Source organism: Crotalus tigris, unplaced genomic scaffold (assembly GCF_016545835.1).
Source record: "Crotalus tigris isolate CLP2741 ecotype Arizona unplaced genomic scaffold, ASM1654583v1 scf7180000024390.453493, whole genome shotgun sequence".
NCBI classification, from domain to species: Eukaryota; Metazoa; Chordata; class Lepidosauria; order Squamata; family Viperidae; genus Crotalus; species Crotalus tigris.
This window is the reverse complement of record NW_024100560.1, coordinates 345,369-417,457: the sequence shown is the minus strand read 5'-3', so window position 1 is coordinate 417,457 and position 72,089 is coordinate 345,369. Positions and strand designations below refer to the sequence as shown.

Genomic DNA, 72,089 nt, shown 5'->3' with positions numbered 1-72,089 from the left:
ACGGCTGGGCCACCAGCTGGCCCAGCCCAAGGGAGGTAAGGCACCCGCTGGGCCCCACACGTGCCAGCAACCCTCCCTGCACCTGCTGGCCTGCCCCTCCCACCCCTGGCCCTCTTTTACTTACATTTTTAGTAGTTGCTCAGCAGGGAGGGGTGGAAACTTCCAGACAGCTCGCCTTCGCTGCAGACAACTTGCAGCACTGTTTGCAGAATGGGACTTTTTGGTGGGCTCAGCAGGGCAGAGACAGCCTGGACAATTCCTATTGGCTTTTGAAAGCCAATAGAATTAGACTCTATTCAAGAGAGCCTATTCTATTGGCTTTCAAAACCAATAGAATAAAAGGGAGTAGCACAGCTAAGGAAAAGGGGAAAAAATGGCGGACTGCATTGTTTGGTGACCCCCGTGAAATGGTTGTTCGACCCCAAATGGGGTCCCGACCCACAGGTTGAGAACCACTGATTTAGAGGGACATGATCTTCAGCTAGGTTGGCATGCTTTTATATGGTACGAGAAATCTCAAGCACATAAATACTTTCAAAATCATGCGGTAAGAAACGTACTACTTTCAGAATGGGAGAAAATTAAACATAAAATATACATGAAAATACCTGAGTGGCTTTCAACAATGGAAGCATTTGCTTATCCAAATCTGATTAACTATGACAAACTGGTTAGTTACAAAGACATTTTAGACAAAGAGGGAAAACTTAGGGACAAGCAAACTTTACAACTACAAGGTATTGACTTGACATGGTGGTCCTACTTGCAAATTCAAACAAGATATGAAAAAGATATAAAATCGACAGGTTTTTACAAAGAACAGACCCCATTGGATAAAATTTTGTTAAAAACAGATGAGAATTTGATTAGAAAACTCTATAATTTTTTTTTAAACTGGAAGATGGAAGAAGAACAAGTGAAAGAAACAATGATAGTATAGGCAAAGAACTTTGGATATTCTATAGATTTGGAAGACTGGCAAAAACTTTGGGATAAAAATATTAAGCTTACAAAAGCAGTAGCATATAAAGAAAACTTATATAAGATGTTTTATAGATGGCATATGACACCAGTTCACTTAGCAAAAATGTTTAAAAATGTTTCGGATATTTGCTGGAAATGTAAACAACAGCCATGTACTTATTACCATGCCTGGTGGACATGCCCTATCGCTAAGAAATATTGGTCTAAGATCCATAGATGGTTGGAAAAGATGATGAAACTACAAACAGAATTTAAACCAGAATTGTTTTTGTTAGGAATATTAAGACCTAATTATGACAAAGAGAATGACTACTTGATATTGCATGTTTTAACTGCTGCAAGGATAGTATTTGCCCAATTTTTGAAAAATGAGAATTTACCATCTGACCAGATTATTATTACCAAAATTTTAGAGTGTGCAGAAATGGATAGACCAACATTAGAAATGAAAGATAAAGGTGATTCAATTTATTTTAGAACTTGGGAAAAATTTTATCAATGTTTAGAGACACGCTAGAACTTGAAGGATTCAATATTTTAGAATAGATGACTGATTTTTAATCGAGTTCTAATTAACATTTTGATGAAACGATTACTTTTCCTGATTTACTGATTTTCATTTGTTACTTTTGATTGTTAGGATTTTTATGAGATTTTATTAGTAGTGTTTACTTAATAGATTAACATATTTGTTTACTAATTGTTTTTAATATGTTACAGTTTAAGCTTTGTTAAAAATGGTTGAATATGATATTTACTCATTATTCTGATCCAGAGGATTGCTTGTTTGTTGAAATATGTGATTGTATCTATCCTTATTTTACCCTAATTCCTTATTTCCTTCCCCTCCCCCTTTCCTTTTACCCCTCCCTTTACCATACCTGTATTGTTCCTATTTTTCCTCATCTATATAAATTTAATAAAATTTTGTTAAAAAAAAGTCTGACTTAGAATGATGATCATATACCAGATCTGATTTTCTTGTTGGTATAGTGGTAATGTGGTCCAAGATTTGGGGAGATTACCATTATTCCCTGTTAGGGTTTCATCACTTGATCACTTGATCCAGTTAGTCTTAATGGACAAGGTTCTTGGTTTTCTAAGTTTCACTATCTACATACTAGTTTTGGGTCCTTCCTGATTAGGTAAGGCTTCTTACGAGACAATGTATAATTGGTTCTGATGGTGGTAAATTCATCCTTGAGAGAGGAATATTCCCACTGATGCCGAGAAGGTGGTGCAGTCCCTTCTCAAAAAGCCATCAGTGGACCATCACCGGCCATTTTTGTTTTATCTCAAATCTTCCCTTGAGGATATAATACATTGCAGTTTCAGAAAACTCTGGAGCAGTGGTTCTCAACCTTCCTAATACCATGACCCTTTAATACAGTTCCTCATGTTGTGGTGACCCCCAACCATAAAATTATTTTCGTTGCTACTTTATAACTGCAATTTTGCTACTGTTATGAATCGTAATGTAAATATTTGATATGCAGGATCAGACTCTAGAGTAGACTCTAGAAGATAGAACCAACCAACAAAAGGAATTCTAGGGCCTAGAGTGTTCTTTCAGGATGCAGGAAGGTAGGACATATCCAATTAATGTGTCCCAGGCACATTTTGGATCCTATGAAGCAGGTTGGGGCTATCCTCGCAAGTCTAATGCAAGGTCAAACAGAGGCCTAAGGCACCATTGTGAATGAGAGAACAGCTGGGGCCTTGGACTGAATCACCCCTATGCAAACTTTCCTCTTAGAGATCCTGAAGTCTCACAGTTTTACAGAGGAGTTAAGGTACCAGAAACAGGGTAAGAGATGTCTGCCACAGTAATGAAGGACAAGGGGGGAACCTGGTCAAGCACAAATTACAGGTACTGTTAAGGCCTACTTTGTTTCAGTACAAGAGTAAATCAATATTTTTCTGCCATTATAATATTTGTGGGTAGCCATCTGGTGTTCCTGTCATTTCAGGAAAAAGAGAAGCTGAAGGTTTATATGCAGTGCTATTGTGAGGAATATGCCTTGCATCTTCTGAATAAAGTCACTTGAATCTGCTCTGAACTTGAGTTTAGCCTTGAGGCAGGTCCCATGAAGTGAATGAGATTCAGTATTTTGTCTTCTGGGATGAATTTGATCCAGTTAGTCCTAATGGACAAGGTTCTCGGTTTTCTAAGTTTGACCATCTACATACTAGTTTTGGGTTCTTCCTGATTAGGTAAGGCTTCTTACGAGACAATGTGTAATTGGTTCTGATGGTGGTAAATTCATCCTTGAAAGAGAAATATTCCCACTGATGCCGAGAAGGTGGTGCAATCCTTTCTCAAAAAGCCATCAGTGGATCATAACCGGCCATTTTCGTTTTATCTCAAACATATAATATAATACATTACAGTTTCAGAAAACTTGGAGGAATTATCTGGACCCTTTTAGTCAATTTTCAAACTTGGGTATGAAGCAGCACTCTTAATTCTTGTGGATTACTTTTGAGGGGAATAAGATGGGATGAGGCATTCATTATAGCTGCCCTTAATCTCTCAGTGGTTTTCAATGCCATTGAACATTATATCCTTCTGGACCAAATTCAGGGGTTGGGAGTAGTGAACAGAGTATTCTATTAGTTTTCTTCCTTCCTGAGTCATTTCTAATCAATGTTGGGGCGGGGGAGAGGATATCTCTCTATCTTGACATACTCTTCACTGTTGTTTTATATACACAGGAAGTTTATGTGAGAAGATCAGTCAGTTTGGGGTCAAATATCAGCCATGAAAAGGGTAGATAACCAAGGGATGCCTATCTGGATATCTGAGAAAACTGTACAATATTTAACTAATATCATTATAATTCCTGACATAGAATTTGTAATTATCCACTGCGATCTCATACTGAGGCTGGCTATCTACAGAGGTAGCGGTGGCTATTGTGATCTTGTTTGGTGTTGGTTGCAGAGAGATAAGACACTGGCCATTGTAACTTCAGCTTATGTGATATGTGGGCAAGTTTGTAAGGAATAGTTGGGATAGATACAATGGTCTATAAGGGACAATTGTTTTAGTTCATGACATAATATTTTGGGAAACTAAAGGCAGTGATCGAAAACATCAGATATTATATCAATCCTTAATTACAGAAAGAGAAACTTCCACATTTCATTACTTCATAAAATAATATTACTCTCAATATTTTCTACCTCTACTGTACATTCCTCTTGTTGAAAGTAAACATTATGTCCTTGCAGTGTCCTGGAGATTAGCATCTGCCACCACTAAAGTTGTCATTGTGCAATCACTCTTTTGTATATAGAAGTCTTTGATGTTGTGTTCATGTTCCTTAAGGGACTAGTTATGAAATGTTGAGAAGAAAGTCATGTCTGAATGTAACTGCTGGATTACAAGAATAATAGCTATAGACTGAGAGTTTAAAGATATAATGAGGAAATATTTTACTTTATTCTTTGTTTTTTTAAATTTAAGTCTATTTTTTAATAAGAATAATAATCTCTGGATCCAAATTCATTTCCATTATATAATACCACATCAATCTTCATGCATTTATACTTGAGCTAAAGGTGTGTTGTAAGTCTTCCACAAAAAGATCTCTAGAGGTTGTAATATTAAGAAATATTAAGAAACAAAAGGAAAAAAGTGGATACAGACCAGCTTGTACTCCTATTTTCATTATCAATTTAAAAGAATCAATGGGGAAAAAGTAAGTTTTTACATTTTAAAATTTATAAAGGTTATTAAAGAAAGATACAACAGGCTACCTGTCTTATGCGTTTTAACAAAGAGGTTTTGTTGTTGTATTTGTAGTTTTGATAAAATAGGCTAAAACCTAAAAGGAGAAATGTAATATGTTCAATAAAACAACTGAAGTACTAGTTTTGTGCTAATTAACAAACATGGAACTTTCTCTTGACAGTTCATATCCATGAATATATTTCATGGCTGCAGATAAAATCTCTGTAATAGTAGAAGAAAGGGCTATCTCTAACATTTCAAAGGTATGAAATGTTTTTCATACCTTTTCAGTTCAAGATATGGCCTTTGGGACACAGGAGATATCATATTACCTAATATAAAATGGTTGATCTATATCTGGGATCATGTCATCATAGAAAAAGCTTATATGGTCTTTGTTTTCCAAAAGTTAAAAATTCAGTGAAATGCCAAAATAACAGGCCCTATCGTCCCTCGATTATACATAAACAATCTAAATAGGCTTCAATCTTGCCTAAGATATTTCATATCTATAGGATGTCATGCAGCTGAAAATCTCCAGGTTTAAACCAGATTGGAATTATATAATTAAGTAAAATGATAATCTATTGCAGTATATTATATTTTTTTGATGCAGAATTGGTTCCTTAATAAAGGATGTCACTACTGAAGAACTAACTTGAAGTTATGTAGCTTTCCTTGTTATAGGAGTGACCATATCAAAATGAAAATAAGTTAATTGGAGTGTATAGTTTTGAAAAATAGAATCGTATTCAATGGCAAGCTTTGTTAAATCAATATGTCTTTCTCGACAGTTTAACTATTAACAAAATGATGCCAAATATAACCATCATCATGGATTTCTTGCTTATGGGATTTTCTGATCAACGAGAGTTCCAGTTTTTGCACTTTGTGGTCTTCCTCCTGATGTATCTGGCTATCCTGATAGGAAATCTTCTCCTCATCATTTTGGTAGTGATGAACAACCATCTTGAGACACCAATGTACTTCTTTCTGGTCAATTTAGCAATTGTTGATCTGGGATACACCTCTGTCACCATTCCCAGGTCAATGGCCAGTGCTCTCATGAACACAAGAAAGATATCCTATTCTGAATGTGCTGTGCAAATGTTTTTCTTTGTTTTCTTCCTGCCTTCAGACCTTTTCCTTCTCACTGCTATGGCCTATGACAGATATGTGGCTATCTGTCATCCTTTACACTACATGTCCATGATGCAATGGAGAAGCTGCTTCCAGATGGCAGGGGCTGCATGGATGCTCAGCTTTCTTAATGCTGCCATGCATGCAGGAACCCTTTTTTCATTGCCCTTTTGTTCCAAAGTCATCCATCAGTTCTTCTGTGAAATCCCACACCTCATGAAGATTTCCTGCTTCGATCCCAAATTCTGTGAAATCCATGTTCTTCTCTTTAGTTCTTTGCTTTGTGTTGTTGTTTTTATTTTATTGTCATGTCCTATGTAAAAATCCATATTGAGCATGACTTCAGTGGCCAGTAGACAAAAGGCCTTCTCTACTTGCATTCCCCATCTCCTTGTTGTCTGCTTATTATGTGGTACAGGTATATTTTCTCAATTCATATCAAATTCTGCATCTTCTTACTATTGGGATGTGGTCCTTGTAGTGATCTACTCTGTGGTCCCTCAATGATGAACCCTGTAATCTATAGCATGAGGAATAAGGATATCAAAGCTGCTTTATGGATGTTGTTTAATCAAAGGATTACAAATCAAAATACAGAACCTGCTTAAGTTGAAATCTTAAGCAACTTTTGCTAAAGAATTAAAAAATCCCACAAATTTTGGTGTCCTAAAGACTAACATCTTTATTTTCATTTAATACTTGTGAACTCCAATGTACTTATTTGGATGCATTGGGCGTAGTCCAGAGAATCACACATATACACTTATATGAAATGGTTGAAAAGCTGGAATTACTTGTGTTAACCTTTAACAAAATAGAAATCGGGTATAATACCCATATTTTAACATTAATATACTTATTACACTATGTATTGGGATAAGAAGATATTGGCTGCCTGTTTTGATTAAATTTGATTAAATCAATGGAAAATGTTCTTAAATCTTATCTTGCTGAAATATTTGGTCATGGAATCTACATTTTGCTCTGATTTTCTTTCTTAAGTGTTGTCATCTTGAAATAAGGCTCAGAATTCTTTGAGAAATGTCCTTTACTGGTAACATTACTGAGGCTGGCTATCTACAGGGGTAGCGGTGGCTATTGTAATCTTGTTTGGGTGTTGGTTGCACAGAGATAAGACACTTGCCATTGTGACTTCAGCTTATGTGATATTGTGGGCAAGTTTGTAACTTATATTGTGACATAATGAAACCTGCTCCTTACATACCTGAATTTGGAGTTTGCACTGAAATATCATAATGAATGTGATTTTTAAAATGACTTTGTGCTTTGTTAAGACTCCTATGTTTGGAATATTGATGTCCATTGGAGAAATAAATTGATTAGTGTACTATTTCATAAGATCAACTCACATTTATTATGATTTTTTTCAGGGACAAAAGCAAATATTCTTTAAAACTTTTCTAAAAGACAAGTTTCAGATATTGACAGTCAATGAAGACATTAGATGACTAGGCTCCAGATTTAGCTAAATTTAAAAATCTTTTAAACAAATAAACACATAATTTTCCTTAAATAATTATGACTAAGTAATTGATTTAAAGTTACTATTCAGACAGTATCCTTTCCAATATTTTACAAAAGAGTGTCTCAGCATTTACTTTTAAATTAGAATTCTTCTATAAAGATAGATATTATATTCATGATAACACCAAATTCCAATCTACACCTCAGGAAGGTCCACATATGTCTAGTTGCTCTCAACTTAGAGGAAAAAAGTTTATGATACATTGGAGTTAAATAATTGCCAAGATCTTAAAGGAAAAATAAATAATAACTTTCCTATAATGTCCATAAAAGTTGATATACAGTCAAACTCCATTTCACATAAATTTACTGTAGATAAAATAAATGCCTAGTGTTATTTCTGAAATTAAAGCCTCTTTCATCAAAAGAGTTTCAGTTTAGCCAATGACATTATTAAAGGCCTGTATTCTATGTATATTTCTTCAATAGTCTGGCTATCTGGATGAATGTCTGTTTACTGTTAACAGCAGAATGCCTCTTAAAATATAAATCAATGGGGAGTGGTAATCTTACCATAAATGAAATTTTAATTTATTTATTAATATCTATTGCTATTACTTTTGCTGTTGGTGCTGTTTTATTAAATGCAAACCATTTAATAAAAGAATTCTTCTCTTGGCTTCCTTTTTATAAAAATATTGATTGGGAAGCAGCTGCTGGCTGCATCATTAAATCTCTGCATGGCAAGTTGATATTGTGATGTAGTATTAATTCTAAGGGGTATTTGGGATAAATATGGTCATAAAAACTACTTTACCTCATGACATAGTATTTTGGAAATATTACAGAGAACCACAGGTAATCCTCAACTTACAGCCACAATCGGGGCAGAATTTCCATTGCTAAGAGAGGTGGTTGTTAAGTGAGTTGTGCCAATTTTGCAACTTTTTTGCCATGGTTATTAAGTGAATCACTTCAGTTGTTAAATGAATCATGCAATTGTTAAGTGAAACTGGCTTCCCTCATTGACTTCAGTTTTCAGGAACTGCCCGGGAAGGCTGCAAATAGTGATCACATGACCCCAGGATGCTTCAACCGTAATCAATACATGCTGGTTGCCAAACGCCTTAACTGTGATAAAATTGTGGGGATGCTGTGATGTTTGTAAATATGAGGACTGGTCATAAGTCACTTTTTTCAGCGCTGTAACTTTTAACAGACGCTAAAGAAATGGTTTTAAGTCAAAGGCTATCTGGGCAGTAATGTAAAACCTCATTTCTCAATTATATAAAGAAACATCTATTTTTTTGTATATAGTAGTTTGCATGACTGAAGTCTCTTTCTGAAAATGAATATGTGGACCATATAAATATAAAGATACAGACAATTCTCAAAATTGTTTGTCAGAATGCAGTCAGTGATATTTTGTGGCTGTATTGTACCTTCCTCATTTTCAAGGGAAACATAAAAAGTTCTTGACAATACAACAAGAATTATATTAATCTCCAATGTGTAATTCCCTTGTTCATGAAAGATTTTAATGTTGGGTCTATATTCCATATGGGAGTGATTAGTACTTGTTGAGGAGGTTTCTTTCACCAAATCTGCAACATAATAAATACAATTGGATTATATGAATAGTAGTCATAGAATGCAATTTTTTGGAGGTGGTCAGTTAGTAAGGAAAATCAACTTTTTTCTTCTTGTTGTTTTTAATTCAGGATTGTTTTAGCAAAAGAACAAAAATCTCTGAAGTCTAGCTATAAATCCATTTCCATCATAAAAATATTTACTACTGTTCAAAGCTAGCTTTTTCTCCATCATTTTATCATACAGTTACCGTTTAACTAGAGTTATGTTGTGAATCTACCACAAAACTTTGAAAGTTTGTGTGAGATGTGAAAGAAATTAAAAGCATTCTGAAAAAGAGAGAGAGAGACAAAATATATGTGGCAAACTAGAATGTGAAGGACAATTATCAACTTAAAAGGATCTTTGTGGGGAAAAAGTCAGCTCCAAAATTATTTTATCAAGTATGTATCTCTTTGTGATGGTTTCCTGTATATTTCTTCATGTTCATTTCCATTTTTTATTTCTGATTTTTAGGAACTGAGAACTCATTTCTGAATTCCAATATAACCTATTTATATATTTCTTAGTTAAATATGCAACTTGCTTTTCACATTGTGAATCTTGAAAAAAACCTAAGAAAAGGTCACCTACAAAACTGGTATCTTTCTTTTAAGTTTTCATTTTTAAGATTTTGTCAAAAATAAGCTAAAATCTTGAAATAGAAATATATGGGCTGCAGTGCCCATATTGCGCTAATTAGAAATCTATCCAACCTGGAGCTTCAAATATTAATTCTATTTCTATCTCCTTTTTTAACCAATTCTTGAAGATATCTGTAGATAAACTGAGACTGGCTTGGTCAACCATATTTTGTTGTTAAAAGCAATAGAAGAGTCATTCCAAATAAAGATTTTAATTAGGCTTACAATCAAGCATGATTTACTTCAGATCCATGGATATTAGACAGCTGCTGATTTGATGGTACATTGGTGCATAATAGCAAATGATGCTTTTACAATCATAGGAAAGCAGAATTGTATCTGAATTCTAAGTTTAAGTAAGATTGCAATTATCTGATTAAATAATATGATAAAATCTTACACTATACTGTATTATACTCCGGCAGAATTGGTTGCTTACTAAAGGAAGTTGTTACTGATGAAGTTACCTTGGAAGTTCTAAATGTAGCTTTCTATGTTATGGGAGTGGCCATATCAAAATGAAAATAAGAGAGTTGGAATGTTTAGTTTTATAAACTGGAATCAAATTCAATGGCAAGATTTGTTATATTGATGTCTTTCTCGACAGTTAAAATATCAACAAAATGATGCCAAATATAACCATCATCATGGATTTCTTGCTTATGGGATTTTCTGATCAGCGGGAGTTCCAGTTTTTGCACTTTGTGGTCTTCCTCCTGATGTATCTGGCCATCCTGATAGGAAATCTTCTCCTCATCATTTTGGTAGTAGTGAACAACCATCTTCAGAAACCAATGTACTTCTTTCTGGTCAATTTAGCAACTGTTGATCTGGGATCTACCTCTATCACCATTCCCAGATCAATGGCCAGTGCCCTCATGAATACAGGAATGATATCCTATTCTGAATGTGCAGTGCAAATGTTTTTCTTTGTTTTCTTCCTGTCTTCAGACCTTTTCCTTCTCACTGCTATGGCTTATGACAGATATGTGGCTATCTGTCATCCTTTACATTATGTGTCTGTGATGAAATGGGGAAGCTGCTTCCAGATGGCAGGGGCTGCATGGATGCTCGGTTTTCTTAATGCTGCCATGCATGCAGGAATCCTTTTTTCGTTGCCTTTCTGTTCCAAAGTCATCCATCAGTTCTTCTGTGAAATCCCACATCTCATGAAGAGTTCCTGCTTCGATCCCAAATTCAGTGAAATCAGGGTTCTTCTCTTTAGTGCTTTGCTTGGTGTTGTTTCTTTTATTTTAATTGTCATGTCCTATGTAAAAATCTTTAAGACCATATTGAGCATGTCTTCAGTGGCCAGTAGACAAAAGGCCTTCTCTACTTGCATCCCCCATCTCCTTGTTGTCTGCTTATTAACTGGTACAGCTTTATTTTCTCATTTCGTACCAAATTCTGAGTCTTCTTACAATTGGGATGCAGTCCTTGCAGTGATCTACTCTGTGATCCCTCCAATGATGAACCCTGTAATCTATAGCATGAGGAATAAAGATATCAAAGATGCTTTATGGAAGTTGTTTAACCAAAGGATTACAAATCAAAATACAAAACTCTGCTAAGAACAACTAAACCAGGCATGTCAAACTCGTAACATCATGTGATGTCGCGTGAAATATCGTGACTTTCCCCCCCATTGCCAGCAAAGGGGTGGGCACGGTTTTGGTGGGACGCATCTGGCCCGTGGGCTGGCAGTTTGACATGCCTAAACTAAACAGTTTTTGCTTAAGAATTCAAAAGTCCCATAAATTTTGTTATTTTGAAGACTAATATCTTTATGCCTTGTGAATTACAATTTACTTATTTGGATGCATAGGAACAGTTCAGAAAATCGCACATACACTTATATTAAATGAATGATTTTCTTTTATGTGTCTCTGAAAGAACACAACTGGAGTATTCTCATATTCATAGTTATTGTAAGATGGAGGTGGTGGCCAAAGCATTATTTCAGCTTTGGCCATTTGCAATTTTATTTGGAGTAGGAAGACCTGACAGGATAAATTATTGAAATATGCTATACATTGGCATATCTTTGAACAGTACTTGAAAACTGCAGTTTAGAATAGCACAGCACAGCACAGCACAGAACAGAACAGAATAACAGAATTGGAAGGCACCTTGGATGTCTTCTAATCCAATCTCCTGCTTTGGCAGGACATTTTGTACCATTTCATACAAATGGCTGTCCAATCTCTTCTTAAAAACTTCCACTGTTGGAGCACTCACAGCTTCTGGAGGAAAAGTTGTTCCACTGGTTAATTATTCTAACTGTCAGGAAGTTTCTTATTAATTCTAAGTAGCTTCTCTTTTAGATTAGTTTCCATCTATTGCTTCTTATCCTGCCTTCAGGTGATTTGGAGAATAGCTTGACTCCCTCTTCTTTGTGGCAACCCCTGAGATATTGGAACACTGTTATTATGTCACCCTTAATTCTTCTTTTCATTAAACTACACATACACAATTCCTGTAACAATTCTTCGTATGTTTTAGCCTCCAGTCCCCTGATCATCTTTGTTGTTCTTCTCTGTACTCTTTCTAGAGTCTCAACATCTTTTTTACATCATGGTGAACAAAATTGGATGCTGTATTCCATGTGTGGCCTTACCAAGACATTATTAAGTGGTATTAACACTTCATGTAATCTTGATTCTACCACTCTGTTAATACAGCCTAGAACTGTGTTGGCTTTTTTGACAGTTGCAGCACACTGCTGGCTCATATTTAAGTGATTGTCCACTAGGACTCCAAGATCCCACTCACAGTTACTACTTGTATTATTGATGAGGTACCACCTATACTGTATATGTGCATTGGTTTTTCTTGACTAAATGTAGAATTTTACATTTTTCACCACTGAATTTCCTTTTGTTAGATAATGCCCAATGTTCAAGTTTATCAAGATCCTTCTGTACCTTAAATCTGTGTTATAGAGTGTTGACTACTCCTGCCAACTTGGTGTCATCTGCAAATTTGATGAGTTCCCCATCTATCCCCTTATCCAAATCATTGATGAAGATGTTGAAGAGTACTGGGCCTAAAACAGATCCTTGGCATATCCCACTGCAAACTTCCCTCCATGTAGATGCAGTTTCATTGAGGACTACACATTGAGTGTGGTTGGTCAGCCAGTTATGAATCCATCTGGTGGTAATGCTGTTTAACCCACATTTTTCTATCTTATCTAGTAGTAGGCTATGATCTCCTTTATCAAATGCCTTACTTAAGTCCAAATAAATTATATCCACAGTATTCCTCAGGTCCACTGTCATGCCTCCGTCTGAGCCTGACTCTAAGGATGACATGGAGTTCCATGTTGAGGCCCAGGAGGGGGTGTCTGTGGATTCGGAGGACTGTGGGGAGGAACAGGCTGAAGCAGGCCAGAGCCCTTCAAGGTTGGAACAGGGAAGGCAGACCTCAGGCGAGGAGCAAGGCCCCTCCCCACCAGATCCTGGAGCAAGGAGAGCAGATAGAAGGATGGAACAACGGAGGCAGGCTCACTTGCTCGGGAGGAGAGCGTCACGCCTCACTTCACAAGGCACACCTGGGGAGTAGGTATTTAAGGAGACGCTGTGGGGTGGGGCATTTGCCGGGAACAAACATGAGCTCTTGTACCTGGATTCTTTGTATTCTGGATCAAGTTTGTTTACTGCTGAGTTTTCTTTGCTGTCTTCAGTTTTGCAGTTTGCAGGTTACAGGCAAGCTGAGTGTTGAAAAGATCATACTTTGTTTGTTATCTGTTTTACTTTAAAGAACTGTTTAACTCCGTTGACTGTTTTATTCAACTTGTGCCAGCATATGTGAGGGCTGTTGGGTGAACGTTGGTAGTGCTTACAAAGACAATTATTCTGACCAGCTAATTGCTTTGCCTCCATTCAGGGCCCTGGGCCATCACATTTTGTTCCCGTCCCACTCCCAATTGCTCCTCCAGACCAAGTGGGGCAACCATGGACCAGCTTCATGTGGAAAATGATCAGTTAAAACAGCAGGTGGCCCTCCTGACGGCACAGATGCAAGCAGCTTGGCCACACTACAGAAACCCTTTCCAGTGCCAGGCAAGTTTGATGGCTCACAGGCACGATTCCCATCATTTTTTGGGCAGTGCCGTTATGTATGAGCCTTCGGCCTGAGGATTTCCCCACTGACTGGGATAAGGTGGGGTTTGTGCTAAGCCTGTTGACAGGAATGGCAGCACATTGGGCAACACCCCTGCTGACCCAGACCAATCAGCTGACAATTATGCAGAGTTTTGCCGGCAACTCAAGGCCATGTTTGAGGACCCACTTATGGCCCAGACTGCAAACCATCGGGTGAGAGAGTTGCGACGGGTGTGGTTCGCTGACAGACTACATTGCTACGTTTCAGTTGGTTTGTCAGGAGTTGGAGTGGAACAAGGTGGTGCTTATGGACCAGTTTCAGGAGGGACTTTCGTCCGAACTCCTGGATGAGCTTGCATGCACTGAATGCCCTCGCTCCTTGCAGGAGCCATGCACCTGTGTCTCTGTATTGATGCAAGACTCCAGCAGCGACGGGCACAACGACTGATGGAGGCCTTGCCCACACCTGTTAAGACAGTGGCACTGTTGGCACCGCCTCCGGAGGAGCCAATGCAGTTGGGGGCTGCACAACCCCATCTGACCCAAGCTGAAAAAGATCACTGCTGCCGTGAAGGCCTTTGCTTGTATTGTGGCGGTCCAGGCCATATGGCAGCCAAGTGTCTGGTGAAGGTACCCAAAGTGGCAACAGGAAACGGGCCAGGCCCGGCCTAGAGGGCTTCATAGGCTGGGCTCACTTGGACACGGGTCCAGTACCTCCACCTCAGCAGACTCTTGTTAAACATCTTGTGTTACCAGCGACTGTGTTCATGCCTGGTCAGGGAGCGGTGGAGGTCCAGGCCTTGGTGGACTCCGGGGCTACTGCTAATTTCATGGATTCAGATTTTGTCACGTAGTGGTCCATTCCCCAGCAGCAGTTGTCACTGCCAGTCTTGGTGGAGACGATTGATGGGCGGTCCCTTCATTCCAGCCCAGTGGTTGCTGCAACCAGACCCCTTCACATGCGTATTGGGCCGCATATGGAAGAAGAGGCAGGATCCATTCGTGGCAGCTCAACGTCATGAGTTGGCTGGCGATGAGGGAGATAAGACCCCTTGAATGTACATGGACAACCTGTTGCGTTTCCGAGACTGCATCTATGTTCCCCTAGGAACAATGCCATGATAATCCATCAGCGGATCACTTCAGAGTCTTCAAAACACTGCACCTTGTCTCCAGAATGTTTTGGTGGCCGCGGCTCCGGCACGATGTGTCTAGTTATGTGGCATCATGCAGCATTTGTCGGCAGGCCAAGTATGCTACTAGTGTGCCCCCTGGTCTCTTGCAGCCTCCACCCACGCCGGAAAAACCCTGGGGGGTGGTCTCGTTGGACTTCATTACTGAGTTGCCTCCTTCCAAGGATGCCACAACTGTCTTGGTGGTGGTGGACATAGTCACCAAAATGGCTCATTTTATCCTGTGTGTGGGTCTCCCTACAGCATGGATGATGGCCCAGTTGTTTATCACCCATGTATTTCAGCTGCATGGGTTACTGGACTAAGTCATGTCAGATCAGGGAGTGCAATTTATGGCACGCTTCTGGCAGACTCTACTCATAGAATTGCAAGTACAGGCGTGTCTGTCCTCCGCCCATCACCCTGAAACCGATAGGGGCACAGAGAAAGTGAATGCAATTTTGGAACAGTACCTCCGCTGTTTCAGCAACATCCAACAGGACAATTGAGCAGAGTTGCTGGTTGTGACGGAGTTTGCCTATAACAATGCCCAGCATGCAGCTACCCGTGTGTCACCGTTCTTTGCCAGTTACGGATTTCATCCACGGCTCTTTCTGTTGGCTCCATTGGACTCTCCAGTTCTGGCCATGGACAAGTTCCTCCAGGAGCTGAAGGTGGTGCATCAAGTAGTTCGGCACCAGCTGGAGAAAGCCAAGAAGGATTATAAATGATTTGTCGACCGTCATCGTCAAGATGTCCCTTCATTATCTGTGGACGATCGGGTTTGGCTTTCCACGCAGCATGTGCCTACAGCACGGCCATCGAAAAAACTTGATCACCATTACTTGGGTCCATTTCTGGTCGAAGCGGTGATCAATCCGGTGGCGTTTTGCTTGTCATTGCCCTGCACGATGCGGATTCACCCAGTTTTCCACAGGTCTTTGCTGGTTCCAGTCGAAGTCGATGATCCACATCAGCCAATTCCACCACCACCAGATCTGGCCACCCTCCATGGAGATATGGAGTATGAAGTGGACAGTATTTGGGATTCCTGTCAGTTGCGGGGCTGGTTTCAGTATCTCATGGCGTGGAAAGGCTATGGACCTGAGGACTTCACATGGATCGATGCCATCGACGTTCACGCCCCTTGTCTGGTTCGCGACTTTCATACCCGGTTCCCACACCATCCTAGTCCACATGGTCCTGGGGAGGGGGTCCTGTGGGGGGGATAATGTCATGCCTCCGTCCAAGCCTGACTCTGAGGACAACATGGAATTCTCTGTTGAGGCCCAGGAGGGGGTGTCTGTGGCTTTGGAGGACTGTGGGGAGGAACAGACTGAAGCAGGCCAGGGCCCTTCAAGTTTGGAACAGGGAAGGCAGAGCTCAGGTCAGGAGCAAGGCCCCTCCCCACCAGATCCCAGAGCAAGGAGAGCAGAGAGGAGGAGGGAACAACGGAGGCAGACTCACTTGCTTGGGAGGAGAGCATCATGCCCCACTTCACAAGGCACACCTGGGGAGTAGGTATTTAAGGAAATGCTATGGGGTGGGGCATTTGCCAGGAACAAATGTGAACTCTTGTGATAGTGTGCTCTTGCACCTGGACACTTTGTATTTTGGACCAAGTTTGCTTCCTGCTGAGTTTTCCTTGCTGTCTTCAGTTTTGCAGTTTGCAGGTTACAGGCAAGCTGGGAGTTGAAAAGATCATACTTTGTTATCTGTTTTACTTTAAAGAACTGTTTAACTCCGTTGACTGTTTTATTGAACTTGTGCCAGCATTTGTGGGGTCTATTGGGTGAACATTGGCAGTGCTTACATAGACAATTATTCTGATCAGCTAATTGGTTTGCCTCCGTTTAGGGCCCTGGATCATCACATCCACTAATTTTGTCACCTGGTCAAAGAATGCAATAAGATTTGCCTGGTGTGTTCTTTTTTTTGACAAACTCATGTTGGCTTTTGGTTATAACTTTGTTTGCCTCTAGGTCAGGGGTTGGCAACCTAAAATGGTGAAAGAGCCACTTGGACCCATTTCCCTTACAAAATAAAAACAAAAACTGGGAGCCGCAAAATGTGCACATGCGCACACACGTAACGGGGCTTGATTCTGAATTGAGTGTACTGACCAAAAAGCGAGGTAAAAATATGGTAAATGAATGACACTTCCCTCCCCAACAATCACAGAGTGGTACTTCATCCCCTCTTGACAATCTTGACTAAGATGCGAGGGGCGGCACAAATGATTTCAATGAAATCATTTTCACGGATATTGCCAGCGCAGAACACGGATAAAGGCCCACCCAGGGAAGACTTACTGCAGGATGAGGCCAAGTGAGGTTTTGCCACTTCACTTTGGCAACAGCACGAGATGAAAGCTCCGCTGTGATTTGTGTTGCCCTGTAACTGTGGAGATAATTCCCTGCCTCTTCTCTCCCATGGAATCACCCCTGCTCACTTCACCCAATCAATGGTCCCTGCGCAACCCCTCCCACAAAAGAGCCGGTTAACAGCCGAGTGCGAGGGATCTTCCCACCCGTAGAATGCTTAGGGGCTTCATTAACGGTTTTAAACATTTTAAATTTAACTGACTTTTAGGGGAATTCTCAGCTTCTTAAGGAGCTGATCCTGGGTGGCAGTTATGTGTGGATTAAACGGGTACAACTGACTTGAAGCCCCAGCATCAGCTTGTAATGTTGCCAATGATGGGATCCCTCATTTGCTCAGTGGCTTCAGTGAGGGTTGAGGGGCAACGTTATGCATACCATGCGGGGGAAGTCTCGTTGATTTCATGGAGTCTGATTCTTGGTGTGAATATTTAAAACTCCTCAATGCCTGTGATTTGAATTCTGCCTCAACAGAGGCTTGCAAACTCAGCTCCTGCCGGGAAACAGCACCTTTTGGGATGGGCTCTGAGCAATTGCATGCTTCAGGGAAGGACCTTCCCTGGCAGGAGCTGAGTTTGCAAGCCTCTTTGGCAAGCCGGGAAAACCGAGGGTCCGGAGGGTTCCCTTCTGGGCTGATGGGGGAGGGGGAGGGGGTGGGAGGTATCCAGGGACTAAAAAGTCCTCCAGGACAGGCTCGGGGCCAGCCCTATTTCCCCGGCTGCAGGAGAAGGGGAGGTGTAGGCTCTCCACCTGGGCAGGCAAGAAAAACACTGAAAGCAGGAGGGAATCCTCTGGACCTTCGGTTTTCCCAGCTTGCCAATGAGGCTTGCAAACTCGGCTCCTGCCAGGGAAGCTCTTTCTCTGAAGTATGCAATTTCTCAGAGCCTGTCCCAAAAGGTGCTGCTTCCCTGGCAGGAAGGACTTTTTAGTCCCCGGATACCCCCCCTCTCCCCCATCAGCCCAGGACCAGGCACTGCAGTTCTGCATCAGGAGGGAATCCTCCGGACTTTCGGTTTTCCCGCCTTGCCAACGAGGCTTGCAAACTCGGCTCCTGCCAGGGAAACAGCACCTTTTGGGACGGGCTCTGAGCAACTGCATGCTTCAGGGAAGGAGCTTCCCTGGCAGGAGCTGAGTTTGCAAGCCTCTTTGGCAAGCTGGGAAAACTGAGGGTCCGGAGGGTTCCCTTCTGATGCAGAGCTGAAGTGCCTGGTCCTGGGCTGATGGGGGAGAGGGTGGGAGGTATCCAGGGACTAAAAAGTCCTCCAGGACAGGCTCGGGGACAGCCCTATTTCCCCGGCCGCAGGAGAAGGGGAGGTGTAGGCTCTCCACCTGGGTGGGCAGGCAAGAAAAACACTGAAAGCAGGAGGGAATCCTCCGCACCTTCGGTTTTCCCGGCTTGCCAATGAGGCTTGCAAACTCGGCTCCTGCCAGGGAAGCTCCTTCCCTGAAGTATGCAATTGCTCAGAGCCTGTCCCAAAAGGTGCTGCTTCCCTGGCAGGAAGGACTTTTTAGTCCCCGGATACCCCCCCTCTCCCCCATCAGCCCAGGACCAGGCACTGCAGTTCCGCATCAGGAGGGAATCCTCCGGACCTTTAGTTTTCCTGGCTTGCCAACGAGGCTTGCAAACTCGGCTCCTGCCAGGGAAGCAGCACCTTTTGGGACGGGCTCTGAGCAACTGCATGCTTCAGGGAAGGAGCTTCCCTGGCAGGAGCCGAGTTTGCAAGCCTCATTGGCAAGCCTCGTTGGCAAGCCGAGAAAACTGAAGGTCCAGAGGGTTCCCTCCTGCTTTTGGGGTTTTTCTCGCCTGCCCGCCTGGGTGGAGAGCCTGTGCCTCCCCTTCTCCTGCAGATGGGGAAAGAGGGCCGGCCCCGAACCTGTCCTGGAGGACTTTTTAGTCCCTGGATACCCCCCACCTCCTCCCCTGTCAGCCCAGGACCAGGCATTTCAGCTCCGCATCAGGAGGGAATCCTCCGGACCTTCAGTTTTCCCGACTTGCCAACGAGGCTTGCAAACTCGGCTCCTGCCAGGGAAGCAGTACCTTTTGGGACGGGCCCTGAGCAATTGCATGCTTGGGGAAGGAGCACGGAGGCTTGCAAGCAGGCAGGCAGGCAGACAGGCAGACACTGGGCAGCACGAACTAAGCGGTGATCAAAACCCTGAAACCTTTTGCGTTCGTTTGCAAAGAAGGAGTGAAAGCCAGTCCAGCTGGTCATCGGGGTGTGGAACTGGGCTGCAGACGCCAGGCCTTGCTTATGGCAACGCTGGAGCCTCCCACACCAACCAATAGGTCTTCCATGCTGCTCCTCTTGGACCGCCGGCTTCTTGCTAAAGGGCTGTCTCCCTCTGGAGCTGTCTTTCTTCATCCCTCCCATCTATGTTGAGCCCATGGCGAACAGTGTCCCACAAACCAAAGAAGTTGAACCAATCAATTCAAACTTCTTTCATGAGAAGTTTGAATTGATTGGTTCAACTTTTTTAGTCCTATTTTTTGGGGGGGGGGGGCACTGCACGTGGCTGGGAGCCGCAGGATATGGCTGAAAGAGCCGCATGCGGCTCCGGAGCCGCGGGTTCTGACCCATGCTCTAGGTGCTCGCTGATTTGTTGCCTGATTATCTTTTCCAGAATCTATCCAGATATGGAGATCAGGCTGATAGGTCTGTTGTTTCCAGGATCTATTTTTTCCACTTTTTTGAAGTTGGGAAGTATAGCAGCTCTTTTCCAGTTGCAGAAGAAAGCAATGGCCCAAATTCTGCATTTATCCTATATATTTCATTCATTTATTTGGTGAATTTATATCTAATAGTTGTCTTCTTAACGTATGGCATGCATGTCAAACTGCTGGCCTGTGGGCTGGATGTGTCACGCTGAATCTGCATTCACCCTATTGCCGGGTGACTTGTAATTATACAAGTCATAAAATATAAAAAATATGGCAATAAACATACAATTACAACAGAAGCAATTCAGCAATAAAAGCAAACTATCTGGAAAAGTTTTGAAGTACCCTTATAGAGTTCTGAATATCTATGGGTAGGATCAAATCTATGAGGGTTTACAAAAGATAGCAAATCTAAATTTAATTTTGAGGATTACTCAGAAAGTACAATTGGTAAAAAAGGCAGATGAGAATGATTATAGCCTTAAACATATAGTGTGGTGAACTGATTTTGAATAGGTTTCTGGATTTGAGTCAAAATAGTGGTATTAAATGTTAAGATTCTATATGGTTGGCTTCTACGTATCTAAATACCCACCAAACAATATCTCCACATAAGCGTTCAATCATTTCTTTAGTACACTTGTCCTGACTGGTACTACTGAGAATCCCTCTATGAGAAAGGTGGAGGATTATAGCTAATGTTTCTCAGCTAGCCTCTTGCAGAATAACTTTCATATGGAGGTTTGATTGGCATCAACTTAGTATTTTTAGGTACACTGATTATATTTATCTGATTTTATTATTTCTTATTTTGCCTCTAAATTATCTTATTTTAGGATGTTTAATATTTTATTGTTGCCAACTCTTGTGAATCTCAGTTTAAATATTTTTGTTTGTTTGTTTAACAAATAAATAAACTGGCTATCTATTGGAATACCCCTTTATTAAATTCAATTTTTTTTAAAAAATTCATAAATATGCTTTGCCAATTAAATATCCACAAAATGATAAAACTATAGATTTAGGCTATTCATATTAAAGAATATCTGCAGATATTACCCAATTTATATGATTTCTGAGTCACTCCCTGAAAAACTGCAGATTACTTTTCTCTAAAATAATAGGGCTATGTAAACATTTAGTCTATTTAAGAGGCATAGCTTTTCATCCTGATTTTAAGACAGGCTTATTAGTCAATTTCCTTCTTTTGTTTCATCAATCAATCATTATAAATCTGCAGTTTAATCATAAGCAATATGTTATTGAACTTTTCTGTTGATTTATATAGCATTAACCTGAGGATACCATGTCTACAATTTACATCCAGGCAATTGACGTTTGTATCAGTAGATATCTCTTATCCTCAGGCACACAGCATGAGTGTGACATCAGAATGGACAATGTTTTCTTTCCATGTAGACTGAATCAGCACAAAATGTGTAGACAGGTCAAGCTTAGGCAGCTCTTCAGGGACCCAAATCAATAAGCCAAGTGTAAGATTGAATGTAATGTGGTTGTCATGTGTGATTCTACGGGGCAAACATCTAAGGCAGTGGTTCTCAACCTGTGGGTCATGACCCCATTTGAGGTCGAATGACCATTTCACGGGGTCGCCAAACAACACTGTCCGCCATTTTTTTCCCTTTTCCTTAGCTGTGCTACTCCCTTTTATTCTATTGGCTTTTGAAAGCCAATAGAATAGATTCTCTTGAATAGAGTCTAATTCTATTGGCTTTCAAAAGCCAATAGGAATTGTCCAGGCTGTCTCTGCCCTGCTGAGCCTGCCAAAAGTCCCATTCTGCAAATGGTGCTGCAAGTTGTCTGCAGTGAAGGCGAGCTGTCTGGAAGTTTCCATTCCTCCCTGCTGAGCAACTACTAAAAATGTAAGTAAAAGAGGGCCAGGGGTGGGAGGTGGGAGGCCGGCGAGCGCAGGAAAGGTTACTGGTGTGCATGGGGCCCGGCGGGTGCCTTACCTCCCTTGGGCTGGGCCAGCTGGTGGCCCAGCCAGTGGTCAGCCTGCGCCGTCTCTGCCGCTTGCCAGCTACGCCTCAGCCGGCGCAGGGGGTGGCACCAGCATGCGCGGCGTTCCCAGGCAGGGAAAATCCTCGACTTACGACCGGTTGGGAAGTCCTTGATTTACGACTGGTTGGGTAGTCCTTGACTTATGACCAGTTGGGTAGTCCTCGACTTACGACCAGTTGGGGGGTCGTGGCATTAAAAAGGTTGAGAACCACTGATCTAAGGATAATCAGAATGTTGGTAAGATTCTGATCATTATAAGTTTCCATATTTTGAAGTTTTGCATTTCAACTTAGTTCCTATATTTTAGAAAGCAAATTTCTGAATGGAGACATTGATTTAATAGTTTTCTCATTTTTCCTTATATTCTTGCATTATAACAATTATTTCCACATTTGATTTTAATTTAGATTTTACATATAGGAGTTATAGATAGTTATCATATCATCAGCACAGGACAATCTCCTTTGATCAATTAAGAGTTGTGGTGACACAATAGTTAGAATGCAGCACTGCAGGCTAATTCTGTTCACTGCCAACTGAAAGCAGTTTGGTAGTTTGAGTCTCACCGGCTCAAGGTTAACTCAGCCTTCCATTGCTCTCAGGTCGATAAACAGAGGACTCACATTGTTTCATGGCAATATGCTGACACTGTAAATTGCTTAGAGAGGACTGCAAAACACTGTGAAGCAGCATATAAGTTAAAATACTAATGTTATCAGTTGAAAGGCTTACATCAGTTGGCCATCTGATCCAAATATGGTCTTCTCACTGGCTGTTTCATGGATTATCTGGCCATCATTTTGATGAAATATCACAAAGAAAAGATACATGTTATTATGGCAATTGTGGAATGATAATAGAAATCACAATTTGTGGAAGCCTTCCGTTAATTCTCAGACGTAAAGCTGAAATTTAGAGATGCAATTCAAAGGTCAGTGTAAGTTTTAGATTACCGTTACAACCAGGGCTTTTTTTCTCATAGAATGCCCAGAACGGAGTTCCAGCACCTTTTTTGGACGGAACCTTGTAGGGTAGGCAAGGCAGGTTGTATGATGTGTGTGAGTTCCGGCACCTTTTTTTTTTTTTTTTTTTTTAGAAAAAAAGCACTGGTTACAACAAATCAGGAAAGAACATACTTTGTCTACTTTATAGTTAATCCATAATCAGAAGGAATCTGGTAGCAGGTTTTCTGAGCACACTTAGCTTTGACCGCTAAAATCAAAACTAATGGAAATAATCCATTGATTTTATTCATTTTGTTTTTCTTCCTAAAAGTAACAAGAAAAACTTCATCAATTTTTCTTTGCTACTCTTTGAGGCATATATAACCAAACCTTCCCACTTTCAGTGCCTCATGCATTGTAAATGGCTAGAAATTGGCATCTTTAGATTGCCTTGGTCAATGTTTGGCAGTTTATGTAAGAAAACTGCAATACCTCACTCAGTAGGGTATTAACTTCCCAAGGGTGAAGTAGTGAGAATAATCCACACTAAATGACAAGAGAATACACAAATAAAACTTTGTTAGTCCTCTAACAAATAGCACAACATAGCTAAGTTTTCTTTTAAACATTTTCATGTCCACATTTTTCATTCTCACAGATTCTTACCAAATCCTAATAGGAAAATGGCTATTAAACATGGGGTAAAAGAAAATGAATTGTATTATGATAAAGTGGTCTTTTTTTACAGTTGTCCTCCTTTCTGCCACTGTTGTGCCTCAATGATTTTTGCAGTAATTGGTGTTTTTTTTGTTAAATAATTTTTACTAAAACATTTAAACAAGTAGATAAAAACATAACACCAGCTAATAGGGAAAATGGAAAAGAAAGCACAGAAAAAAGCAAAATGTGTAAGAAAAAAGTTTAAGAAAAATAAAAAAGAATAAAGAAGTTGATTTGTGCAGAGCATGATAAGTAGAAATACATTTTAATCTTTTTCTCAAAGTTAGTTTGTATAATCTATAATTCTTAGTGTCTATAATGTATCCTGCCTAATGATTGCTGCTACCGTTGTTAGTGTAAATAGATGTTGCTCAATGTTAAACTTTCAGCTTATGGTTGACTTCCAGAGTAGTCTCATTTTAAACTAGTCCACTTGCTGTTCTTCACACAGTTAAGAACATATTCCTTACTTTATTTTTTTTAAATTTGCTTTCTTGTTATGTTTGAATTTGTTTTTCTCTTCTCTTTCATTGTCAGATTACTAAATTTAGATATAATTGATACAAGTCATCAAAACCTGTTTGCTCAATGAATTAGAGAATATACTATATACTAGAATAATAGAGACTGAAGTTAGCAAGGACTTAATTAAGCACATATAGCTAACTGCCATGACACAAAAATAACAAAACATATTTTGTGATGTGTTGATGGAAGTTCTTTCTTTTCATACTTGTATTTCAACATCACACACAGGGATTTTTTTCTCATAGAATGCCTAGAACGGAGTTCTGGCACCTTTTTTGGATGGAACCTTGTAGGGTAGGCAAGGCAGGTTGTATGACGTGTGAGTTCCGGCACCTTTTTTTTTTTTTTTAGGAATAAAAGCACTGATCACACATAAATATATAAAGATGCCAATTGACACATATTTTGTCACATGTGCCACTTATATTCTTGTTGATGCCTACAGGATATTAGATTTGGTTCCTTATTTCACTGATGGACTCTGACTGGGTCTGCACTAAACTTATTTGTACAACCACAGATCTTTATTCAAATTGCCTTTAATAGTGCCGATCAATTGTGATGTAGTCTTCATTGTAAGGAATAGTTGGGATAGATACAGTGATCTATAAGGGACAGTTGTTTTAGTTCATGACATAATAGTTTTGGAAACTAAAGGCAGTGATCGAAAACATCAGATATTATATCAATCCTTAATTACAGAAAGAGAAACTTCCACATTTCATTACTTCCTAAAATAATATTACTCTCAATAATATTTTGTACCTCTGCTGTACATTCCTCTTGTTGAAAGTAAACATTATGTCCTTGAAGTGCCCTGGAGAATAGTGTCTGCCACCACTAAAGTTGTCATTGTGCAATCATTCCTTTGTGTATAGAAGTCTTCGATGTTGTGTCCATGTTCCTTATCCACATCCATCAGTTCTTCTGTGAAGTCCCACACCTCATAAAGATTTCCTGCTTTGATCCCAAATTTAGTGAAATCAGGGTTCTTCTTTTTAGTGCTTTGCTCAGTGTTGTTTCTTTTATTTTAATTATCATGTCCTATGTAAAATCTTTAAGACCATATTGAGCATGTCTTCAGTGGCCAATAGATAAAAGGCCTTCTCTACTTGCATTCCCCATCTCCTTGTAGTCTGCTTATTATGTGGTACAAGTATATTTTTTTCATTTCATATCAAATTCTGGGTCTTCTTACAATTGGGATGTGGTCTTTGCAGTGATCTACTCTGTGATCCCTCCAATGATGAACCCTGTGATCTATAGCATGAGGAATAAGGATATCAAAACTGCTTTATGGATGTTGTTCAATGCAAGGATTACAAATCAAAATTCAAAACTCTGCTAAGAAGTAAAAAAAAAATTAGTTAAGAATTCAAAAAAACCCACAAATTTTGTTATGCTAAAGGCTAACATCTGTATTATTATTTATATCTTGTGAAATAGAATTTACATATTTGCAAGCATTGGGACAATTAAGAGAATCACACATATAGTCTTATATGAAATGGTTGAAAAGCTGGAATTACTTGTATAACCTTTAGCAAAAAAGAAATTGGATGTAACAACCAGATTTTACATTAATATAGTTATTACATTATATATTGGGGTAAGAAACTTCACTGTATCTTTAATCAATTAAAAATATTCTTAAGTGTTCTATTTTCGAAATATTTGGTCATGGAATCTATATTTTGCTATCACTTTCTTTCTTATGTATGGTTTTCTTGAAATCAGGCTCAGAATGCTCTTAGAAATGTCCTTTACTGGTGTGAGTTTTTGTGTAGAGCTGGAGTGATTTATCCTAGGTGAAATTTATTAAGGCCAGGGTAACAGATGATAACAAATATTTCCCCTTTGAAGTTGTGGATGAGACAATGGGATTTTTTTACTCTGCATTTATCACACTTGTGCACTCTGGTTTTGCTGGTTAATAACTGCTCCACCCAAGGTTGCTGTCAGCAAGCAAATGCAGGTCTCCAACTCTTAATAGTGAACATGATATATGAATAAACATTGCAGGTAGCACAACAATCTGATGTTTATTGTTGTTGTCCACCTAGCATTTATTGTGTCTATTTCTCAAGCTCTAACATAATACGCACAGTAGAAAAAGGCTGAAGTAACATATGCCATTGTAGAATCATTCTGCATGTAAACAAAGACAGAAGGCCTGAAATGCGAACAATTGAACCTCATTGAAGCTGGTATTTACCAGAGATAGTAAATGTTACAGTTAAAAATCTGTTAACCATCATCACAAACTGTTATGTCCCGAGCCTTGCAAACGGCTCGGGCGTTTGCAGGCAGTCCCGGGCAGGTGCAAAGCTGCCCGGGACCAGACAGGCTGTCGCCAGCGCCGTGCGCATGCGCGGGTGCTGGCGCGGGAAAAGTAACCCATTTACCCGGGAGTTGCCTATATAAGAGGCTGCGAGGCATTTGGGACGAGGCTGAAGCCATCTTCCTGTAAGCTGAACGCTGAATAAATGAAACTGAGAACTCCAGCTGCTTCTCGTGTCTGTTTTCCCGCCACGGACTCAACACTGGCGACGAAGGTGGGATGCCTTGCACTACCTGGAAAGGAAGAAGTGTAAGCTTACCCAAGGAGTCCTGAGCGGCGAAAGTGGAACGGCGTCGACTCGGCAGCTGCCCGCCAATCCGGTGCGCATTCGGGGGTAGGCTGGCTGATAGACCCGTCTCCTGAAGATCCGAAGATGGCGAAAATCGAAGGCTTTCGGAATTCGACGTCTCACATCCAGAGCGGTGGGAGTCCTACGTATCCAGAATGGAGAACTACTTCAAGGCAAACCAAGTGAGGGAAGATAGCTTGAAGGCGGCCACCCTGCTTTGCGTTTGCGGCCAAGACGTCTTCGAAATCGCAGAAAACCTTGCAGCACCTGTCCCAGTAGAGTCTGTAAGCTACGCAGACCTGAAGAAGCTGCTGAAAGAGCATTTCCACCCCAAGGTGTCCGTTATCTCATGGCGCCACACCTTCGAACAAAGGGATCAACGGCCCGGTGAGTCAGCCAAGGAATACATCGCCGCGTTACGGAAGGCCGCCAAGCCCTGCGAGTTCAAGGACCTCGAGGAACGACTGAGGGACCGATTCGTGTGCGGGTTAAGGCATCGTGAGCTACAACAGAGACTTTTCGCAAAGGAAGAATTATCCTTCCAAGACGCCTTAAGGGAAGTCACCACAGAAGAAGCAGCAGGCGGCGCCGTCAAAAACATGCGGCCGATCAGAAACAGTGCAGAGGGTGCGTCCGTGCACCAGGAAGACGTCCGACGAAACTCCGAGGAGGATCCGGACGAGGAAGTCGACCGTCTACACCCCGCGAAGGAAGAGAACCAGAAGGGAAGCTCTTCGGCTCCGCTCAAGTGCATCGGCTGTGGAGGTCGCCACAGGAGAACCGACTGGAAGTTCCGCTCCGCTACCTGCCGGGCATGCGGTAAACAAGGGCACATTGCAGCTGTGTGCCTGGGCCGACGAAAGGCACAACCCCAAGAAGAACGCCTGAAGGGTACCAGATTCCCCAGCCAGAATAGGGTAGGTTTTTGCGCTTCGCGAAGAAGCATCTGTAGAACAGGCACACACAAGCCCATGAAGAAAAAGCTGTCACTCAACGTGAAGCTACAAGGGGTTCCATTATCTATGGAACTAGACACAGGGTCTGCCCTGTCCATCATTTCATTGCATACATTTAGGAAGATTTGTTCCAGAAGTGGGTCTAAGGCCAAGTTAAGGCCTTCTGATATTGTATTAACAGATTTTCAGAACTCAAGAGTGTGTGTTAAGGGGGAGGCCACCCTTAACGTGCAATACAAGAGTTTTGAAGGTCCACTAGACTTATTAGTAGTAGGGGGTGAACGAACGAGTCTCATAGGACTCGATTGGTTTGAGGCCCTGGGGATACACGTCACAGGACTCAACAGCTTACAAACACTCGACCTACAGGAAGTCTGCAAAGAATTTGCAGATGTTTTCAGCCCCCAGCTGGGCACATTCAAAGGACCACCTGTGTCCTTAAAGCTAGACCCCACTGTCACTCCCATTAGGATTAAAGCAAGAAGGGTCCCTTTTGCTTTAAAAAGTAAGATTGACACTGAATTAGACAAACTAATCCAACAGGGAATCCTAGAACCTGTTGATTCCAGCCCGTGGGAGACCCCCATTGTCACGCCTCTAAAGGCAAATGGGGACATTCGCATTTGTGCTGATTACAAATGCACACTCAATAAGGCATTGCAGCAACATGCCTATCCTGTTCCTGTGGTCAGTCACATCCTGGCCTCTCTCAAGGGGGGGCGTGTTTTTGCAAAGCTTGACCTAGCTCAAGCATATCAACAGCTGCCTGTTGATGATGATGCTGCCATAGCTCAGACCATTGTGACCCACAGGGGAGCCTTTAAAGTAAAAAGGCTACAGTTTGGAGTAAATGTCGCTCCTGGGATTTTCCAAAGCGTAATGGAAAACACACTACGAGGTATACCAGGGGTCTGCCCCTACTTTGACGATGTCTTGATTGCAGGAGACTCCACACACATTCTAGCTGAAAGGCTTAGGGCTGTCCTGTTAAGATTCAGGAAATCAGGCCTCAAGCTCAGAAAAGACAAATGCCAGATTGGGGTGCCTTCTACTGAATTTCTGGGATTCAAAATTGATGCTGCTGGGATTCATCCTGCTGAATCCAAACTAACTGCTATTTTAGATGCACCCAGGCCAAAGTCTAAGGCCGAACTTCAGGCCTTCCTAGGCCTCCTGAATTTCTACAATTCTTTTCTTCCACATAAAGCTAGTGTAGCTGAGCCTCTTCACAGGCTACTAGACAAACAGGCTGTGTGGCTGTGGTCACAAGCGCATGAGGCTTGCTTTAAAGAAGTCAAGGCCTTGCTCACTTCTAACAGTGTTCTTGCACATTTCAACGAGTCTCTCCCTGTGTGCATCGCTTGTGATGCGTCCCCCTACGGGGTTGGAGCTGTCCTGAGTCACCTCAGGTCTGATGGAACTCAGGTTCCTATTGCATACTACTCCAGAACACTGTCTTCTGCCGAGCGCAACTACGCTCAGATAGACAGGGAGGCTCTGGCTGTTGTTGCTGGAATTAAAAAATTCCACGATTTTCTATATGGCAGGCATTTCACGGTCTTCACTGACCATAAGCCTCTGCTGGGACTGTTTACCACACGTAAGCAGACTCCCCACATCATTTCCCCTAGAATGCTTAGGTGGTCTATTTTCTTGTCTGCATATGATTTTTCATTACTCCACAAGCCTGGGAAAGAAATGGGCCATGCTGATGGCCTCAGTAGATTGCCTCTGCCAGTAGTAGAAGCTGACCCCGCGCCAGCTGTCAACATTCTATCAATCCAAGCCTTGCCCGAGCTCCCTCTTAGTGCCAGGTGATGTTACCGCTGAAACAGGTACAGATCACACACTTTCACGTGTCCGCTCCTGGGTCCTGTCCGGGTGGCCTGAGCACTGCCCTAGTCCTGAGTTTCAGAGTTTCTGGTCCAAAAGGAATGAACTGTCCCTTTCTCAGGGTTGTCTGCTTTGGGGAAACAGAGTTGTCATTCCCACCTCAATGAGGACTAGGGTCTTAGAATCCCTCCACGAGGGTCATCCTGGCATTGTTCGTATGAAGGCTCTTGCACGAAGCCACTTGTGGTGGCCTGGTTTAGATAAAGATATTGAGGCTAAGGTACACGCATGCCACCTGTGCCAACGATCTCGCCCAGAGATGCCCCAAGCTCCTGTGCATAGATGGGAGGAAACACAGTCCCCATGGTCTAGGGTGCACATTGACTACGCTGGGCCCTTTCAGGGCCAGTTCTTCTTGGTCCTTGTTGACAGCCATTCAAAATGGCTTGAGGTTGTGCCTGTCTCATCCACCACCACTGCAAAGACTATTCAGGTACTGAGGGGGATTTTTGCTGCACACGGGCTGCCAGATGTCATTGTGTCCGACAACGGCCCTCAATTCACCTCCTCCGAATTCCAAGCTTTCTTACAGGCTAACCTGATTCGTCATGCCACATCTGCACCTTTTCACCCGTCCACCAACGGTATGGCTGAAAGTATGGTGCGCATCGCAAAGGACGCCTTGAAGAGACTCACCTACGGGGACTGGCATCACAGGTTGGCTGACTTTCTCCTTTCTTATCGCACCACACCGTCCACTTCTACAGGGAGAAGTCCAGCTGAACTTCGTTGGGGGCGCCAACTTACTCCTAGACTTGACCGGTTGCATCCGGACAGACTGCCTTCATCTACCTCACATCCTAGGGCACCTAGACAACTACTTGTGGGTGCCCCGGTTTGGGCTCTCAATTACGGGCCTGGTCATACATGGGTCCCCGCTTCTGTGTCCAGGATCACAGGTCCTCTCTCCTACGAGGTTGCCCTGGACAACGGTCGTGTCCTGCGTCGGCACATCGACCAACTTCGCTCTAGGCGAGACTTTTCTGCTGAGACTCCTGGGTCTTTTCCAGGGGGGGGAGGGGGACCCTTTGGAGCAAAGGGAAGGGCAAGAGCTACTGCCCAGCTCCACTGAGGGAGCCACAAACGGCTCGTCCCAAGGTTCTGCAAGTGCTCCGAAAAGAAAGTCATGGAGCTTACCCACACACCAGGCACTCACGCCTACTCCAGCCAGGGAGTCACCCCGGGGGCATACTCACTTTCCACACACATCACACAGCACTCCAGCAACGGAGGATACCCGGGGGCATCCCAACAAATCATTCCCCGCAAGAGAACTGGCACACAAGTCCCAAGGTTGGCCTGACCTTACCCCAAATCCTACAGGGGGTCAAACATACACAGAGTTAGTCGAGGAACCAAGTCCCGACTACAACAACCCTAGCACGAATCAGGGAACACCTGAGTTTTGGGAAAGTACAGAAACCCACACGAGCCCGAACACAGAATGGGGTTCAGGGAATGGACAGACTCCTGACAGGTCTTGGACTGACCTAGGAGGTTCTACAGAGACGCCCAGCAGCGGCTATCACTTCAAGGGGCCTGAGGGTCTACAGCTAGGTAGGTCAACCAGGTCACAAAGTAACAGAAGCCCTGGCCTGACGAGCCCGGTGGGCAAGCAAGCAGGCCAGGCATCGGGGCACAGTCCTTGGAAGACACCAGGGCACAATAGAGAGAACAGGCTCACGCCTCCCTCCAGTCAGGGGACTTATGCCAGTAATCCAGAGCTAAGAAGGTCACAGAGAGCAAAGAAATCTCCCAAGTACCTAGAAGACTACATAACATTGCTGGCAAAGCAAAAGCCAGTAAACAGTGGGAACATTGGGGAGCAAAATGTCGTATAAAATAAATGTTGTATGTTGGTAGTAGTTTTAGCCCGGGGGAAAGGGGTGTTATGTCCCGAGCCTTTGCAAACGGCTCGGGCGTTTGCAGGCAGTCCCGGGCAGGTGCAAAGCTGCCCGGGACCAGACAGGCTGTCGCCAGCGCCGTGCGCATGCGTGGGTGCTGGCGCGGGAAAAGTAACCCATTTACCCGGGAGTTGCCTATATAAGAGGCTGCGAGGCGTTTGGACGAGGCTGAAGCCATCTTCCTGTAAGCTGAACGCTGAATAAATGGAACTGAGAACTCCAGCTGCTTCTCGTGTCTGTTTTCCCACCACGGACTCAACACAAACCATGCACAATCTTGCTGAACCTGTGTGCTTATGGATATTTTGACTCTCTTCTCTGAGGACTCCCTTCTTTAGCCTTGGATGGAGTTTCATGTCTCAACTCAAGACTGGTGCACAAACTGGTAGGTGCCTTCAACTCATAGCTCCTGCTCAAGAGTAGATGGCAGCAATCGCCAAGAGGGTCTGTGCAGAAAATTATCTAATGAACTACTAGTTACCTGATGACTGGACTACTGGACTATGCAATATATGAAGCTGCCGTTGAAGAAATCTTATAAGCTACAACTGGCCCTGAATATGTCAGTGCAGATTGTGATGGACATGTCTCATTCTGTCTACGTGAAGTCACTGTATTCAAGCTACAATGGCTACCAGTTTGTGTTCAACATGCAGTTCATGATTCTGGTTATCACCAATTAAGACCTTCATACATAAAGCTATCTACTTGTAGGATTGCCTATTTCCAAAAAATTCTGCTTATCTGCTGACATCAGACAAAGTAAGCACATATCAGGTCCTTTTGATACAACAATGTCATCTATTGGGAGCAAAGACATGAGCCTTCTAAATTACAGCTCCTGCCTTCTGGAATAGTTTTCCCCCAGAATTCTATATAGTTCTAGTTGATAATATTCAAGAAATTATTGAAAATGTGATTATTCTCCCAGGCCTTCAGCAAGACTAGCAGTTGAGCTACTACAGACCGTTTTATTATTTTGGAGAGTTTGCCATAAGGATGCTAATGATCCATTCATTTTCTATTTTTTTTAATTGGTCTTTTCAATATAAGCCACTCAGAGTCATTTGGGATCTTGTCTCTAAATTATATTAAATGAATGCTTTTCTCTTATGCTCCTCTGAAAGAGAACAACTAGAGTATTCTCTTATATTCATAGCTATTGTCACAAGAAAGGATGGAGGCCATGGCCAAAGAATTATTTCAGCTTTGACTACTCACAATCTTACTTGGAGTTGGAACATCTGACAATTCATGTTTTCACCAGGTTAGACTAATGAAATGTGCTGCACATTGGGATATCTTTGAACAGTATTTGAAAAATACAGCTGCAGAAAAAAGCAGCTGCCCAAATGCTGCATTTACTCTATATATTTCATTCATTTATTTGGTCAATTTATATTCAGTAGTTGTCTTTTTAACATATGACTTATGGTAATGTAAAAATCATAAAATATCAAAAATATGGCAATAAATGAACAATTATACCAGAAGCAATTCAACAGAAAAGCAAACTATCTGGAGAAGTTTCGAAGTGCCCTTATAGGGTTCTGACTGTCTATGGGTAGAAGCAAATCTTTGAGGATTTACAAAATATAGAAAATCTAGATTTAACTTTGAAGATTACTTAGAAAGTGCAGTTGGTAAAGAAGGTAAACAGAGTGATTATAGCTGTAAACCTATAGTGTGGTGAGCTGATTTCTGATAGGTTTCAGGATTCAAAGCAAAATAGTGGTTTTAAATGTGAAGAACATATATGGTTGGCTTCTAGGTATCTAGGTATCTAAAGAATAATATCTTCACATAGGCATTCAATCATTTCTTTAGTATACTTGTCCTGACTGGTACTTTTGAGAATCCCTCTATGACAGTGATGGCAAACCTTTTAGAGACTGAGTGCCCAAACTGCAACCCAAAACCCACTTATGCATTGTCGAGTGCTGGGTGGGTGTGGCCCATTGGGTGGATGTGGCCCATAGGGTGGGCATGGCCCATTGGGTGGGCGTGGCTGCAGTGGTAATGGCAGAATGGGTGGGACTAAAAAGTTCAATCAGTCAATTCCAACTATGCAAGATCTTTTTTTTCCTACGAGAAGTTGAAATTGGCTGATTGAACCTTTGGGGTTTTTTGCACATGGTGGCGGAGGCCTAAAGCGAAAAGGTTTTATAAAACCCAGCTGAAGGCCTAGGACTGGGGTGACAGCGCATGTGCCCACAGAGAGGGCTCTGAGTGCCACCTCTGGCACCCATGCCATAGGTTCGCCACCACTGATCTATGAGAAAGGTGGAGAATTATAGGTAATGTTTCTCAGAATCAGCTAATCTCTTGCAGAATAACTTTCACATGGAGGTCTGATTGGCATCAGCTTGGTATTTTTAGATACATACACTGTTTGTATTTATCTAATTTTATTATTTCTTATTTTGCTTTTAAGTTATCTTATGTTAGGATGTTTAATATTTTATTATTGCCAAATCCTGTGAGTCTCAGTTTGGATATTTTTTGTTTGTTTGTTTAACAAATAAATAAACTGGCTATCTCTTGGAATACCCCTTTCTTAAATTCAAATGTTTTTTTTAAAATTCATAAATATGCTTTGGCCAATTAAATATCCACAAAATGATAAAACTATAGATTTAGGCTAGTGAGTCCTGTTCAACACAGAAAAACATATTAGATTACTTGCAGATATTATCCAATTTATATGATTTTGAGTCAGTCCCTGAAAAACTGCAGATTATTTTTTATCTAAAATAATGGGGCTATGTAAACATTTAGTCTATTTAAGAGGCATAGCTTTTCATCTTAATTTTAAGGCAGGCTTATTAGTCAATTTTCTTATTTTCTTTAATCAATTAATCATTATAAATCTTCAGTTTAATCATAAGCAATATATTACTGGAGTTCTCTCTTCATTTATGTAGCATCAACCTGAGGATACCATGTATATATTTTATATCCCAGCAATTGACATATGTATTGGTATGTAGAAAAAAAAATCATCAGATCCAGTCAAAGCCGAGAATAAACAAAATGGAGACTGCTTAGCAACAAAGATTCTGTTTATTGAAGAACAGAACCAACAGCATGAGGTTTTGAGAAAGTTGACAAAATGGAGTTGGGATAGGTGGGCTTTTATATCTTCTTTGGACTTTATGTTTGAGGTTCTTCCTGTTCCTGTGGTTTTGTATTTGAGGTTCTTCCTGTTCCTGTGGTTTGTACTTTGACCTGAGCTTGAGAGTGCCTTTTTGGTATTCTAATGGTGGTGGGTCAATCCTATTATGTCTTAAAAGTCATGTGCTGCTTCTCTGGGGGCAGAAAAGCCTTTTAAGATTTTTTCCCCTCCATTATTCCTTTGGGGAAATATAATCTGCCTTTTTTAATACACCTCCCCCCCAATATTTCCTTGTCTAGGAGGATGGGTGGGTGCTGATTTCCAACAAGTAGATATCTCTCATAAGGCAGATAGCATGAGAGTGACATCACAATGGGTAATGTTTTGTATCCATGTAGACTGAATCACTACAAAATGTACAGACAGGTCAGGTTTAGGCAGCACTTCAGGGACCCAAATGAATAAGCCAAGTATAAGACTGAATGTTTGAATGATGTTGTGGTTCTACTGGATAATCAGAATGTTGATAAGACCCTGATTATTATACGTTTCCATAGTTTGAAGTTTTGCATTTCCACTTAATTCCTATATTTTAGAAAGCAAATTTCTGAATGAGAATATTGATTTAACAGTTTTCTTATTTTTCCTTACATTTTTGCATTATATCAATTATTTCCACATATGACTTTAATTTAGATTTTATACATAGGAGTTATTGGTAGTCATCATATCATGTCTGCATAGGACAATCTCCTTTGATCAATTAAGAGCCATGGTGGCACAATGGTTAGAATGCATCACTGTAGGTTAATTCTGCTGACTGCTGACCGAAAGTAGTTTGGCGATTCGAGTTTCACCGGCTGAAGCCTTCCATCCATCCAAGGTTATTAAACTGAGGACCCAGATTGTTTGGTGGCAATATGCTGACTCTCTAAACCGCTTAGAGAGGGCTGTAAAGCACTATGAAGTCATATATAAGTGCTATTGCTATCAGTTCAAATGCTTACATCAATTGGCCATCTGATCCAAAGAAGGTTTTCTCATGAGCTGTTTCAAGGATTATCTGGCCATCATTGTGATGAGATATCAATAAAAAAGAAAAGCTTCATGCAGTAGTGGGATTCAGCCAGTTCACACCAGTTCAGTAGAACTGGTAGCTAATTTTTTGTTCCCCAGGCCCAGAATGGACTTCCAGAAGCGGCATTCACACAGAGAACCGGTTGCTCACATATTTGAATCCACCACAGGATTCATGTTATTATGGCAATTGTGGAATGATGATAGAAATCACTGTTTGTGAAAACCAATGGAAGTCTCAGAATTAAAGCTGAAATTAAGAGATACGATCCAGGGATCAATATAAGCATATATAACTAACTACCATGATGCAAAAATAATAAAACATATTTTGTGATGTGTTGATGGAGGTTCTTTCTTTTCATACTTGTATTTCAAAATCACATATAAGTATATGAAGGATGGCATCTGCACATATTTTGCTATATGCTATATGCTATATACCCTTTATACTTCTGTGGATGCCTACAGGATATTAGATTTGGGGTCCTTATTTCACTGATGGAGTCTGACATGGCCAATAACTGAACGTATTTGTACAACCATAGGTCTTTATTCAAATTGCCTTTAATAGTGAAAATCAATTGTGATGTAATCTTCACCTTAAGGCAGTGGTTCTCAACTTTTTTAATGCCGTGACCCCCAAGCAGTCGTAAGTCGAGGACTACTCAACCGGTCGTAAGTCGAGGACTACTCAACTGGTGCAGCACCGTTTGCAGAATGGGACTTTTGGCGGGCTCAGCAGGACAGAGACAGCCTGGACAATTCCTATTGGCTTTTGAAAGCCAATAGAATTAGACTCTATTCAAGAGAGTCTATTCTATTGGCTTTCAAAAGCCAATAGAATAAAAGGGAGTAGCACAGCTAAGGAAAATGGGGAAAAAATGGCGGACTGCGTTGTTTGGCGACCCCCGTGAAATGGTCGTTCGACCCCAAATGGGGTCCCGACCCACAGGTTGAGAACCACTGCTGTAAGGAATAGTTGGGATAGATACAGTGGTCTTTAAGGGACAGTTGTTTTAGTTCATGACATAATTTAGAAAACTAAACGTAGTGATTGGAAACATCAGACATTATATGAATCCTTAATTACAGAAAGAGAAACTTTCACTATTCATTATTTGCTAAAATAATATTACTCTCAGTAATATTTTGTAACTCTACTATACATTCCTCTTGTTGAAAGTAAACACTATGTCCTTGCAGTGTCCTGGGGAATAGTATATGCCACCACTAAAGTTGTCATTGTGCAATCATTCCTTTGTGTATAGAAGTCTTCAATGCTGTGTCCATGTTCCTTATGAGACTAGTTAGTAAATGTTGAGGAGAAAGTCATGTCTGAATCTCACCAAATCTGCAGCCTGTAACTGCTGGATTACAAGAACAGTAGCTGTAGAATAAGAGTTCAAAAATATGTCAGTGAGGAAGTTTTTTTCTTTCCCCTTTTTCTTTTAAATTTAAGTTTATTTTTGAATAAGAATAATAATCTCTGGATTCTAATTAAGGATTCATTTCCATTATATAATACTCATATTAATTGGTAACCAGTGCTAGCTTTTTCTCCATCAATCTGCATCATGCACTTATGTTTGAGCTAGAGGTGTGCTGTAAGTCTTCACAAAAAGATTTTGAGAGATTGTGAAAGAAATATGAACAAACAAAAGGAAAAAGTGGGCACAGAGTGGCTTCTACGATTGTTTTCATTATCAGTTTAAAAGGATTAATGCGAAAAAAGTAAGTTTTTAAAATTTAAAATTTATAAAGGTTATTCAAGAAAGATTCAACAAGGCAATGTGTCTTCTTATGAGTTTTAACAAATGGGTTTTGTTGTTGTATTCATAGTTTTGATAAAAATAGATTAAAGTCTGAAAGGAGAAATGTAACATGTTCAATGAAACAACTGAAGTACTAGCTTTGTGCTAATCAACAGATATTGAACTTCCTTTTGACACTTCAACATCCATGAATATATCTCATGGCTGCAGATAAAATCTCTATAATAGTAGAAGAAAGGGTTATCTCTATAATTTCAAAGATTGGTAAAATCAATATTCTCTGCTGATATGAAAACAAATCAAATGCTCTTCCAACCTTTGATAATCATAACCACATTATATTCTTCTTCTGTGAAACTTCTTCTTTCTTCTTTAATAAAAGGAAGCTGGTATGAAGAACTGTCTTTTCAGTTCAAGATATGGCCTTTATGACACAGGAGATATATTACCATTAATATAAAATGGTTGGTGTATATGTGGGATTTTGTCATCACAAAAAACACTTATATGGCCTTTGTTTTCCAAAAGTTAAAACTTCAGAGAAATGCCAAAAATAACAGGTCCCATTGCCCCTCCATTATACGTAAATAATCTAAATAGGCTTGCAATCCAGCCTGAGGTATTTCATATCTTTCGGATGTCCTGCAGTTGAAAATTTTACACTGCACAATAACAAATTATGTTTGTAATGACTCTGCATATTACAAGAAAGCCAATTTGTATCTGGCCTCCAGGTTTAAACAAGATTGGAATTATATGATTAATAAGATGATAATCCATTGTAATATATTACATTTTTCTCCTATATAATTGGTTCCTTAATAAAAGATGTCACTATTGAAGATCTAACATAATAATAATAATAATAATAATAATAATAATAATAATAATAATAATAATAATAATAATAATAACAACAATAATAAGTTGGAAGGGACCTGGAGGTCATCTAGTCCAACATCCTGTTCAGGCAGGAAACCCTATTCCATTTCAGACAAATGGCTGTCCAGTCTCTTCTTAAAAACTTCCAGTATTGGAGCATTCACTGCTTCTGGAGGCAGGTTGTTCCACTAGTTAATTGTTCTAACTGTCAGGAAGTTTCTCCTTAGTTCTAGGTTGCTTCTCTCCTTGATTAGTTTCCACCCATTGCTTCTTGTCCTGCCTTCAGGAGCTTTGGAAAATAGCTTGACTTCCTATTCTTTGTGGCAGCCCCTGAGATATTGGAACACTGCTATCATGTTCTCTTCATTAAACTAGACATACCCAATTCCAGCAACCGTTCCTTATATGTTTTAGCCTCCAGTCCCTAATCATCTTTGTTGCTCTCCTCTGTACCCTTTCTAGAGTCTCAACATCTTTTTTATATCGTGGTGACCAAAACTGGATGCAGTATTCCAAGTGTGGCCTTACCAAGGCATTGTAAAGTGGTATTAATACTTCACGTGATCTTGATTCTATCCCTCTGTTAATGCAGCCAAGCACTGTGTTTTGGGCAGCTGCAGCACACTGCTGGCTCATCTTTAAGTGATTGTCCACTAGGACTCCGAGATCCCTCTCACAGTTACTACTATTGAGCAAGGTACCCCCTATACTATACCTGTACATTTGGTTTTTCTTGCCTAAATGTAGAACCTTACTTTTTTCACCATTGAATTTAATTTTGTTAGATAGCACTCAATATTCAAGTCTGTCCAGATCCTTCTGTATCTTAAGCCTGTCTTCTGGAGTGTTGGCTATTCCTGCCAGCTTGGTGTTATCTGCAAATTTGATGAGTTCCCCATCTATCCCCTCGTCCAAATCGTTGTTGAAGATGTTGGAGAGCACTGGGCCCAGAACAGAGCACTGGGGCACCCCACTACACACTTCTCTCCATGTAGATGTGTTTCCATTGAGGACCATACACTGAGCATGGCCAGTCAGCCAGCTACGGATTCATCTGGTGGTGATACTGTCTAACCCACATTTTTCTATCTTATCAAGTAGTAGGTTATGATCTACTTTATCAAATGCCTTACTGAAGTCCAAGTAAATTATACCCACAGCATTCCTCTGGTCCACTAATTTTGTCACTTGGTCAAAGAATGCAATAAGATTTGTCTGGCATGATCTGTTTTTGACAAACCCATGTTGGCTTTTCGTAATGACTTTCTTTGCCTCTAGGTGTTCACTGATTCATTGTTTGATTATCTTTTCCAGAATCTTCCCAGGTATTGAGGTCAGGCTGATAGGTCTGTAATTTCCTGGATCCATTTTTTTTCTCCTTTTTTGAAGATGGGAATTACATCAGCTCTTTTCCAGTCCTCTGGTAGTTTCCCAATGCTCCCTGAAATCATTGAAAAATATAGTTCAGTGGTTCTGAGATCACATCTGTCAGTTCCTTAGGAACCTTGGGATGTAATCCATCTGGTCCTAGTGATTTGAACTCATCTAGGTACCATTTTCTTGCCTATCTTAACTTGTGCTTCTATATTGGTTTTTTTTGGCACTATTTTTGATAGGTTGGTCTGTTTTTTCCCTTTGTGTAAAGACAGATGCAAAAAATGAGTTAAATAGTTCTGCTTTCTCCCTGTTGCTTGTCACCTTCTTGCCACTTTCCTCCACTATTGGACCAATCATCTCCTTCACTTTTTTCTTCACATGTTGTAAGAAGCTTTTTTTGTTATTTTTGACTTTGGTTGCAAGCCTTAGTTCATTTTGAGCCTTAGCTTTCCTCACTTCATCTTTGCAGGCTCGGGCTATTTGCTGATATTCTGACTTAGTTATGTGCCCCTCTTTCCACTTTTTATATTTGTTTTTCAATTTGTCAGAGAGTTCTTTATGCAGCCATGCTGGTTTCTTTTTAGAGCTGTTATTTTTCTTCTTTGTTGTTATTGTGCTTGACTAGGCTTTTATTATTTCACTTTTCAAAATTTCCCAAGCTTCTTGAGTTGTTTTCCCCTTGAAGATTCTCATCCATGGAATCCTTCCCAAGCCCCTCTTATTGAAATTAGCTCTCTTAAAGTCCAAGACTCTAGTTTGACTGTGTTCTATTGATTGTGCTTCCATAATGTTGAATTCCAATATTGCATGATCACTTCCTCCCAAGGTTCCTGTGGCTTCAATGCCTTCTATCATTTCAACTCTGTTAGTGAGAATTAGATCCAATATGGCTAATCCCCTAGTTCCCTTCTCTACTTTTTGGGAGACAAAGTTGTCTGCTAGGTTGTCAGGAATCTTTTTGATCTTCCACTTGGTACAGAGTTTGTCTCCCAGTTGATGTCAGGGTAGTTAAAGTCCCCCATTACTATTGTGATGTGCTTCCTACATACCTTAATTAGCTGACTAGCAAAAAGTTCATCTATTTCCTCTGTTTGGTTGGGTGGCCTATAGTATACACCTATGGCAATGTCATTTCTCCCCCTTTTTATATTGACCCAAATGCATTCAAGACAGTTTTCATCATTGTTGTGCTTTATTTCTACAGAGATGTAGTTATTTCTTATATAGAGAGCAACTCCACCTCCTCTTTTATTTGGTATGTTTCTTTTAAATAATTTAAATCCCTCTAGCTATGTGTTCCATTTGTGGGTTTCGTCCCACCATGTTTCCGTAATGGCAACAATATCATATCTGCCCTCAATAACCTGAATTTCTAGTTCACCCTGTTTGCTGTTCATACTCTGTGCATCTGTGTATAGACATTTGAGTCCTTTATGACTGACCCTGTGTTTACTTTCTATATAAACTGTGTGATGCCTGAGTTTCCATATTTTCTTATCACCTATTTGATTAGTGCACTTTGTGTGGCACTTGCTATTAAAAGCTTGATTTTGCTTGACAGCAAGGTTGATATTCTTGTCCACACACACATCTATGTTATATGCACTGATAGCCCTATAATTTTTAGATTGCCAGGGACAGGGATGTTCTGTATCAATTATCTCACCGTCCCCACTGTGAATTTATTGCCGAGTAACTCAGTCCCTTTCTTTGATGGATGCAAACCATCTCTTTTGTACCTATTTTCATTGGACCAGCTACAGATATCGTAACTAATATAACCAAAGCCTTCCCCTTTACATCACTCATTTAGCCACATATTGAATTCTATATGCTGGCCTTTTCCTTTTGTTCCTTATACACTAGTAAAACCTCTGAAAAAGTAAGCCTACAGCCTATTCTGCTAAGTTCCTGCCCTAAGTTCCTGGAAATCATTCTGCACAGAGAGTACAGTACATCTTTTTGGGACAGATCGTTAGTGCCAAGATGTACAATAGCCTGTACATCACAGTCCTTGCTGTCATTCTTGACTATTTTAGAAATACACTTCTTGTCCCTGCTGGCAGCAGCACCTGAAAGACACCTGACCTCTTTCAGAACCTCTGTGTCCTTTCCTAAATTTATATCCCTTATAATTGAATCACCAACCAGAAAGTGGCTTCTCTTTTTGGATGCCTTTCTGTTCTTTCATGACAGATGTATAATAGCTATTCCCACTTCTCCCTGTCAAAAACAAGTTCCTTTTTTAAAAAGAAACAAATTTTATTGGTTTTTAAATTCTTAATACAAAGTGCTCGAGACATACTGTGGTGCTGGGGTAATCAAAAATCCAAAAACAAAACATATATAAATAACTCAATCAGTACATCAAATATTCCCTCTCTATTTCCCTCAAATAGCTTAATATATTTAAAATAGTCTATTTCTAACTTAAATTTCTATTAATCCTAAACCTTTTTTAGAGCTTTATGCAATTACAATACCATAATCAAATTTAACTTTAAATAAGCACATTATCAGTTCAGGTATCCCTTCCAAATATATCCTAATTCTTTAATTTTATCATAAATCTTGTTTATTTCTTCTTCCACTAATATCTCCCAATTAAAATAAAATATTGATCTATCCTATACATATCTAATCCATCCATCAATCAATTTCTTTAAACTGACAAAGTAATATCAACCTTTAATCATTTAAGTCCATTTAACAAGGTTCTGATTTCATCCAATTAATTATCAAACCTAATAGCATCCATCTTATCAAACAAACACATCATCTTATTAAAATAACATTCAATTAATTATTAGTTCAATCCCAATCTAAAACACCTCTTCAGTTTTCTTCATTCTATTACATAATAATTTTCATACAAATAAACCTATTATTCGAAAAACTACATTCTTACTCTATTTAATGTATATATTCTAATAATCACCCATTTTTCTTACTTCTAACTCAAGAACTTAATCCTTAAATCAATTCATAGTTCTAAAATGCCTTAAATCCAGTATAAATAGTTTTAAGTTTCTCTTTTCAGTCTTATTCTGGGCTTCTTTTTATGCCAAGAAGGTTTCAGCTGATGGGTCTCTCTTTGTTGCTTGTAATACCATTTGAGACAGTAAAAAGCCTCCTGTCCTCTGCATTGGACCTCTATTTCTCTTATCCTTGAAGCCTCACTGCTTTAAAGGTTCAAGTCTCAATCTTAGTTTTTTCTGATTAAAGCCTCGCTGCTTTAAAGGTTCAAATCTCAATCTTTGCTTTTTCTGATCCTCAAAAATATAAATAAAGATGCTTGTAAGGTAAAATAAGTTCCTCTGTATTCTCAACGAAGTCATCTTTTAGTGTATTTTTGTTTGTAGAATAGTCAAATGTAGTCTGAGAATCAATTTTAAGATTTGAAGGAGAGTTTCTGGTTCTTAGTTCTGTGTTAATCTCTTTCATTGTAGCAAATTCCTCTTTAATTTCCCTTAGTTCCTCTTCTGGTATGTTTTGGTTTGTAGAATAATTAGATGTGATCTGAAAGTCAGTTTGAGAGTTTGGGGTAGAGTTGGTTCTTCGTTCTGTAGTAAGTCCTTTCTTTATGGCACATATTTCTTCAGTAGCCTCATAAATCTTTTCCAGTATAAGCTTGCAGTTTAAATGAGAGTAAAATTTCTCCATTTTAAAAGTGATTAAAGAAGATCCTTTCTTTATTCTTTTTAGTAAAAACTGTAGTTAAGCAGTGTCCACCCCCTCAGTTCCCACAGCTGCATCAGCTTATCTTTTCCAGAAATAGTTTGAAGGTCAGGTCCTTCTCTCCAAAGAATAATCCACAGTTACAATATTAACTTTTCCCCACTAGATGTCCTCATTAAATAAAAAATCTTTTCCAGACACTATTTTCCCCTTTTTTTCTATCTTTTAAAGAAAAAAGTGGAGCAAGAAATAAACTTCCAATATAAAATAATAATACAATTCGAAAAAGCATTTATTTTCTGTATCCCCAAATGAATGAAAATAAAATGTAGTCTTTAAAATTTTTTGTTCTCAGCGCCTTCTTCCCACATATACAAAAGCTGCTTTTTCCAGACGGGGAAGTAATTCCAACCAAGCTTTTACAGGCAATAAAAAAACCAAAGAGGGCAAAGAAAGGGGCAAAGAAGGTCTCACCCGGATCCTCCGTAGTGGGTCTAATATGCTTAGGTGTAATTGTGACTTCGGCTGGTGCAGCAGGGTAATCGGCCATCTTGCAGGACAATCTTTGCTCCGTCGGCCCTAAGGAAATAGCTGGAATCATGGGAGAAGCTGCCGCTCTCCCGCAGTCACCAGCAGCCTCCTCCTTGGTGGTCGCCTCTCCAGGGTGACTTTCAACCCACTAAGGGGTCTATTGACAAAGAAAAGCCAGCCAAACTGGAGACGAGTCCCCAGAAATGACCGGCGTCACCGCATACTGGAACCGGAACTCTTGAAAACAAGTTCTTCATCTTGGACCACGACCCCCTGCTTATTTGAGTTATCATCACAAATACTTTTACCTGTCTCCTTAATGTCTCTATTACGGTCAGCAAGGGCACTGTATCTGTTGTGCAGGGACACAGTGAAAGCTTTGTGTTTATAGTTCACAGCTCTCACCCTGCCAGATCCCACGGTTGTCAACACTGCCTTTCTCCTGCAGGATCTTTGTAGTAGAAGTTATATAGCTTTCTGTGTTATAGGAGTGATCATATCAAAATGAAAATGTTAGTTGGAGTGTATAGTTTTGAGAAATAGAATCATTCAATGAAAGATTTGTTAAATTGTTATGTCTTTCTCTCACAGTTAAAATATCAGTAAAATGATGCCAAACATAACCATAATCATGGATTTCTTGCTTATGGGATTTTCTGATCAACGAGAGTTCCAGTTTTTGCACTTTGTGGTCTTCCTCCTGATGTATCTGGCTATCCTGATAGGAAATCTTCTCCTCATTATTTTGGTAGTGATGAACAACCATCTTCAGAAACCAATGTACTTCTTTCTGGTCAATTTAGCAACTGTTGATCTGGGATCCACCTCTGTCACCATTCCCAGATCAATGGCCAGTGCTCTCATGAACACAAGAAAGATATCCTATTCTGAATGTGCAGTGCAAATGTTTTTCTTTGTTTTCTTCCTGTCTTCAGACCTTTTCCTTCTCACTGCTATGGCTTATGACAGATATGTGGCTATCTGCCATCCTTTACATTACATGTCCATGATGCAATGGAGAAGCTGCTTCCAGATGGCAGGGGCTGCATGGATGCTCGGCTTTCTTAATGCTGCCATGCATGCAGGAACCCTTTTTTCATTGCCCTTTTGTTCCAAAGTCATCCATCAGTTCTTCTGTGAAATCCCACATCTCATGAAGATTTCCTGCTTCGATCCGAAATTCAGTGAAATCAGGTTTCTTCTTTTTAGTGCTTTGCTTGGTGTTGTTTCTTTTATTTTAATTATCATGTCCTATGTAAAAATCTTTAAGACAGTACTGAGCATGTCCTTAGTGGCCAGTAGACAAAAGGCCTTCTCTACTTGCATTCCCCATCTCCTTGTTGTCTGTTTATTACTTGGTACAGGTATATTATCCCATTTTATACCAAATTCTGGTTCTTCTTACAATTGGGATGTGGTCCTTGCAGTGATCTACTCTATGATCCCTCCGATGATGAACCCTGTAATCTATAGCATGAAGAATAAGGATATAAAAGCTGCTTTATTGAAGTTGTTTAATCAAAGGATTACAAATCAAATACAAAACTTGCTTAAGTTTAATTCTTAAGCAAATTTTGCTTAACAATTCAAAAATCCCACAAATTTTGTTGTCTTAAAGACTAACATTTTTATTTTCATTTAAACCCTGTGAACTACAATTTACTTATTTGGATGTGTTGGGCATAGTCCATAGAATTATACATATACACTTATATGAAATGGTTGAAAAGCTGGAATTACTTGTAGTAACCTTTAGCAAAATAGAAATTAGATGTAATACCCACCTTGTAACATTAATATACTTATTACACTAGATATTGGGATAAGAATCAAGGCTGCCTGTTTAATCAATGAAAAATATTCTTAACTGTTTTCTTGCTGAAATATTTGGTTTTGGAATCTATATTTTGCTCTCAGTTCCTTTCTTAAGCATAACAATCTGTCAATCAGACTCAGAATGCTCTGAGAAATGTTCTTTACTGTTGTCAGTTTTTGTGTAGATGTGGAGTGATTTATCCCATGTAAAATGTATTGGGGCCAGGGTAATAGTTTGTAGCAAATTCTACTGTAGTGAATATTTGCTCTTGTGATATTGTGGATGAGACAATGAGATTTCTTTACTCTGCATTGTGCACTCTTTTTTGCTGCTTAATAACTGCTTCACCCAATATAACTGTCTGGAAACAAATGTAGATCTCCAACTTCATACTGCAAAGATGTCAAGTTTGGATGTAAGAATATATATTGTGTAGCATAGGGGTGTCAAACTCAATTTCATTGAGGGCTGTATCAGCATTGCAGTTGCCCTCAGGGTGTGTGTGGCCAGGATGGCTGCGGCCTACTGGGTGGGCTTGGATGGAGTGGGTGTGGCCTACTTGGTAGGCATGGCCAGCTCTACATCATTCGCATCAAGGGTGCCTGTGGGGGCCTGGGCAGGAGTGGGACAGATCTGGAAGAAGGGGGTGGGACCAGGGCAAGTGTCAAGGCATGATCCATTTCTTCATTCCTCACAAAGGGTGACACTTCCCCAGTATGCATCCAGGGGGCGGGGCCGACACGGCAGAGGCTGGTTCCTCGTTGTTTCTAGATGGCCTTGTGGAGGTAAGACTGAATGCGTTTCAGCATAGATGGCCACCACAAAATTGTACATTGGCTCCCGGACAGCTGGCCTGGGCCAGGGCCAAGGCAGCGGGGGCCATTCCTTCACTGTTTCCAGGATGGCTTCACGGGCCACATGAAACCACTTCGCGGGCCCCATCCAGCCTCCGGGCCTTGTGTTTGACATGTCTGGTGTAGCACAACAATCTACCTATTATTTATTGCTAGAATAAATAATCTAGAATTTCTTGTATCCATTTTCTAAACCTTAAAAGAATAGTCACATTAGAAGAAGGCATTAATAGTCCTGAAGTAACATATCCCAGTGTAGAATCATTCTGCACCTAAATAAAGACAAACAAACTGAAATAGTGAGCAATTGAAACTCATTGAAGCTGGTATTCTCCAGAGATGGTAATTTATGTTGCAGTTAGCCAACAGCTAACCATCAGTACCCACACAATCTTGCTGAAACTGTATATATTGATAGTTAATTCTCTTCTTTGAGGACTTTCTGTTTTTAGTCTTGGATGGGGTTGCATTTCCCTACTCAAGACTTGTGTTCCACCTGGTAGTCATCTTAAACTCATAGCTTCTGCTTAATAGTAGATGGCAGCAATTTCTAAGAAGACCTTTGCAGAAATTTATTTAATGCACTACTTGTATCTACTCCTGGAACAGGAAGTCCTGCAAGTAGCCATTCATGCCCTGGTCACCTGATGAGTGGACTACTGCACTATACAATATATGAAGCTGCCCATGAAGAAGTCTCAGAAACTACTGCTGGTCCCAAATATGGCAATGCAGGTTGTGATGGACATGTCACATTCTGTCTGTGTGACATCACTGTATTTGAGCTGCACTAGCTACTAATTGTATTCTATGTGCAATTCAAAATTCTGGTTATCACCAATGAAGCCCTTTAAGCCTGTCTATTTATAGAATTGCCTATCCCCAATTGTTTCTGCCTATCAGATGATATCAAAGTGAGCACATCTCAAATCTCTTTGATACAACATTATTATCTATTGGGACCAAAACAGTGAGCCTTTTATGTTACAGCTCATGCCTTCTGGAATAACTTCCCACCAGAATTCCATATAGTTCTAAACTTAGCAGAATAACAAAATAACAGAATACCAGAGTTGGAAGGGACTTGGAGGTCTTCTAGTCCAATTTGCATTCTTGTTATGTTTGAATTTGTTTTTCTCTTCCCTTGTCAGATTACTAAATTTAGATAAAGTTGATATGAATCACCAACTCTTGTTCATTCAGTGGGTTAGAGAACACTTATTAGAATAATAGAGACTGAAGGCAAGCATATATTGCTAATCATCATGATGCAAAAATAGCAAGACATATATTGTCTTTATGAAAGCTCTTTATTTTTGTACTTTGGTTGCACCATCACACATGGCATCTGACAGGAGTTTCATTTGACACATATTTTGTCACATGCACAATTTGAATAATACAGTATATTAGATTTGTTTTCTTTATTTCAACTAAAGGACTCTAGTATGACAGGACCTGCAACCAAACTTGTAAGTGCAAAAATAGAGTTTTATTCAAATTGCCTTTAATGGTGTAAATCAATGTTGTGATGAAATATTATTTCTAAGGAATAGTTGGGATAGATATAGTGGTCCTCAAGGGACAATTGTTTTAATTAATGATATGAAATTCTGAAAAAATAAAGACAAACTAAAAATAAAACCTTAGTTATTGTCTCAATCCTTAATTACATAAAGAGAAATTCTCTTTGTTGAGTCCTTGGCTTAATGGCGAATGAGCACAGAACATCTTGTAGGTTCAAGAAGTCTTTATTGTAGTCTCTTCTGCTCTGTTAAAACTCTGAGGCTCACAGGCCTCTCTGCTTCCCTTAATAATGTTCCCCGGGCAGAATGGCAACAATTGGGTGTGCTCCGCGCCTCGCGCATGTGCGCAAAGCCGGTGCCAGCCAGTCTGGTCCCAGGCAGCTTGCAACTGCCCAGGACCTTTGCAACGTCCTGAGCCTGCCTTTGCAGGCTCAGGACACAACACCCCTCCCCCCCGGCTAAGATTAATAAACTATATTTGATAGTTACACGCGACCTCAACACGAGCGTGGTGTGCTAACCCATGCTCCAAATGGTACCGGGCTATTGTTCTGAGATTAATACCCAATGCCCGAATTTCTAATTTTCCCAACAGCAGACACCCTCTCATTGTTTCTGCTTTGCCAGCAGAGTTACAAAGTCCTCAAGATACCTAGGAGATCTCTTTACTCTCTGTGACCTCCTTAGAATCTGAGAATCCCCAATTTCTTTTTGCACAGAGGATGACATGAAGTTGCCCCCTCTTTCAGACCCTGGTGGTCCCCATGGACCGTGCCCCATTGCCTGGTCTCCTTGCTTGCCCACCGGGCTCTTCAGACCAGGACTTTGTTGGCCCAATAACCTGGTTGACCTGCCTAGTTGCAGGCTCTCTGCCCTCTCTATAAGACTGCCTCTGTTAAGCAACTCTGTAGACCCTTCCAGGCCCACACTGGACCTATCAAGGGACTGCATACCTTCGCTCCCCAGCCCCGTAACGGGACTGTCTGGGGGTTCAGTATTTCCCCAAAACTCAGTTGCCCCCCCATCTGTGCCGGAGGTGTCAGAATTGGGATTACCCTCTCCGACCACCTCCCTGTGTGAATGCCTCCTTTTGGAAACAGTAGCAGTACTGGGCCAACTAGACTGTTTGTGTACCAGCTCTCTTGCAATGTTTGGGTTATTAGGATGCTCCCGGTTATTCTCACTGACTGGAGTGCTGAATGGTATTGGTGAATGATGAGTATGCCCCCTGGGTGACTCCCTGGCTGGAGTAGGCACTGGTGCCTGTGTGCTGTCTTGTTCCCATGGATTTCTGTTTGGAACACTTGTGGAACCTTGGAATAGGCCGTCTGTGGCCTCTCTGTTGAGGCCTGGCTTCTGCCAACACCCATCCCTTTGCCCATAGTGGTCCCCCTGTGGAAAAGGCCCAGGAGTTTCCGAGGGTAAGTCCAGTCTTGTACGCAGCTGGTCGATATGCCGCCGAAGGACATGACCGTCATCCAATGAGACCTCGTATGACAAAGGGCCAGTAACCTTGCATACTACAGCAGGAACCCACAAATGACCAGGCCCATAGTTACCGGTCCATACTGGGGCGCCCACGTGCAGATACCTTGGTGCCCTGAGTTGTGTAGCCTTAGGAGGCACTCTGTCTGGGTGCAACCTATCAAGTTTGGTAATCAGTTTGCGCCCCCAGCGAAGTTCAGCTGGGCTTTTCCCAGTAGAAGTTGAAGGTGTGGTGCAGTACGCAAGAAGAAAGTCTGCCAACCTGTGGTGCCAGTTCCCATAAGTCAGTTTCTTTAAAGCATCCTTGGTGATGCGGACCATCCGTTCAGCCATACCGTTGGTGGAAGAGTGGAATGGTGCAGAGGTGGCATGACGAATCATGTTGGCCTGTAAGAATGCTTGAAATTCGGAAGAGGTGAATTGAGGGCCATTGTCAGACACCAAAACATCCGGAAGCCCATGTGCAGCAAAAATCCCCCTCAGTACTTGAATGGTCTTGGCAGCAGTGGTTGAAGAGACAGGTACAACCTCAAGCCACTTTGAATAGCTATCAATAAGGACCAAGAAGAATTGACCCTGAAAGGGCCCAGCATAATCAATGTGCACCCTAGACCAAGGTGACTGTGTTTCCTCCCATCTATGTTCAGGAGCCTGGGGCATTTCTGGGCGTGAGCGCTGACACAGGTGGCATGTGAGCACCTTAGCCTCTATTTCCTTGTCTAACCCAGGCCACCACAAATGGCTGCGCGCAAGCGCCTTCATTCTTACAATGCCAGCATGGCCCTCATGAAGGAAAGCCAAGACCCTAGACCTCATTGAGGTAGGAATAACAACTCTGCTGCCCCACAGCAGACAACCCTGAAAAGGGGACAACTCATGTTTCTTAAGCCAGAAACTCTGAAACTCAGTACCTGGACAACTCTCTGGCCACCCAGACAAAACCCAGAATAATACATGAGTGAGTGTGAGGTCTGTGGCTGATTCAGCAGCCACATCCCTGGCATTTAAAGGTGACTCAGGCAGCGCCTGAATGGAAAAGATATTGATGGCAGGGGCAGGGTCAGCCTCTACCTCTTGTAAGGGTAATCTACTGAGGCCATCAGCATGGCCCATTTCTTTGCCAGGTTTGTGAATTAAAGAAAAATCATAGGCTGACAGAAAGATGGACCATCTTAGCATTCTGGGGGAAGTGATATGGGGGGTTTGTTTGTTTGTAGTAAACAACCCCAACAAAGGCTTATGGTCAGTGTAGACCGTGAAATGTCTGCCATATAAAAAATCATGGAATTTTTTAATCCCAGCAACAACAGCCAAGGCTTCCCTGTCTATCTGGGCGTAGTTTCGCTCAGCAGAAGACAAGGTTCTGGAGTAATATGCAACAGGAACCTGAGTTCCATCAGGTCTTAGATGGCTAAGTACTGCTCCCATCCCATAAGGAGAAGCATCACAAGCGATGCACACAGGAAGAGTTTCCTTAAAATGTGCAAGCACATTATTGGGTGTAAGTAAGGCCTTAACCTCATTGAAGCTTGCTTCATGTGCTTGTGACCACTGCCACACTGCCTGTTTGTCCAAAAGCCTATGAAGTGGCTCAGCTACATTAGCTTTGTTAGGAATGAATGCATTATAGAAATTCAAGAGGCCCAGAAAAGCTTGTAGTTCAGCTTTGGACTTAGGCCTAAGAGCTTGTATAATAGCCTTTAATTTGGACTCAGCAGGATGAATGCCATTGGCACCTATTTTGAATCCCAGGAAATCTGTAGAAAGCACCCCAATTTTACATTTGTCTTTTTTAAGCTTGAGGCCTGTTTTCTGGGACCTCAGCAGGACAGCCCTCAATCTCTCAGCTAAATTTTGAGTGGAGTCTCCAGCTATTAAGACATCATCAAAATAGGGGCAAACCCCTGGTATACCCCTCAAAGTATTTTCCATTACGCTTTGGAAAATTCCAGGAGCCACATTTACTCCAAATCGTAGTCTTTTGACTTTGAATGCCCCCCTATGAGTTACAGTGGTCTGTGCTTCAACAGCAGCTTCATCAACAGGTAACTATTGATAAGCCTGTGCTAAATCTAGCTTTGCAAAAACACGCCTCCCCCCCTGAGGGAGGCCAGAATATGACTGACTACAGGTACAGGATATGCATGTTGTTGCAATGCCTTGTTTAGTGTGCATTTGTAATCTGCACAGATGCAAAAGTCCCCATTAGCCTTAAGAGGCATGACTATGGAAGTGGACTTGAATCAACAGGTTCTAAGACACCTTGCTGAATCAATTTGACCAATTCAGCATCAATTTTTCCTTTCAAAGCAAAAGGTACTCTCCTTGCTTTTACTCTGATAGGAGTGACAGTGGGGTCCAGCTTTAAGGAAACTGGGGGCCCTTTGTATGTACCCAGCTGAGGGCTGAAGACATGTGCAAATTCTTTGCAGACTTCTTGTAGGCCTAATGTTTGCAAACTGTTAAGCCCTGTAACTTGTATTCTCAAGGCCTCAAACCAATCGAGTCCTATGAGACTCGTACGCTCACCCCCAACTACCAATACATCTAATGGACTTTCAAAATCCTTGTATTGTACATTAAGGGTGACCTCCCCCTTAACACACACCTTGAAGTTTTGAAAGTCCGTTAGAAGTATATTGGATGGCCTAAGCTTGGCCTGGAACCCACTGCTAGAGCAAATCTTTCTGAATGTGTGAATGGAAATAATTGAAAGTGCAGACCCAGTGTCTAGTTCCATAACCAATGGAACTCCTTGCAACTTCACCTTAAGTGACAGTTTCTTTTTAAGTGGCTTGTGTGTGTCTGTCCTATAAATGCTTCTTCATGATGCACAGAAACCCATCCTGTTTTGGCTGGGGACCCTGGTACCTTTCAGGTGAAATTCTTCTTGGGGTTGTACCTTCTGACGGCCCAGACACACAGCTGCTATGTGACCTTGCTTTCCACATGCTCTACAGATTGCAGAACGGAACCTGCAGTCGGTCCTCTTGTGGCGACCTCCACACCCGAAGCCCTTGGGTACAGCTGAAGACTTTTCTTTGCCTTCCTTCTGCTTCCTTTCTTTGTCTGGGTAAAGATGATCCACCTTCAGGATCCTCTTCCGAGCTCTCCTGGACTTCCTCGTGGTGCACGGAAACAGCTTCTGGAGTGCTCCTGATAGGCCGCATGTTCTTGATTGCCTCACCTGCTGCCTCTTCTGCAGTAACCTCTCTCAAGGCATCTTGGAACGATATGTCTTCCTTTGCAAAAAGTCTCTGCTGCAAGTCTCTGTTCCTAAGCCCACATACAAATCTGTCTCTCAAACTTTCTTCTAAGTCTTTAAACTCACAAGACTTAGCTGCTCTTCTCAAAGCTGCAATGTATTCTTTAGCTGATTCACCAGCTCGTTGATCCCTCTGTTCAAAAGTATGTCTCCATGCAATAACAGACAACTTGGGCTGAAAATGTTCTTTTAGTAGTTTTTTTTAAATCTGTGTAGGTTACAGATTCAAGTGGTGCAGGGGCTGCTAAATTTTCAGCAATTTCAAATGCACCTTGACCACAAACACAGAGCAAAGTAGCGGCCTTTAAGCCATCTTCTCTTACTTTGTTTACTTTCAAGTAGTTTTCTACTCTGGCCACATAAGACTCCCATCTCTCTGGGTGCATGACATCAAATTCAGAGAGTCTCCCTATCTTTGCCATTTTCTCCTTTGTAAGGAAGGGGTCTATCAGCCAGCTTACCTCCAGCGATGCTGTACTGGCAGGCAGGTGCTGAATTTAACGCCGTCTTCCTAGCTGCTCTCAGGACTCCTGGGTAAGCTTACAATTCTTCTTAGTCAATTGTAAGGCATCCCACCTTCGTCGCCAGTGTTGAGTCCTCGGCTTAATGGCGAATGAGCACAGAACAACTGGTAGGTTCAAGAAGTCTTTATTGTAGTCTCTTCTGCTCCATTACAACTCTGAGGCTCGCAGGCCTCTCTGCTTCCCTTAATAATGTTCCCCGGGCAGAATGGCAACAATTAGGCATGCTCCACGCCTTGCGCATGTGTGCGAAGCCGGCGCCAACCATTCTGGTCCCAGGCAGCTTGCAACTGCCCAGGAACTTTGCAACGTCCCAAGCCTGCTTTTGCAGGCTTAGGACACAACACCCATGATTCATTATTTGCTGAGATAATGCTATCAATAATGCTTTATACGTTTTCTATATACTCCTCTTGTTGAAAGGAAACATCATGTCCTTGCAGTGGCTTGGAGAATTTCATCTGCTACCACTACAGAGGAGATTGTGCAATAATTCCTTTGTTATAGAGATCTTTAATATTGTGTCTATGTTCCCTATGGGACTAGTTAGCAAATGTTGAGGAGGAAGCCATGTCTGAATCTCACCAAATTTACAGCTATAACTGCTGGATTACATGAATGGTAGCTGTAGAATGAGAGTTTAATGATAGTTTGTTAATGAGAAAAATGTTTTTTTTTACTTTTTTTCTAATTTATGTCTGTTTTGGGATAAGAAATATAATCTCTGGATGCTAATTAAGGATTTATTTCTATTATATAACACTCATATTCATTGGTGTTCAATACTAGCTTTTTCTCCATTAATCTGCATCATGTACTTATGCTTGAAGTAGAGTTGTCCTGTAAATCTGCCACTAAAAGTTTTTTGAGAGGTTGTGGGATTTGAAAGAAATATAAACAAACAAAAGAAAAAAAGTGGACAGAGATTGGCTTGTATGATCATTTTTATTACCAGTTTAAAAGGATCAAAGAGGAAAAAGTAAGTTTATAAAGTTTAGATTTCTAAACACCATTCAAGAAAGTTTGAATGTGTAAGCTTTCAAAAATCTGTCTTATGCCTTTTAATCAAGAAGTTTTTTAATTTGATTCATAGTTTATACAAAAATAAGCTACATTTTGAATGAGAAATGTAACATTTCAATAATACAATTGCAATACTTGTGCTAATCAATTAATCTATCAAATCTGAAGCTTTCTCTTGACCAATTGTTGCAGATATGATTAGCTATCTAGCTTCAGCTTCTTCAATAATATCCAATACACACGATCTACACAAGCAATATGGTACTTGTACTCTACTGTAGATAGAGAATGCAATTAAATTTGTAATCAAACCTGTTTTATTTCACATTCTTGGATATATCTCATGACTGCAGATCTGGAGGTGGAGAATATAAATAAAAATGATATTCATAAAAACTCTGTAATATTAGAAGGAAGGACTATCTTTATAATTTCAACTATTGGCAAAATTAATGTTCCCTAGTGATATGAAAAAAACCAAATGCTCTTCTAAAATTTGATAACCATAACCATGCTATTTTCTTCTTCTATGAAATTTCTTATTTAATAAAAAGAATCTGATACTGAAGAACTGTATTTTTATTTCTAGATGTGGCTTTTTATGTCATAGGAGTTATCATATTACTATTAATATAAAAAGTTTGATATATATTGTCTCATTATATCATATTTTCATACAAAAAGTTTATATGACCTTTCTTTTTTATGATTTTAAGTTCAGTGAAATGTTAATTAGAACAGGACATGGTGGCCTCATCATTATAGATAAAGAATCTAATTAGGGTTGCTATTGAGCCTTATTTACTTCACATACTTGGAATATTAGGCAGCTGAAGATTTTACAGTATATAGTACCAAATGATATTTTTAAAGCTTCTGCATGTTACAAGGCAATAAATTTCTATCTGAACATCAAATTTAAGTAAGATTGGAATTATCTGATTAGATAAATGATAAAATATTACATTATATTATATATACTTCTGCAGAAATGGTTCCTTATTAAAGGATGTCAGTACTGAAATCTAACTTAATTTTATAAATATAATTTTCTGTGTTATGGGAGACACCATGAAAATAAAATATTTGATGTGTATAGTTTTGTAAGAAAGGAAGAGGTTTGTTAAATTGATGTTCCATTCTCTAACAGTTGAAATTCAACGACATGATGCCAAACATAACCATCATTGTAGATTTCTTGCTTATGGGATTTTCTGAGCAACGGGAGTTCCAGATTTTGCATTTTATGGTCTTCCTCATGATGTATCTGGCAATCCTGATAGGAAATCTTCTCCTTATCATTCTGGTAGTAGTGAACAACCAACTTCAGACACCAATGTACTTCTTTCTGGTCAATTTAGCGATTGTTGATCTAGGATCCACCTCTGTCACCATTCCCAGATCAATAGCCAGTGCACTCATGAATGCAAGAAGGATTTCATATTCTGAATGTGTTGCACAAATGTTTTTCTTTCTCTTCTTTATGTCCTCAGACATTTTCCTTCTCACTGCTATGGCTTATGATAGATATGTGGCTATCTGCCATCCTTTACACTACATGTCCATGATGCAATGGAGAAGCTGCTTCCAGATGGCAGGGGCTGCATGGATGCTCGGCTTTCTTAATGCTGCCATGCATGCAGGAACCCTTTTTTCATTGCCTTTCTGTTCTAAAGTCATCCATCAGTTCTTCTGTGAAATCCCACATCTCATGAAAATTTCCTGCTTCGATCCGAAATTTAGTGAAATCAGGGTTCTTCTCTTTAGTTCTTTGCTTGGTGTTGTTTGTTTTATGTTAATTATCATGTCCTATGTAAAAATATTTAAGACAGTATTGAGCATGTCCTCCGTGGCCAGTAGACAAAAGGCCTTCTCTACTTGCATTCCTCATCTCCTTGTTGTCTGTTTATTGCTTGGTACAGGTATATTTTCCTATTTCATACCAAATTCTGGGTCTTCTTACAATTGGGATGAGGTCTTTGCAGTGATCTACTCTGTGATCCCTCCAATGATGAACCCTGTAATTTATAGCATGAGGAATAAGGATATCAAAACTGCTTTATGGAAGTTGTTTAATCAAAGGATTACAAATCAAAATACAAAACTCTGCTAAGAACAACTAAACCATTTTCCCTTAAGGACTAAAAATATCCCACTAATTTTTTGTCCCGAACAATAACATCTTTATTATCATTTAAGCTTTGTGAACTACAATTTACTTATTTGGACGCATTGGGCATAGTTCAGAGACTCACGCACATGCATTTATATGAAATGGTTAAAATGTTAAAAATTTGGAATTACCAGTAGTTATCTTAAGCAAAGGGGAAAATAAGTGTGACATCCACATTTTCAGTTTAATATTTTGATCAGAGTATATATTGGGATAAGAAACATCAATGAAAGATTATTTTAATTCTTGTCTTGGCCAAGTATTTGATCATGAAATCTCCTTTTCTTCTCTCATTTCCTTTTTTAAGATAACAACCTTGAAATCAGGCTCAGAATGTTCTAGAAAATGTCCATTACTGGTGTCAGATTTTATGTGGAAGTGGAATGTTTTATCCCATGTACAATGGGCTGGGACCAGGGTAACAGATGATAGGAAATTCTTTTGTAATGAATATTTGCTCCTGTGATATTCTGGGTGAGACAATACGATCTTTTTATTGTCTGTGTATCATTCTGGTGTTGTTGTTTTTTCTGACTAATAGGTGCTTCATCTAGGATAGCTGTCTGCAAGCAAATGCAGATATCCAACATCATATAGCCTTAGGTCAACTATGGGTGTTATTACTCTTTATACTTTGTCAAGGCAATGCAGGTACCACAACAATCTTTTTATTATTTATTGTTCTTCACCGAGCATTCACTGCATTTCTTTCTCAAGCTCTTAAAAATAGGCTAAAAAGAACAAGGCATTAATAGTAGTGTTGAAGCAACATTTGTTGTTGTGGAATCAATCAGCAGCTAAACCAATATAAAAATACTGAAACAGTGAACAATTTAAACTTATTGAAGCTGCTATTAACCACATACGGTAATATATGTTGTAGTTAGAAAATCCTAAACCATCAGCATATTTACAGTTTAGCTGTAGGTCAATGCATATTTGGACAATCTTTTTCTGAGAAATTTCTCTCCTTAGGATGGGGTTGCAAATCCCGAAGACGTGCTCAAGATGGTATACAATTTGGATGTTGTTAAAATTTTGAGATTCTGTTGACTGATTGTTGTAGATATGATTAGATTCAGACTTCATTAATATTCTATTATCTGCCCATGGTCTTCAAAACAATATGGAAATTTTCCTACCATATACCAGATGGAGAATCCAATTAATTTGTAACCAAATCACATCCATTGATATTTTGCATAGTTGCAGGTTTGGAGGTGAGGAAGAAAATTCTACAGTATATCTCAAATTTTAGAGTTTGGCAAAATCATTATTCCCAATCAAAGGTTTCTCTAAAGTTTGATAACCATAACCACACTATGTTTTTCTTCTATGAAATTTCTTCTTTAATAAAAGGAAGCTGGTACTGGGGACCTGTCTTTTTCATTCTAGATGTGGCTTTTTATGTCAGTTGTGCCTTTTGTTTAGTTATCATATTATCTTTTACAAACAATTGGTCTATATCAATTGGGTTTTCTGTAGGGAATATGGTGAGAAACTGGGGCTATTGTGGAGAGTCTAACCAAGAGGGCTGTACACACATTTATATTTGATTTCTATTTTTCCAATTGACATTACTCAGTCTAGACCAGTGGTTCTCAATCTTTTTAATGCCGCGACCCCCAACCGGTTGTAAGTTGAGGACTACTCAACCAGTCGTAAGTCAAGGACTACTCAACTGGTGCAGCACCGTTTACAGAATGGGACTTTTGGCGGGCTCAGCAGGGCAGAGACAGCCTGGACAATTCCTATTGGCTTTTGAAAGCCAATAGAATTAGACTCTATTCAAGAGAGTCTATTCTATTGGCTTTCAAAAGTCAATAGAATAAAAGGGAATAGCACAGCTAAGGAAAAGGGGGAAAAATGGCAGACTGCATTGTTTGGCGACCCCCGTGAAATGGTCGTTTGACCCCAAATGGGGTCCCAACCCACAGGTTGAGAACCACTGGTCTAGACAGAGAGCCAAAGGGGTGGATATGGCCAGGTATGGTCTATGTTGCCTCATATGGGATCATATTCTCATACAAGAAATGTATATGTTCTTTATTTCCCAGCTGTTAAAACCACAATGAAGTGCCAAACATAACTATCACCACAGATTTCTTGCTTATGAGATTTTCAGAACAATGGGAGTTCCAAATTTTGCACTTTGTATCAACACTTTTGAACTTGTACTGGAATAGATTGTTGAGAATTCTCTGGGCAAATAAATGAAACATTGGCAAATTAGCCCAGAGTTCTCATTCAAAGTGCAAATGACCATGCTCAAATTATTCTACTTTGGACATATTTTGTGAATGCCGAACTGTTTGGAAAAAGCTGTAATGCTGGGAAAAGTAAAAAGAAAGAGAAAATATGCCTCTCAGTGGCTTTCGATACCATCAACCATGGTATCCTTCTGTGTCGTCTCGGAGAGGTAGGGGTGGGCGGCACCGTATTGTGGTGGTTCTTCTCCTACCTCTCTGACAGGTTGCAGTCAGTGTTGGCGGGTGAACAAAGATCGACCCCTAGGCGCCTCGATTATGGGGTGCCAAAGGGCTCGGTCCTGTCCCACCTCCTTTTTAACATCTACATGAAACCGTTGGGTGAGATCATTCGGCGACACGGGGTGAGGTATCATCTTCACCCCGTGTCGTTTCAGTGAAGCAGTCGATGTGATGTGCTGGTGCCTAGAAGATGTGAGGGTCTGGATGGGGGTGAACAGGCTTAGACTCAACCCTGACAAGACCGAGTGGCTCTGGGTCTTGCCCCCCAAGGGTCATTCTGATAGTCCATCATTAGTCCTGGGGGGGGGGAATTTACCTCCCTCAGTGCAGGCATGCAACTTGGGTGTCCTCCTGGACTCACAGCTAAATTTGGAACAACATCTATCGGCTGTGGCCAGGGGGACTTTTGCCCAGGTTCGCCTGGTGCACCAGTTATGGCCTTATTTGGACCGGGAGGCTCTACTCACAATTACTCATGCCCTTGTCACCTCAAGACTGGACTACTGTAATGCGCTCTACATGGGGCTACCGTTGAAGAGCATTCCGAGGCTGCAGTTGGTTCAGAATGCAGCCGCCAGAGTGATTGTGGGTGCAACAAGGTACACCCACATGTCACCTATCCTCCGCGAGCTGCACTGGCTTCCTGTGGGTCTCCAGACGCAATTCAAGGTGTTAATTGTCACCTTTAAAGCCCTTCATGGCTTAGGACCAGGTTACTTACAGGACCGCATACTGCCGCATAGTTCCCAGAGACTGGTGAGGTCCCACAGATTGGGCCTCCTTCAGGTCCCATTGGCCAGACAATGTCAGCTGGCGGGCCCTCGGGGAAGGGCCTTTTCTGTGGTGGCTCCAACATGGTGGAATCAACTTCCCCCCGAGATTCAAACTACTCCCACCTTGCCGGCCTTCAAGAAAGCTATTAAAACTCTCCTGTTCCGGCAGACCTGGGGTTGATGTCCCCGGGGGGGGGGCAGGATTCAATTGGGACATGCTGTGTGAATGTATTCATTTTTAATTGTTATTTGTTGTTTTAATTTTGTATGCCACCCTGAGCCCCTAGGGATTGGGCGGCATATAAATTTTACTAATAAATAAATAAATAATAAAAATAGGATGATCAGCAGTTAAGATGCTTGAACTCAGAAAGACAATGAGTGTGCCAAAGGGGACCTGAAATAATAGATTAGGGACAGATTATCTTGGAGAGAATCTATGCCTCTAGATGCTAAAAATAATTTGATGGCACGTAATTAATCATTAATCAAAATTCACCCCTTTGTGCCATGCCATATCTTGGTAATATATACCATATTGCACTCTCATTCAGAATCCTGTCCCTAATGAGGTGAGTCTTAGCAAACAATTTGGCATTAAGCAGAAATAGTATTCACCTAAGGCTTGATAACTGGACATTGAGGATGATGACATTGGGCCTATGTCCCAAAAGTGCTTTTTCATAAGGCAACAGGACTTCCTTTTTTGTTTTTGAAGATATTTCATTTCTCATCCAAGAAGCTTCTTTAGCTCTGACTGGATGGTGGGGAATGGAAGGATTTATATTCTTTGCAGACAGCTGGTCATTTACATTCTTTTAGCAAGTCGTTGATGCTACCTGGAGGCTTATCCTGAGTAATGTTAATGGGTGTGGAACCTTCTTGGAACTGAAAGGACTGTGTTGTAGACTGAAGATAGATGATGTCTGCAAGAAATATTACATTCCGGAGCTTCCGGTGGGAGGCGACGGCGATGGCGGCTAGCTTTTAGCCGTCCAGCTGGGGAAGTGTCAGAGCCGCGGAGCGCAGCGCGCATCAGCTGGCCCGCGGCTCGGAAATCCCTTCCCGGGCAAAGGGAAGGGATAGAGAACGCAAGAGTAGAGGTAGAACCCCTGAACCCCCTCTGGATTTATTTCTAGAGGGGGTGAAAGGAGTGTTCCCTCGGAGCTCTTGCTGATCTCCGCCTCCCAGCTGTTTTTGCTTCCTTGGAAGCAAAAGAAACCGCCGCTTCTATCTCCGTGTTTACAGCATTTTGGTGAGTAATTTTTAAACGGACGGAGCAGTTTAAAGGACTTTTTTTTATATTTTAGGTGTTTATTTTTTTTATCTTTTGATTTTTACTATTTTTCCTCCTTTTCTTTGTTATACTAGTGAAAGGACTTAAGATGGCGTTTTGAAAGTGTCGGAGTTTTTTTTTCCTTTCTCTTTTGTTTTACTTTCCCTTTTTAAGGATTGTTTTTTGCTTTTGCTTTTGCTTTTGGCTTAGAATTTTTTTTTTTGAATTGTTTGCTCTTTTATTACTTATTCTTGGGATTTATTCTGGACTTTTAATGATTATAGTTTGTCTCTTTTTAAAAATTCTTTTTTTCTTTTTTTCCTCCTCCCTTTTTGGCTGGAGGGGAAAGGGAAGTGACAATTGTGCTTTTTAAAATGGCTTCAAAGAGGCAGCAGCCTTCCTCAATACCCAAGGTTATTTCTTCTCCTATAACTTCCACTGCACAGCTACAACAACAATCTAAACATGCACCACCGGCTCAGCCACCACCCTCCCCTCCTCTACCTGGACTTTCAGTGCAAGAGGTTAGAGGCATAATGGGAGAGATTGTAGTTCAAATGAGAGAGGAAATGACTCAATTTGTTTCACAGATTAAATCAGAAATTAAATCTGATCTCAAAGAAGAGATAACGGGGATAAAGTCTAAATTGCAAGAAAATAATAATGAATTACGACAAGATATACTGGCAGCTGTTTCAGGTTTGGCTACTGTGGTGGTTAAGCTCGATGCAAGGCTTGAGGAAGTGGAAGACAAAGTTGACTCTTTAGATGACAAAATTCAAGACGTGGAAAGGAAGGTGGACTCCTCACAAGAAGATATTTTGATGTTTCAATACAGACAAATGGAGTATGCTCTGAGGATTAGAGGCCTCAAGGAAGATATGAATCAAGATTTGATGGAGGTGGTTCTTAGTGATCTGGCGCTGGCTTTGGATATGGATAAAGGAGAATTACAGAGAGAAGTAGAAAAAATTTATAGACTCAACTCCTGGATTGCTAAGCAGAAGAATTTGCCCAGAGATGTGGTGATTTACTTTACAAAGAAGTCCCTGCGGAATGAGATTATACAAGCTTTTTACAACAAAAGATTTCAGATTGCCGCCCAAGATGTCATCATTCTAAAGGAAATCCCATCTAAAATTTTAAGAAGTAGGAAAGACTTTGCTTTTTTAACCAATGAGCTTAAAGCTAGATCGATGCCATTCAGATGGGAAATTCCGATGGGTATCGTTTTGAGCCATGCTGGGACACGTTACAGATTGAACACAGTTGACAAAGCTAGAGATTTCTATACTTCGGTCCTGAGTGCAGGCTCAACTTCATCTGGTCGGAAATCTTTGAGTGCTAAGGAACCTGAGCAGCAATCTGAGGCACTAGATTTGGTTTCCGCAGGGATGATAGAAGTGGCAAAGCAACGCCAAATGGAGGCTAAAGAGCAGAGGATGACTCGTGCAGCTTATAAGCGTAAAGAGAAAGAGCAACGTAAAAAAGAGCCCAAAGAGAATTCTCCTGGAAGTGCATCACCGCCGGTGGGAGGAGCAAGACCCAAGAGTTATGCAACACACGCAGCTCTGTCAGAGTTTGATGGTGTCTTCTCCAGGCTGCGTGCCAAGGGAGATGGTAAAGTTCTTGACCTGGAATGTTAATGGATTGAATTCTCCTCAGAAACGGAAAAAAATCTTTTATTATTTGAAACAACATACCAATGATGTTATTTGTTTACAGGAAACTCATATTCTACTTAAAGATCAGAAATATTTAGTTAATGCTCGTTTGGGATCTCATTTTATATCTCCTGCACCTGGGAAGAAAGGGGGAGTTGTTATATATGTCAAACAAAACCTGCCAGCTTGTCTGGTAGAATCAGATCCCCAGGGGAGATATGTGATGATTGAACTTGGTATTTATGGTAAGAAAGTACTTATAGTTGGACTTTATGCTCCAAATCAACAACAGGAACAATTTTATAAACAGTTACACCAAAAAATAACTTTGCTTGATTATAGATCGGTGGTATTAATGGGTGATTGGAATGGTGTCTTAGATACACAAAGGGATAAGAAAGGTTCCTCTCCTTTTCTTAAACAAGCAAGGCTACCTAAAGCCTTTTTTGATATGAAAGAAGACTGGGAATTAAGGGACTATTGGCGGGAACGTAATCAAGAGGAGAGAGACTTTACTTTTTTTTCTGACAGACACCAATCTTTTTCAAGAATTGACTTTTTCTTGATTACCACGGATTTGTATAATAAAGTAAAGAATGTAAAGATTTTTCCTAGATCACTGACGGATCATAGTCCAGTTTGGATGGAGTTGATTCAAGAGAAAGAGGAAAGAAGATCCTGGAGAGTTAATGAAAATTTGTTTAGACAAGAGAAGAATGTTCAAAAACTAAAGGAGTGTTTAAAGGACTATTTTGCTTTGAATATGTATAAGGGGACTTCAATGTCAATGGTATGGGATGCAGGTAAAGCATTTATGCGCGGTGTTTTGATAAAAATGAATAATTTTTATAAGCGAAATCAGACTCAGAAACGTAGAGAACTTGAAGATGAAATTAAACTAAAAGAAAGGGCTTTGATTCTAAATCCTTCTGATGAAAGTACTAAAGAATCTGTAAAGTTATTAAGGTCACAATTTAATATGTTGATAGCAGATCAAGCTGCAACCAATTTATTATTTATGAAACAAAATACATTTTGTAATGCTAATAAGCCGGGGAGATGGTTGGCTTATCAATTAAGAAAGAAACAGAGACTGAGAATAATAGAGAAAATAAATTATAAGGGTAAACTAGTTTCTCAGAAGGAATTAATTAAAAAATCTTTTTTGGATTATTATCAAAACCTATACAAATCTACTAATGTACAACTGTTAGATATAAATAAATATTTAGCTGAGGCAAGTTTTCCTAAACTGACTGAGGATCAGAAATATGAAATTAATGGTTTAATTACTAAGGAGGAAATCGCCTCAGCAATTCAACAATTGAAATTAGGGAAAGCACCGGGTACGGATGGGTTAACAGCTGTTTATTATAAAGCTTTAATGGAGGAGATGATTCAACCATTAAATGATCTTTTTAATGGTATCTTACAGGGTTTAGAGATTCCTCCTTCATGGCGTAGTGCTTTTATATCATTGATTCCAAAGGAGGATCAAGATCTTACTTTACCAAAAAACTATAGGCCTATATCTCTTTTAAACGTGGATTATAAGATATTTGTAAAAATTTTGGTAAATAGGCTTATGAGGGTGGTGCATCATCTTGTGCATAAAGATCAATCAGGGTTTATAACAGGAAGGTATATGAAAAACAATGTTAGACAAATTATTAACTTATTAGAATACTTAGATAAGAACAACCAAGTTCCTGCAGGGCTCATATTTTTAGATGCTGAAAAAGCATTTGACCAACTGAATTGGCATTTTATGCTAAGAGTAATGGAAGAAATGAATTTTGGTGAAAACATATTACAAGCTCTTAAGGTAATATATCAAAAACAAACAGCACAACTTATTGTTAATGGAGGTTTGTCGGAGGTTTTCACAATAGAGAAAGGTACTAGACAGGGGTGTCCTTTATCGCCATTGTTGTTTGTTTTAACATTGGAAATATTATTGATTAAAATTCGAGAGTCTCAGGAAATTAAAGGAATATATGTTAATAAAAAAGAATATAAGTTGAGAGCTTTTGCGGATGACTTGGTTGTTACTTTGTCGCAACCTGATTATTCTGTAGTAAACTTATTACAGTTGATTCACCATTATGGTTTGGTCTCGGGTTTTAAGATTAATGTAAATAAGACTAAAATTTTACCTAAAAATTTGTCGAGTCAGGAGAAGCAGATTTTGGTTAACTCGATGGGTTTTGAGATTGTTAATAAGGTAAAATATTTGGGGGTGATGCTGTCTGTTTCTAATGCAAAACTATTTAAAAATAATTATGAAAGGTTGTGGGTCGGGGTACAGAAAGACTTGAAGAATTGGGAAAAGCTGCAATTATCCCTCATGGGAAGAATTGCAGTGATAAAAATGAATATTCTACCCAAGTTTCTTTTTTTGTTTCAAATGTTACCAATTTTGAAAAATGAGATTAATTTAAATGAGTGGCAGAAGGGTCTCAATAAATTTATTTGGGCAGGGAAAAAACCAAGGGTTAAGTTCAAAATTATGCAAGACTTCCGTGAGAGGGGCGGACTCAAGGTACCAAATTTGAAATTATATTATGATGCGGTGGTTTTAACATTAATTAGTGACTGGGTAAATTTGACAAATTCTGAGATACTTTATCTAGAGGGATGGGATTTACTTTATGGGTGGCATGCCTATTTAATATTTAATAAAAAAATAGATTGGGCTTTTAAATCTCATATTTTAAGAATTTCTTTACTTAGGATTTGGAGAAAATATTATAAAAGTGATTTTAAAGTACCATTATGGGCTATACCTTGGCATGCGATAGAAGGAATAAAAAGAGGGGTTAAAATGGATATGGTGTCTTACAGACAGTTACTTAAATGGGATGGACAAAACTGGCAATTAAAATCACGGGAAGAATTAGCACAAGAAAATTTTACTTATTCTTGGTTCCAATATAGGCAACTACTAGATAGATGGAAGATGGATTGTAAGGTGGGTTTTCTTAGAGAAGATGAAAATCTTATTAAGCAACTGAAGGATCAAAGACAAACCCACATTAAGAGAATTTATGGGGTTTTAGTTGAATTGGACTCAGAAACGGAACTAATTAAAGATTGTATGATTAGATGGGCGCAGAACTTTGGTGAGCCAGTTTCATTGGACACCTGGGAAACTATTTGGGTGAGAAATGTCAAATTTACTCAAGCACAGAATCTAAGGGAGAATTTTTATAAAATGTTTTATAGATGGCACCTTGATCCACAAAAAATGTCTTACATGTACCCTGACGTGCAACCTAAATGTTGGAGATGTGGTTATAAGGAGGCTTCCTATTATCATATTTGGTGGTCATGTAGAGAGATAAAAGCATTTTGGATCAAAATATGGTGGAATATCCAGAGAATTTTTAGAAGGAGGGTAAAATTTACTCCGCAATTATTTTTGTTAGGTATTGTTACAGATTGTGATACAAAGGAGGTTGTATTGATGTTAAACTTGATCACAGCCGCGAGGCTGTTAATTGGACAATATTGGAAGAAGGAATCTTTGCCTACATTGCAGGAATGGTTTTTTAAAGTAGCTTATCTGGCAGAAATGGCAAAGATTTCGGCTTTCTTAAAGCAACAAACGCAAGAGAAGTTTTTTGCTATCTGGGACAAATGGATAAAATTTATACAATTTAGATTGGGTATACAAAAATATTATATAGCTTTTTCATAAGTTTTATTTTTATATATATTATAGATATCTTTTTTATATATATAAATATAAAGTTTTTAATTTAATTTTTATTTTTTTTTTATTTTTTTTTTTTATTATTATTTCTTAAGCCTATATTCTGCTCTGGGAAGCTCAGGGGGGGGGAAGGGAGGGTTTTTGGGAGGGGTGTGGGGTGGGGGTTTTTTTTATATGTATTGTTTAATTTTTTTTTTTTCTTTTGTATATGTTGTTTTTTGTTCTGTATTGTTCTTGTTTTTTTTTGTAAAATTTATAAAACTTTTAATAAAAAAAAAAAAAAAAAAAAAAAAAAAAGAAATATTACATTCCCCACCATCCAGTCAGAGCTAAAGAAGCTTCTTGGATGAGAAGAGAAATGTCTTTATAGAGAAAAAAGAACATCCAGTTGCTTCATGAAAAAGCACCTTTGGGATAACCATGACCTGGATGACTGAGAATCTCCATAGACATTGGGTTTAAGTTCACTATGAATGGGCTGATTCTTGACTCTCACAATTCCTTCCATTGCCCATCAGCACCATGATTTTGCTGCCTGCCACTGAGCCAATACAGTAACTTCTCCCACCCTCAAACTTACTTCCCACCTCAACCATAAACACACTAACTACACTCATAATATATTGGATAGTAAGTGTTGAGTCCTCGGCTTAATAGCGAATAAGCACAGAGCATCTCGTAGTGTCAAGAAGCCTTTATTGTTGTTTCTTCTGCTCCGTTACAGCTCTGAGGCACGCAGGCCTCTCTGCTTCTTTTAAGAACGCTTCCTTGGGCTGATTGGCAACATTTGGTGCGCTCCAAACCTTGCGCATGCGTGTGAAGCCAGCGCCAGCCAGTCTGGTCCCGGGCAGCTTGCAACTGCCCGGGACCGTTGCAACGTCCCGAGCCTGCCTTTGCAGGCACAGAACACAACACCCCTTCTCCCCCGGCTAAAACTAATAAACTATATGAATAGTTACATGCGACCTCAACACGAACGTGGTGTGCCAACCCATGCTCCAAATGCTACCGGGCTATTGTTCTGGGCATTAATACCCAATGCCCGTATTTTCATTGTTCCCAACAGCAGACACCCTCTCACTGTTTCTGCTTTGCCAGCAGAGTTACAAAGTCCTCAAGGTTCTTGGGAGATCTCTTGATTCTCTGTGACCTCCTTAGACCCTGAGACTCCCCAATTCCATTTTGCCCACAGGATGACATGAAGTTGCCCCCTCTGTCAGACCCTGGTGGTCCCCATGGACCGTGCCCTGTTGCCTGGTCTGCTTGCTTGCCCACCGGGCTCGTCAGACCAGGACTTTGTTCTCCCAATAACCTGGTTGACCTGCCTAGTTGCAGGCTCTCTGGCCCCTCTATAAAACTGCCACTGTTAGGCAACTCTGTAGTGCCTCCCAGGCCCACACTGGACCTATCAAGGGGCTGCATTCCTTCGCTCCCCAGTCCCATAACGGGACTATCTGGGGTTTTATTATTTCTCCAAAACTCAGTTGCCCCCCCATCTGGGCTGGAGGTGTCAGAACTGGGATGTGCCTCTCCGGCCACCTCCCTGTGTGAATACCTCCTTCTGGAAACAATAGCAGTACTGGGCCAACTAGACTGTTTGTGTGCCAGCTCTCTTGCAATGTTTGGGTTATTAGGATGCTCCTGGTTATTCTCCCTGACTGGAGTGCTGAATGGTATGGGTGAATGATGAGTATGCCCCCTGGGTGACTCCCTGGCTGGAGTACGCACTGGTGCCTGTGTGTTTCCTAGTTCCCATGGATTCCTGTTTGGATGTCCGGAGAAGCCATTGATGAGCTGCACGAGAGGTACTTGGAGCAGTTGACCCAGCTCTTTGAGGAGCATAAGGCCATGTACAGGCTGCCCCAAGACAAGTACCTAATAATCACCTAGCCGGCCACACTGGACCAACCTGGGACACAGAGGGGCAATATTTTTTTAGAGAATGTTTGTTGTGGGTATGTGTATGTATGTAGATGAATGGTGGCCCTGTTATGTATAAATTTTATTATTGTATTTAGGGCGTATGAATGTGAATATTTTTATTTTTATGTATATAAATTGAGTGTGAATGTGTATTGAGAATGGTGGAGGCGGGGGAGGAGCCTGGTGCCCCCTCTGCTGAGTGCAATAGCAAAAGTGGGAGGGGGGGCAGGACTTACCCTTGGGCTTGGTCTATATGGAAAGCTAGTCCGGTCAGGAAGGGAGAAGGCTGGTGAGGGTGGGGGTACTCCGGGGAGGGAAGAAGGTCAGAGCATCCCGGTTATGACTGGGATGGGCAGATACGGCAGGAGCCGAGGGGCAGGCCATCTTTGGGGAACGAGGACTCGCTCTATTAGAGTGATTCCTTGTTCCGGCCCCTCAAAAGGCTCATCCTGTAGTACTGGTGAGAGGGGAGTACAGGGCTGCTGTTGCTTAATGCCAGGTCCATTGTCAACAAAGCCCCCCCTTGTCCGTGATTTAATATTGGACAGTGGGGCGGACCTGGCATGTATAACTGAAACCTGGCTGGGCCCTGAGGGGGGTGTTTCCCTCTCGGAGATGTGCCCGGACAGGTTTGTGATGCTTCATCAGCCTTGACATCAGGGCAGGGGTGGGGGAGTGGCAGTCATCACTTGGAAGTCCTTGAGTCCTCGTGGGATTCCTGCCCCAGAGGTTGTTGGGTGTGAGTCCCTCCTATTGAACTTGGGTTCACGGGTTCAGTTGGACTTGCTGCTGACGTACCTACCTCCCAGCTGTGTTGCAACAGCCCTGCCTGCGTTGCTGGAGTCAGTAGTCGGGTTGGCGGTGGAGTTCCCCAGACTTATGGTACTGGGGGACTTTAACCTGCCATCACTCGGCGATCGCTCAGAGGTGGCGCAAGAGTTCATGGCTTCCATGGCAACCATGGACCTGACCCAGGTAATCCAGGATCCGACTCATAGGGGTGGTCACACACTCGACCTTGTGTTTCTCTCGGGGCAATGGAGACATGATCTGGAATTAAGGGGAATAGAGATCTCGCCCTTGTCATGGACAGATCATTTCCTATTGAGGCTGGACTTCAGAGCATCACTCCCCCATCGCAGGGAGAGGGAGCCGACTAGGTGGTTCCGCCCCAGGTGCCTAATGGACCCAGATCGGTTCCAGGAGGAGCTTGGGGAAATACCTGACTCCCTTGTCCACAACTCATCCGGGTCCCTGGTTGTGGCCTGGAATGAGGTGGTGTCCGAGGCCCTGGATCGAATTGCGCCTTTGCGACCTCTCTGAGGTGGTGGTCCCCGGAGGGCGCCTTGGTTTACTGAGGAGCTCCAGGAGATGAAGCGCCACAAGAGACGTCTAGAGCGACGTTGGAGGGCCAGTAACTCTGAATCTGACCGATCACTATTAAGAGCCTATCTTAGGACTTATTTAGTGGCGATAAGGGCGGCAAAGTGTGTTCACTTTTCCGCACTTATTGCGTCCGCAGAATCTCGCCCGGCCGCCTTGTTTAGGGTGACCCGCTCCCTTCTTAAAGTGGAGGAGGCGGAGGCACCCTTGCAGGGGAGAGCTGAGGAGTTTGTTCAGTTTCTTTCGGACAAAATCGCTCAGATTCAGAGAGACCTGGACTCCGACTGGGCAGTGCCAGCCGAGTTGCCGGGGGCTGGTCTTAGTCATGTTATCTGGAGCGAGTTTGAGCCTGTGACCCCTGATGAAGTGGACAAGGCCATGAGGGCAACGAATGCCGCCATCTGTTTATTGGACCCGTGCCCCTCCTGGCTGGTTTCTGCCAGTAGGAAGGTGACACGAGGCTGGCTCCAGGCAATAATCAACGCCTCCTTGATAGAGGGGTCTTTCCTGCAACCTTTAAAGGAAGCGGTGGTGAGGCCCCTCCTCAAGAAGCCTTTCCTGGACCCAGCTGTTTTGAAGAACTTTCGTCCTGTCTCCAACCTTCCCTTTGTGGGGAAGGTTGTAGAGAAGGTGGTGGCATCCCAACTCTTGCGATCCTTGGATGAAACTAATTATCTGGACCCTTTTCAATCTGGTTTCAGGCCCAGCTATAGCACTGAGACTGCTTTGGTTGCACTGACCGATGACCTCTGGCGAGCCTGGGATAGGGATCATTCCTCTATCCTGGTGCTTCTTGACCTCTCAGTGGCTTTCGATACCATCGACCATGGTATCCTTCTGCGTCATCTCGGAGAGGTGGGGGTGGGCGGCACCGTATTGCGGTGGTTCTCCTCCTACCTCTCTGACAGGTCACAGTCGATGTTGGCGGGCAGACAGAGGCCTAGGTGCCTCGATCATGGGGTGCCTCAGGGCTCGGTCCTGTCCTCCCTTCTTTTTAACATCTACATGAAACCGCTGGGTGAGATCATTCGGCGACACAGGGTGAGGTATCATTAGTACGCAGATGATACCCAATTGTATATCTCCACCCCGTGTCCTTTCAGTGAAGCAGTCGACGTGATGTGCCGGTGCCTGGAAGATGTGAGGGTCTGGATGGGGGTGAACAGGCTTAGACTCAACCCTGACAAGACCAAGTGGCTCTGTGTCTTGCCTCCCAAAGGTTAACTGGATGGTCCATCATTAGTCCTGGGGGGAGGGCAAATTTACCTCCCTCAGTGCAGGCATGCAACTTGCATGTCCTCCTGGACTCACAGCTAAATTTGGAACAACATCTATCGGCTGTGGCCAGGGGGACCTTTGCCCAGGTTCGCCTGGTGCACCAGTTGCGGCCTTATTTGGACCAGGAGGCTTTACTCATGGTCACTCATGCCCTTGTCACCTCAAGACTGGATTACTGTAATGCGCTCTACATGGGGCTACCGTTTAAGAGCATTTGGAGGCTGCAGTTGGTTCAGAATGCAGCCGCGAGAGCGATTGTGGGCGCGCCAAGGTACGCCCACATGTCACCTATCCTCCGTGAACTGCACTGGCTTCCTGTGGGTCTCCGGATGCAATTCAAGGTGTTGGTTATCACCTTTAAAGCCCTTCATGGCATAGGGCCAGGTTACTTACAGGACCGCATACTGCCTCACAGTTCCCAGAGACCGGTGAGGTCCCATAGATTGGGCCTCCTTCAGGTCCCATTGGCCAGACAATGTTGGCTGGCGGGCCCTCGGGGAAGGGCCTTTTCTGTGGTGGCTCCAACATGGTGGAATCAACTTCCCCCCGAGGTTCGAACTACTCCCACCCTGCCAACCTTTAAGAAAGCTGTTAAAACTCTCCTGTTCCGGGAGGCCTGGGGCTGATGTCCCCAGGGGGGGGAATATGATTGGACACGCTGTATGATTGTATTATTTTATTGTTTTATAGTTAGATTATTGTTTTAATTTTGTACGCCGCCCTGAGTCCCTTGGGATTGGGCGGCATATAAATAAAAATAAATAAATAAATAAATAAATGAATAAAACACTTGCGGAATCTTGGAATAGGCCATCTGTGGCCTCTCTGTTGGGGCCCGGCTGCTGCCAACATCCATCCCTGTTGCAATGCCTTATTTAGAGTGCATTTGTAATCTGCACAGATGCGAATGTCCCCATTAGCCTTGAGAGGCGTGACTATGGGAGTTTCCCATGGACT

At 41.1% G+C, this 72,089-nt stretch overlaps 2 protein-coding genes and 1 long non-coding RNA gene across 3 annotated transcripts; all 3 read left to right on the top strand.

Moving 5' to 3' along the window:
* The first annotated feature begins 8,977 nt into the window (after positions 1-8,977).
* Positions 8,978-12,042, top strand: LOC120301675 (olfactory receptor 14I1-like). The gene is made up of 2 exons (XM_039329198.1): positions 8,978-9,378; positions 10,226-12,042. Exon 2 carries the CDS (start codon positions 10,242-10,244, stop codon positions 11,187-11,189), a length of 948 nt encoding a protein of 315 aa, XP_039185132.1. The 5' UTR covers positions 8,978-9,378; positions 10,226-10,241; the 3' UTR covers positions 11,190-12,042.
* Positions 12,043-37,056: 25,014 nt separating this feature from the next.
* On the top strand, positions 37,057-46,222 carry LOC120301678 (olfactory receptor 14A16-like). Its single transcript, XM_039329204.1, has 2 exons — positions 37,057-37,459; positions 44,560-46,222. Exon 2 carries the CDS (start codon positions 44,576-44,578, stop codon positions 45,533-45,535), a length of 960 nt encoding a protein of 319 aa, XP_039185138.1. The 5' UTR covers positions 37,057-37,459; positions 44,560-44,575; the 3' UTR covers positions 45,536-46,222.
* A 7,765-nt stretch (positions 46,223-53,987) lies between these two features.
* Positions 53,988-58,025, top strand: LOC120301674. The gene is made up of 2 exons (XR_005554976.1): positions 53,988-54,414; positions 55,952-58,025. It is a non-coding gene; the product is annotated as an uncharacterized LOC120301674 (long non-coding RNA).
* The last annotated feature ends 14,064 nt before the right edge of the window (positions 58,026-72,089 follow it).

Coding starts and splice junctions, on each gene's coding strand:
- LOC120301675 (XM_039329198.1), top strand. CDS start 10,242: ATGATGCCAAATATAACCATCATCATGGATTTCTTGCTTATGGGATTT.
- LOC120301678 (XM_039329204.1), top strand. CDS start 44,576: ATGATGCCAAACATAACCATAATCATGGATTTCTTGCTTATGGGATTT.